The sequence below is a fragment of the Bufo bufo genome, chromosome 6, assembly GCF_905171765.1.
Source record: "Bufo bufo chromosome 6, aBufBuf1.1, whole genome shotgun sequence".
In the NCBI taxonomy this organism is placed as follows: domain Eukaryota; kingdom Metazoa; phylum Chordata; class Amphibia; order Anura; family Bufonidae; genus Bufo; species Bufo bufo.
Genome location: NC_053394.1, coordinates 110,099,177 through 110,160,028, shown reverse-complemented (window position 1 = coordinate 110,160,028; position 60,852 = coordinate 110,099,177). Strand labels below are relative to the sequence as shown.

General features: G+C 44.7%; 1 protein-coding gene and 1 long non-coding RNA gene across 2 annotated transcripts; both read left to right on the top strand.

Annotated features, from left to right (window-relative positions):
• Positions 1-1,852: 1,852 nt before the first annotated feature.
• On the top strand, positions 1,853-16,454 carry LOC121003495. Its single transcript, XR_005779487.1, has 3 exons — positions 1,853-1,881; positions 1,974-2,064; positions 16,403-16,454. It is a non-coding gene; the product is annotated as an uncharacterized LOC121003495 (long non-coding RNA).
• A 9,426-nt stretch (positions 16,455-25,880) lies between these two features.
• On the top strand, positions 25,881-38,694 carry MTG2 (mitochondrial ribosome associated GTPase 2). Its single transcript, XM_040437392.1, has 7 exons — positions 25,881-25,961; positions 29,385-29,600; positions 31,415-31,562; positions 31,940-32,055; positions 33,519-33,737; positions 35,155-35,293; positions 37,160-38,694. The coding sequence occupies exons 2-7, from the start codon at positions 29,391-29,393 to the stop codon at positions 37,549-37,551; spliced, it is 1,224 nt and encodes a 407-aa protein (XP_040293326.1). The 5' UTR covers positions 25,881-25,961; positions 29,385-29,390; the 3' UTR covers positions 37,552-38,694.
• The last annotated feature ends 22,158 nt before the right edge of the window (positions 38,695-60,852 follow it).

Here is a 60,852-nt window from a genome sequence, read left to right as displayed (position 1 = left end):
TTGTGGGGGTCTCAGCTCTCTAGAACATATCGTTCCTGAGATATTGCCAAAACATTACCTGCATTAGCCAATACAAGCCTGCAAGTCTTTCTCTTCATATCCTAACTGCCATACACACGGTCAAATGTCCCTTTTCAGCCAATAGAAGCTCGCAGGCCCTTAGTCTACACATACACACCGTTTTACACCAGGTTTCCATAACAACCCAGCCATTTTTCTTCACTGCTGCAGGTCAGCTTTAAAGGGGCAGGGCACTGTGGATGACACTGTTAAGGGAATGGCGTTCGCAGTTCAGGGGGCAGGTAGGGTGGCTATTCAGGGCAACCTCAAAAGACGGACTTAAAAACTCCGCCCCTGGGTCTCACTAAGCTACGCCCCTGATCTGGTTAGGCCACGCCCCCTCCCACTTCTCAGCCAGCAGGGATTGAAAAAATGAAGGTAAAAATCAACTTCTGTCAGCTGCAGGGGGTGGGAGGGAGGGTGACTTTCTCCCTGCAGCTCACGCTCAAACAGCATAGTGCTGCTGTCTGAGAGTCAGCTGTTCAAAAGGACATCCCTCTGTGCGATATTCCCAAAAAATGCATTAGCCAATAGAAGCTCGCAGGCCTTTAGTCTCCACATACACACAGTTTTACACCAGGTCTCCATAATAACCCAGCCATTTTTCTTCACCTTCTGCAGGTCAGCTTTAAAGGGGCAGGGCGCTGTGGAAGACACTGTTACGGGAGCGGAGTGCTGTGGAGGTCTCAGTTCAGGGGCAGGTAGGGTGGCTATTCAGGCCACCCTCAAAAGACGGACTTAAAAACCCCGCCCCAGGTCTCGCTAAGCAACACCCCCTCCCACTCCGCAGCCGACGGGGATTGAACAAATTAAGGTAAAAACTAACTTCTGTCAGCTGCAGGGGTGGGAGGGAGGGTGACTTTCTCCCTGCAGCTCACGCAGCACAGTGCTGCTGTCTGAGAGTGAGCTGTTCAAAAGAACATTCCTGTGTCCGTCCAGGTCCTGCGCCGGACGGAGGACAGGGAGTCTGAAAGCTGGACTGTCCTGCCTAAAACCGGTCCTCTGGCCACCCTAGGGGCAGGCTGCTGTGGAGGTCACAGTTAAGGGGACGGTCTGCTATGGAAGTCAGTGTTAGGCTACTTTCACACTAGCGTTCGGAGCGGATCCGTCTAATGTTTCATCAGACGGATCCGCTCCGATAATGCAGACGTTTGCATCCGTTCAGAACGGATCCGTCTGCATTATAACTTAGAAAATTTGTCTGAAAGTAGCCTGAGCGGATCCGTTCAGACTTTACATTGAAAGTCAATGGGGAACGGATCCGCTTGAAGATTGAGCCATATGGTGTCATCTTCAAGCGGATCCGTCCCCATTGACTTCCATTATAAGTCTTGACGGATCCGCACGGCCAGGCGGACACCCGAACGCTGCAAGCAGCGTTCAGGTGTCCGCTCGCGGAGCGGAGGCTGAGCGCTGACAGGCGGATGCATTCTCAGTGGATCCGCCTCCACTGAGAATGCATTAGGGCCGGACGGCTGCGTTCAGGGCCGCTCGTGAGCCCCTTCAAACGGAGCTCACGAGCGGACACCTGAACGCAGGTGTGAAAGTAGCCTTAAGTGACAGATTGCTGTAGAGGCCACTGTTAAGGGGACGGTTTGTTGTGGAAATCACTGTTAAGGAAATGGAATACTGTGGAGGTCACCAATAAAGGGGCGGCCGCTGTGGAGGTCACTGATAAGGAGGCGGGATGCTGTGAAGGTCAATGGTAAAGGGACGGGCGCGATGGAGGTCTCTGTTAAGGGGACAAGAAACTGTGGAGGTCACAGTTAAGGGAGGGGTCAGCTATGGAGGTCACTGTTAAGGGGGCGGGGTGTTGTGGAAGTCACATTTTAAGGGAACAGAGCTCTGTAGAGATCACTGTTATTGGGCGGGTTATTGTGGAAATCACTGTTAACGAGATGGGTACTGTGGAGGTCACTAATAAACGGGCGGCCGCTGTGGAGGTCACTGTTAAAAAGGAGGGTGCCATGGATGTTATTGTTAAGGAGGCAGGCCGCTGTGGAGGTCACTGTTGAAGGGGTGGGGTACTGTAGATGTCACTGTTATTGTTGATATCTTTTAACGACACACACAAAAATTTAATAAAATAGATGAAATATACCTTGTGGGGCTCTCCTCTGGATAGATCATCAGCATCTGATCTGCGGGGGCCCGACCCCCGGGACCCCCGCCGATCAACTACTCCATTCACCCACCTACAGGTAGATTTCACACATATTCCCAAAACTCATGGAAAACAGGAATATGCCTTAGTAATTGTTGACATGTTCTCCAGATGGCCTGAAGTATTCCCCACCAAATCAGAGGATGCTAAAACAACAGCAAGAATACTTACCCAACAAATTATCCCTAGGTGGGGATGCCCTCTGATGATTGAATCTGACCAAGGGCCAGCATTCACCTCCAAACTCAACAAGGAAATTGCAAAATCATTACAGATAGAATGGAAATTTCACATTCCATATCACCCACAAAGCTCAGGCATTGTGGAACTCATGAACAGGACTATCAAAGATAAATTGAGGAAGGCCACTGCAGGTACCTTTGAAAAATTGAAAGAGATCCTACCCATAATACTTGCAGAAATAAGGATGACACCTAATAAGAAGTTAGGGTTATCACCATTCGAGATACTCATGGGAAGGCCTTTCCCCACCCCCTGGGCAAGATGCCCAATTATAGTGCAGGAAGGAGATCTTGATTTAACCACCTCAGCCCCTATAGCTTAAACACCCTTAATGACCAGGCCACTTTTTACACTTCTGACCTACACTACTTTAACCGTTTATTGCTCGGTCATGCAACTTACCACCCAAATGAATTTTACCTCCCTTTCTTCTCACTAATAGAGCTTTCATTTGGTGGTATTTCATTGCTGCTGACATTTTTACTTTTTTGTTATTAATCGAAATTTAATGATTTTTTTGCAAAAAAATGACATTTTTCAATTTCAGTTGTAAAATTTTGCAAAAAAAACGACATCCATATATAAATTTTGCTCTAAATTTATTGTTCTACATGTCTTTGATAAAAAAAAAATGTTTGGGTAAAAAAAAAATGGTTTGGGTAAAAGTTATAGCGTTTACAAACTATGGTACAAAAATGTGAATTTCCGCTTTTTGAAGCAGCTCTGACTTTCTGAGCACCTGTCATGTTTCCTGAGGTTCTACAATGGCCAGACAGTACAAACACCCCACAAATGACCCCATTTCGGAAAGTAGACACCCTAAGGTATTCGCTGATGGGCATAGTGAGTTCATAGAACTTTTTATTTTTTGTCACAAGTTAGCGGAAAATGATGATTTTTTTATTTTTTTTTACAAAGTCTCATATTCCACTAACTTGTGACAAAAAATAAAAACTTCTATGAACTCACTATGCCCATCAGCGAATACCTTGGGGTGTCTTCTTTCCAAAATGGGGTCACTTGTGGGGTAGTTATACTGCCCTGGCATTCTAGGGGCCCAAATGTGTGGTAAGTAGTTTGAAATCAAAATCTGTAAAAAATGGCCGGTGAAATCCGAAAGGTGCTCTTTGGAATGTGGGCCCCTTTGCCCACCTAGGCTGCAAAAAAGTTTCACACATGTGGTATCTCCGTACTCAGGAGAAGTTGGGCAATGTGTTTTGGGGTGTCATTTTACATATACCCATGCTGGGTGAGAGAAATATCTCGGTCAAATGCCAACTTTGTATAAAAAAATGGGAAAAGTTGTCTTTTGCCAAGATATTTCTCTCACCCAGCATGGGTATATGTAAAAAGACACCCTAAAACACATTGCCCAACTTCTCCTGAGTACGGGGATACCAGATGTGTGACACTTTTGCAGCCTAGGTGGGCAAAGGGGCCCACATTCCAAAGAGCACCTTTCGGATTTCACCGGCCATTTTTTACAGATTTTGATTTCAAACCACTTCTCACGCATTCGGCCCCTAAAATGCCAGGGCAGTATAACTACCCCACAAGTGACCCCATTTTGGAAAGAAGACACCCCAAGGTATTCGCTGATGGGCATAGTGAGTTCATGGAAGTTTTTATTTTTTGTCACAAGTTAGTGGAATATGAGACTTTGTAAGAAAAAAAAAAAAACATAATTTTCCGCTAACTTGTGACAAAAAATAAAAAATTCTAGGAACTCGCCATGCCCCTCACGGAATACCTTGGGGTGTCTTCTTTCCAAAATGGGGTCACTTGTGGGGTAGTTATACTGCCCTGGCATTCTAGGGGCCCTAATGTGTGGGAAGTAGGTAAATGACCTGTGAAATCCGAAAGGTGCTCTTTGGAATGTGGGCCCCTTTGCCCACCTAGGCTGCAAAAAAGTGTCACACATGTGGTATCGCCGTATTCAGGAGAAGTTGGGCAATGTGTTTTGGGGTGTCTTTTTACATATACTCATGCTGGGTGAGAGAAATATCTCGGCAAAAGACAACTTTTCCCATTTTTTATACAAAGTTGGCATTTGACCAAGATATTTATCTCACCCAGCATGGGTATATGTAAAATGACACCCCAAAACACATTGCCCAACTTCTCCTGAGTACGGCGATACCAGATGTGTGACACTTTTTTGCAGCCTAGATGCGCAAAGGGGCCCACATTCCTTTTATGATGGCATTTTTAGACATTTGGATCCCAGACTTCTTCTCACGCTTTAGGGCCCCTAGAATGCCAGGGCAGTATAAATACCCCACATGTGACCCCATTTTGGAAAGAAGACACCCCAAGGTATTCAATGAGGGGAATGTCGAGTTCATAGAAATTATTTTTTTTTGGCACAAGTTAGCGGAAATTGATATATATTTTTTTTTTCTCACAAAGTCTCCCTTTCTGCTAACTTGGGACAAAAATTTCAATCTTTCATGGACTCAATATGCCCCTCACGGAATACCTTGGGGTGTCTTCTTTCCGAAATGGGGTCACATGTGGGGTATTTATACTGCCCTGGCATTCTAGGGGCCCTAAAGCGTGAGAAGAAGTCTGGAATATAAAGGTCTAAAAATTTTTACGCATTTGGATTCCGTGAGGGGTATGGTAAGTTCATGTGAGATTTTATTTTTTGACACAAGTTAGTGGAATATGAGACTTTGTAAGAAAAAAAAAAAAAATTTCCGCTAACTTGGGCCAAAAAAATGTCTGAATGGAGCCTTACAGGGGGGTGATCAATGACAGGGGGGTGATCAATGACAGGGGGGTGATCAGGGAGTCTATATGGGGTGATCAACCCCGTCATTGATCACCCCCCTATAAGGCTCCATTCAGATGTCCGTATGTGTTTTGCGGATCCGATCCATGTATCAGTGGATCCGTAAAAATCATACGGACATCTGAATGCAGCCTTACACGGCGGGTGATAAATGACAGGGGGGTGATCAGGGAGTCTATATGGGGTGATCACCCCCCTGTCATTGATCAGCCCCCTATAAGGCTCCATTCAGATGTCCGTATGTGTTTTGCGGATCCGATCCATGTATCAGTGGATCCGTAAAAATCATACGGACATCTGAATGCAGCCTTACAGGGGGCTGATCAATGACAGGGGGGTGATCAATGACAGGGGGGTGAATAGGGAGTCTATATGGGGTGATCACCCCTTGTCATTGATCACCCCCCTGTAAGGCTCCATTCAGACGTCCGTATGTGTTTTGCGGATCCGATCCATGTATCAGTGGATCCGTAAAAAATCATACGGACGTCTGAATGGAGCCTTACAAGGGGGTGATCAATGACAGGGGGGTGATCAGGGAGTCTATATGTGGTGATCACCCTCCTGTAAGGCTCCATTCAGACGCCTGTATGTGTTTTGCGAATCCGATCCATGTATCAGTGGATCCGTAAAAAACATACGGACGTCTGAATGGAGCCTTACAGGGGGGTGATCAATGACAGGGGGGTGATGAATGACAGGGGGGTGATCAGGGAGTCTATATGGGGTGATCACCCCCGTCATTGATCACCCCCCTGTAAGGCTGCATTCAGATGTCCGTATGCGTTTTGCGGATCCAATCCATGTATCAGTGGATCCGTAAAAATCATACGGACATCTGAATGCAGCCTTACAGGGGGGTGATCAATGACAGGGGGGTGATCAGGTAGTCTATATGGGGTGATCACCCCCGTCATTGACCACCCCCCTGTAAGGCTGCATTCAGATGTCCGTATGCGTTTTGCGGATCCGATCCATGTATCAGTGGATCCGTAAAAATCATACGGACATCTGAATGCAGCCTTACAGGGGGGTGATCAGGGAGTCTATATGGGGTGATCACCCCCGTCATTGATCACCCCCCTGTAAGGCTGCATTCAGATGTCCGTATGCGTTTTGCGGATCCGATCCATGTATCAGCGGATCCGTAAAAATCATACGGACGTCTGAATGGAGCCTTACAGGGGGGTGATCAATGACAGGGGGGTGATCAATGACAGGGGGGTGATCAGGGGTTAATAAGGGGTTAATAAGTGACAGGCGGGGGGTGTAGTGTAGTGTGGTGCTTGGTGCTACTTATTACTGAGCTACCTGTGTCCTCTGGTGGTCGATCCAAACAAAAGGGACCACCAGAGGACCAGGTAGCAGGTATATTAGACGCTGTTATCAAAACAGCGTCTAACCACCTCCGGACCGCCGAAAGCAGCGACGCGTCCTGGAGGTGGTTGTTTCATTCCGCCTGGACGCGCCGGCGCGTCCTATCGCGAGACGCGAGATTTCGGTCACAGCCGGCCCGCGCATGCGCATCGCGGGCCGGCAAAAGTTCGAGGAGAATTGCATCAGCAACCTGCCAGCCAATGATCGTCGCTGGCAGGTTGCTGATTTTTAAAAAATCGAATCACAAGCCATATAACAGATCATATTAGTAAATATGATCTGTTATATGGCTTCTCTGCTCCTCTGCTGGTCCTTTTCGTCGGTTGGATCCAGCAGAGGAGCAGACTGAACTGTGAGTAGCACCAAACACTTCACTGTAGCCCCAGATCACCCCCCTGCACCCCAATTAACCCTTTGATGACCCCTTTGATGACCCCTTTGATCGCCCCTGTCAATCACTAGTGAAAGACAAAAAGTGATCAGTGTAAACTGTCACTTTTTTTTTTCACTAGTATTGGCTGTTAGGTTTTAGGGATAGTTTAGGCCCCTTGGTTAGGTAGTTAGCGTCAGTTAGCGCCCACCCCACCGCACCGCAGTCACTTTTATTCGCTGATTAGCGTATCGCTAATCAGCATTTGTACTTTTATAGTATCTGTAAGTGATCAAAACTGATCACGGTCAGATCTATAATTGTATTAGTGTCACCTTAGCTCGCCCTCCACCCAAAACGCAGTGTTTGCCCGATCAGGCCTGATCGGTCGCCCACACGTGCGTTCACCCACGCCCGCCCCACCGCAGTGACAAAAAATTATTTTTTTTTTGATCACTGCACATTCACTTTACACGCACTGCGGCGATAAAAAAATCAGTTTTGATATTTTTTATCAACCGCAGCGGCCTCCGGTACTTCGCTAGCCTCCCCTTTGTAAGACAGGCTTGCTTTTTTTCTTGCGTAGTCTCAGGGAATACCCCTAAATTTAGTAGTCCAAAATGTCAAACAGGGGGTATTTTTCTGAAGAGGCCTACAGGATTCTGACCCAGTCGGATGAGGAATGGGAGGTCCCTGATAGAACCAGGCGTACCCGGCCCTGTGTCACTAGACCACAGGTTGCGCAGGATCCGCTTCAAGAGCAGCAGAGTGGGGCTGTCGCTGCCGGATCACGTGGTGAGGCATACACCAGCAGCGCAGCCCTTCCTGGACCTAGTACCAGCACTGCCGTACAACATGGTGAAGTAGCGAGCACCAGAAGGGCAGTTGAAGCTGGTACGGTGGCACGTGCAGTAGTTACCCCGTCGCAGCCACCGCACAGACAGGCCCGTAGAGCCCCTAGAATCCCTGAGGTGCTGGCAAACCCTGATTGGCAGTCACCAACTTCAGCCGCACCAGTAGTTCCCCCTTTCACCGCCCAGTCTGGAGTTCGGGTTGAGACAGCTCAGATCGGTTCGGCCCTGGGATTTTTTGAGCTGTTCTTGACTGCGGAGCTCTTGGACTTAGTCGTGGCAGAGACAAACCGGTATGCCACACAATTTATAACCGCAAACCCGGGAAGCTATTATGCCCAGCCTTTCCGGTGGAAACCAGTCCAAGTTTCCGAACTTAAAATTTTTCTGGGCCTTCTCCTTAACATGGGTCTAACTAAAAAGCATGAATTGCGGTCATATTGGTCCACGAACCCAATTCATCACATGCCCATGTTCTCTGCTGCTATGTGCAGGACACGATTTGAGACCATCCTGCGTTTTCTGCATTTTAGCGACAACACCACCTCCCGTCCCAGAGGCCACCCTGCTTTTGACCGGCTCCACAAAATTCGGCCCCTCATAGACCATTTCAACCAGAAATTTGCAGATTTGTATACCCCTGAGCAAAACATCTGCGTAGACGAGTCCCTAATACATTTTACCGGGCGCCTTGGCTTCAAACAATACATCCCAAGCAAGCGTGCCCGGTATGGGGTCAAATTGTATAAGCTCTGTGAAAGGGCCACAGGCTATACCCACAAATTTCGGATCTATGAGGGAAAAGATCAGACCCTGGAGCCGGTCGGTTGCCCTGACTACCTGGGGAGCAGTGGGAAGACAGTCTGGGACTTGGTGTCACCCTTATTCGGCAAGGGGTACCATCTTTATGTGGACAATTTTTACACAAGTGTGGCCCTCTTTAGGCATTTGTTTCTAGAACGGATTTGCGCCTGTGGCACCGCGCGAACTAGTCGCGTGGGCTTCCCCCAACGGCTCGTTACCACCCGTCTTGCAAGGGGGGAGAGGGCTGCCTTGTGTAATGAAGAACTGCTCGCGGTGAAATGGAGAGACAAGCGTGACGTTTACATGCTCTCCTCCATTCACGCAGACACGACAATCCAAATTGAAAGGGCAACCCGTGTCATTGAAAAGCCCCTCTCAGTCCACGACTATAATGCGCTCATGGGAGGGGTGGACTTCAATGACCAGATGTTGGCTCCCTATTTAGTTTCCCGCAGAACCAGACGCTGGTATAAGAAGGTGTCTGTATATTTAATTCAATTGGCGCTGTATAATAGTTTTGTTCTCTACAGTAAGGCTGGGAGAACACGATCCTTCCTCAAATTCCAGGAAGAGATCATCGAGAACTTCCTGTATCCAGAAGGTTCCGTGGCCCCATCCACCAGTGTAGTTAGCAGTGTACACGAGCGAAATTTCCCCAGTGTCGTTGCTGGTACCTCAACCCAACCGCCACCCCGAAAAAAATGTTGTGTCTGTAGCAGGAGTGGAATAAGGCGTGACACCCGCTATTTCTGTCCTGACTGTCCGGACCACCCTGCCCTATGCTATGGTGAGTGTTTCCGGAAGTACCACACACAGGTACACCTAGCATAGGGATCACATCTCACCAGGACAGGCACACAGGGCTATTAGGGCCCTTTCTCTCACAGCTGCTGCAAACCTCTCCTTTCACCTGGGATAAAGTGCATAACGTACTTCGCCACATCTTTGGGCGATTTGCGCTTTGCACATTGTCCCATGGGGAAGGAGAGGTTTGTTCTATAAAGGTAAAAAAAACTAAACAAAAAAAAAATTACCGGTAAGTAAAAAAGTTAAAAAAAGTTAATATGTTCTGTTCTAAAGTTAATAAATTTATTGCGTTGCGGCCTGGTTTTTTCTTTTTTGTTTTGTTTTTTTTACCTTCCAGGTGGACCAACCGATCGACTAGCTGCAGCACTGATGTGCATTCTGACAGAAGCATTGCGCTGCTGTCAGATTACACGCAAGTCGGTGTATGCAGCGCTGCAAGACGAGATTTCTCCTCTGCAGTAAAAGATACGTTTGCCGAGGCATATGAGCTGAGGAGGTGGCGGTGTTCATATACTTTGGCAAACACTTTGTATATATATAAAAAAAAAAAAATCCCGGCAATGATTTATTCATCCACATCGATTGATGTGAATGGAGAAATCTGGTTTGCCAGGGCATATGAGCTAAGTGGGTATGGATGTTGGGCGGAGCTCCTATGTCCTGGCAGACGCCTTTCCCCTCCTTTTTCTTTTTTTGGCAGAGATTTTTTCATCCACATTGATCGATGCGAATGAAGAAATCTGTGCCATTCATTTTTTTCTTTCAGCCCAGAGGCTGAACGGAAAAAAAAAATCTCATTACCCGTATGCTCAATATAAGGAGAATAGCAGAAACTCCTAATGCTGGGCATACATGTAATGATTGCGGAGACCCTCAAATGCCCGGGCAGTACAAACACCCCACAAATAACACCATTTTAGAAAGAAGACACCCAAAGGTATTCGCTGAGGGGCATATTGAGTCCATGAAAGATTGAAATTTTTGTCCCAAGTTAGCGGAAAGGGAGACTTTGTGAGAAAAAAATCAATTTCCGCTAACTTGTGCCAATTTTTTTTTTTTCTATGAACTCGCCATGCCCCTCATTGAATACCTTGGGGTGTCTTCTTTCCAAAATGGGGTCACATGTGGGGTATTTATACTGCCCTGGCATTTTAGGGGCCCCAAAGCGTGAGAAGAAGTCTGGTATCCAAATGTCTAAAAATGCCCTCCTAAAAGGAATTTGGGCCCCTTTGACCACCTAGGCTGCAAAAAAGTGTCACACATGTGGTATCTCCGTATTCAGGAGAAGTTGGGGAATGTGTTTTGGGGTGTCATTTTACATATACCCATGCTGGGTGAGATAAATATCTTGGTCAAATGCCAACTTTGTATAAAAAAATGGGAAAAGTTGTCTTTTGCCAAGATATTTCTCTCACCCAGCATGGGTATATGTAAAATGACACCCCAAAACACATTCCCCAACTTCTCCTGAATACGGAGATACCACATGTGTGACACTTTATTGCAGCCTAGGTGGGCAAAGGGGCCCACATTCCAAAGAGCACCTTTCGGATTTTACAGGTCATTTACCTACTTACCACACATTTGGGCCCCTAGAATGCCAGGGCAGTATAACTACCCCACAAGTGACCCCATTTTGGAAAGAAGACACCCCAAGGTATTCCGTGAGGGGCATGGCGAGTTCCTAGAATTTTTCTTTTTTTTGTCACAAGTCAGTGGAAAATGATGATTTTTTTTTTTTTTTCTTACAAAGTCTCATATTCCACTAACTTGTGACAAAAAATAAAAACTTCTATGAACTCACTATGCCCATCAGCGAATACCTTGGGGTGTCTTCTTTCCAAAATGGGGTCACTTGTGGGGTAGTTATACTGCCCTGGCATTCTAGGGGCCCAAATGTGTGGTAAGGAGTTTGAAATCAAATTCTGTAAAAAATGACCAGTGAAATCCGAAAGGTGCTCTTTGGAATATGGGCCCCTTTGCCCACCTAGGCTGCAAAAAAGTGTCACACATCTGGTATCTCCGTATTCAGGAGAAGTTGGGGAATGTGTTTTGGGGTGTCATTTTACATATACCCATGCTGGGTGAGAGAAATATCTTGGCAAAAGACAACTTTTCCCATTTTTTTATACAAAGTTGGCATTTGACCAAGATATTTATCTCACCCAGCATGGGTATATGTAAAATGACACCCCAAAACACATTCCCCAACTTCTCCTGAATACGGAGATACCAGATGTGTGACACTTTTTTGCAGCCTAGGTGGGCAAAGGGGCCCACATTCCAACGAGCACCTTTTGGATTTCACTGGCCATTTTTTACAGAATTTGATTTCAAACTCCTTACCACACATTTGGGCCCCTAGAATGCCAGGGCAGTATAACTACCCCACAAGTGACCCCATTTTGGAAAGAAGACACCCCAAGGTATTCGCTGATGGGCATAGTGAGTTCATAGAACTTTTTATTTTTTGTCACAAGTTAGTGGAATATGAAACTTTGTAAGAAAAAAAAAATAAAAATCATCATTTTCCGCTAACTTGTGACAAAAAATAAAAAGTTCTATGAACTCACTATGCCCATCAGTGAATACCTTAGGGTGTCTACTTTCCGAAATGGGGTCATTTGTGGGGTGTTTGTACTGTCTGGCCATTGTAGAACCTCGGGAAACATGACAGGTGCTCAGAAAGTCAGAGCTGCTTCAAAAAGCGGAAATTCACATTTTTGTACCATAGTTTGTAAACGCTATAACTTTTACCCAAACCATTTTTTTTTTACCCAAACATTTTTTTTTTATCAAAGACATGTAGAACAATAAATTTAGAGCAAAATTTATATATGGATCTCGTTTTTTTTGCTAAATTTTACAACTGAAAGTGAAAAATGTCATTTTTTTGCAAAAAAATCGTTAAATTTCGATTAATAACAAAAAAAGTAAAAATGTCAGCAGCAATGAAATACCACCAAATGAAAGCTCTATTAGTGAGAAGAAAAGGAGGTAAAATTAATTTGGGTGGTAAGTTGCATGACCGAGCCATAAACGGTGAAAGTAGTGTAGGTCAGAAGTGTAAAAAGTGGCCTGGTCTTTCAGGGTGTTTAAGCCATAGGGGCTGAGGTGGCTAATATACCTGTTAGGGGTTAAAAAAATCGCATCTCCAGCCTGCCAGCGAACGATCGCCGCTGGCAGGCTGGAGATCCACTCGCTTACCTTCCGTTCCTGTGAACGCGCGCGAGATGACACACGGATGCGTCCAGGAGGAATGAATCAACCACCTTCCGGACGCATCCGTGCGTTAGGCGGTCCGGAGGTGGTTAATAAGGGAAGTATATGTCACCAAATTGATACAGGTACTTAATAAAACTGAGGAAAAAGTTGCTTGTAAGTCTCCCTCTCTTCCACAGGAACCCACCCACCCATATAGGGTGGGGGATGAGGTAGTGGTCAAAACACTGAAGAAAGGAAAATCCCAAGGTGACTTCGCATATGGCCCACCCACTACCGTGGTTGCAGTAACCAGAACAGCTGCGTTGACTGAACAATCTCCAACTTGGATCCACGCCACCTGAGTGAAGCTTGTGAGAGCAAGAGAGGGGGCAGGAACGGAGGCAGACAGCCTTGGCCTTGAAGAAGGACAAGAGGTACTAACGGGGGCAGACAGCCCTGACCTCCAACATGATGAGCTCCTCACTCTTTTCTGGGAAATGGTTGAATGTACTGACTAAGATTTCTTCAATATTCTTGTTGATTTTACCAATTAGTAGTATGGGAGAAGTAGCCGCAACTAGTAAGGGCGACGTCATCACCTTTTGATATAATTCATCTAACACTCACGTAGCTACCTACACCTTTTGTCTTTGTGATATACTAAAAACATGTTATTACTATGAGTACTGCTCTAAAGCCTATATACAAGGACAGGCCTATGTTTGCGTAACAGACTCATATTGGGGGAAAAATTGTGGATACTGGGGATCAGTGGGATGGAATACAGGGACAGAATGGAGATATAAACCAGAAAGCGCCCTCAAGAGAAAGGATAGATATTCTAAGTCCCTTCTAATTAGAATGACACTCCTTAAAGGGATTCTGTCACCTCCTTTTACGATTTTAAGCTGGCACCATCGCTATGTTGACTAAAGTAGCTTATTTCCAGGACTCTTCTTTTTACTTTATTTCGTTTAGTAGTTTTGATGTAAAAGCGATTTGTATGTTATGCTAATTAGGGTCCAAGGTGCCCAGAGGGGCGTTTTTCTCACTCTCCGGTGCCCAGTGACTGCAAGACAGCCTCCTGATAGTCAAAACACCTCCCACAGCCCGGCAAACGGTTCCGCCCCCTCCGCACGTCATAATCTACCTTATAGATATGCCCCGTCCTCCTTCCTGTCTGCAGCCAGAAAACTCGCGCAGGCGCAGTACCGCCTGCGCGATCATCAACGTCCTGAGGGCAACAGCGCTCAGGTCACGTCACTGGGCTCGGCGCATGCCCAGTGAGACTTTTTAGGCTGTTGCCCTCAGGAGGTTGATGATCGCGCAGGCCGCAGGCGGTACTGCGCCTGTGCGAGTTTTCTGGCCGCAGACAGGGAGGAGGACGGGGCATATCTATAAGGTAGATTATGACGTGGGGAGGGGGCGGAACCGTTTGCCGGGGCTGTGGGAGGTGTTTTGATTATCAGGAGGCTGTCTTGGGCACTGCAGGGGGGCGTCACTGGGCACCGGAGAGTGAGAAAAACGCCCTTCTGGGCACCTTGGACCCTAATTAGCATAACATAAAAAGCGCTTTTACATCAAAACTACTAAACGAAATAAAGTAAAAAGAAGAGTCCTGGAAATAAGCTACTTTAGTCAACATAGCGATGGTGCCAGCTTAAAATCGTAAAGGTGACAGAATCCCTTTAAGGGAGGGACATGCTATATGGACACTTCTTCATTCTCCGGTGTAGGATATGCTTCCTGGCTGATGTTTTGGTCACTTTTGAATGCTGGCGGTGCTTTCACTCTAGTGGTAGCATGAGACGGAGTCTACAACCCACACAAGTGGCTCAGGTACTGCAGCTTATCCAGGATGGCACATCAATGCGAGCTGTGGCAAGAAGGTTTGCTGTGTCTGTCAGCGTAGTGTCCAGAGCATGGAGGCGCTACCAGGAGACAGGCCAGTACATCAGGAGACGTGGAGGAGGCCGTAGGAGGGCAACAACCCAGCAGCAGGACTGCTACCTCCGCCTTTGTGCAAGGAGGAACAGGAGGAGCACTGCCAGAGCCCTGCTAAATGACCTCCAGCAGGCCACAAATGTGCATGTGTCTGCTCAAACGGTCAGAAACATCATGAGGGTGATATGAGGGCCCGACGTCCACAGGTGGGGGTTGTGCTTACAGCCCAACACCGTGCAGGACGTTTGGCATTTGCCAGAGAACACCAAGATTGGCAAATTCGCCACTGGCACCCTGTTCTCTTCACAGATGAAAGCAGGTTCACACTGAGCACATGTGACAGACGTGACAGAGTCTTGAGACGCCGTGGAGAACGTTCTGCTGCCTGCAACATCCTCCAGCATGACCGGTTTGGCATTGGGTCAGTAATGGTGTGGGGTGGCATTTCTTTGGAGGGCCGCATAGCCCTCCATGTGCTCGCCAGAGGTAGCCTGACTGCCATTAGATACCGAGATGAGATCCTCAGACCCCTTGTGAGACCATATGCTGGTGCGGTTGGCCCTGGGTTCCTCCTAATGCAAGATAAAGCTAGACCTCATGTGGCTGGAGTGTGTCAGCAGTTCCTGCAAGACGAAGGCATTGATGCTATGGACTGGCCCGCCCGTTCCCCAGACCTGAATCCAATTGAGCACATCTGGGACATCATGTCTCGCTCTATCCACCAACGTCACGTTGCACCACAGACTGTCCAGGAGTTGGCAGATGCTTTAGTCCAGGTCTGGGAGGAGATCCCTCAGGAGACCGTCCGCCACCTCATCAGGAGCATGCACAGGCGTTGTAGGGAGGTCATACAGGCACATAGAGGCCACACACACTACTGAGCCTCATTTTGACTTGTTTTAAGGACATTACATCAAAGTTGGATCAGCCTGTAGTGTATTTTTCCACTTTAATTTTGAGTGTGACTCCAAATTCAGACATCCATGGGTTGAAAAATTAGATTTCCATTTTTTTATTTTTGTGTGATTTTGTTGTCAGCACATTCAACTATGTAAAGAACAAAGTATTTCAGAAGAATATTTAATTAATTCAGATCTAGGATGTGTTATTTTTGTGTTCTCTTTATTTTTTTGAGCAGTGTATATTAGTGCCATCTCACTGCCTAAAGCCTTTATTGAGAAAAACAAACTTTTGTAATATGCTAATTAGCCTCTAGGAGTAGGGGGGGGGGGCATTGAACCTGCTCCTAGAGGCTCAGTTTGCCCACCTCTTTTCACACCCCTTGTTCTCTTGATTGACAGGGCCAGGCAGCGCTGCTCTCCTCCCGCCAGCCGTGTCTGCCATATTGGGCGCTGGCGCAGTGAGGATGCCAGCAGCCGCCGAGCATCTTTCCCTCACTGCGCCAGCGCCCAATATGGCAGACACGGCCAGCAGGAGGAGAGCACCGCTGCCTGGCCCTGTCAATCAAGGGCGTGAAAAAAGGTGGGAAAACGGAGCCTCTAGGAGCAGGTGCAATGCACCCCTGCTCCTAGAGGTTAATTAGCATATTATAAAACTTTGTTTTTCTCAATAACGGCGGCAGGCAGTGGGATGGCACTAATATAGTTATGTTCAGCTGACATTAGCACATCGCTAATGTCAGCCAGCGTAATATCCATTTTTCAGTTGACAGAAACCCTTTAAGGGGGCAGGGGCCACTATTAAATGGGCAACTGCTGTGGAGTTCACTGTTAAGGCAGCAGGGTACTGTGAGGTCACTGTTAAGGCAGCGTGGTACTGTGGAGGTCACTGTTAAGGGGGCGAACCACTGAGGAGGTCACTGTCAAGGGAGTAGGGTTCTGTGAAACTCACTGTTAAAGGGGCGGGCTGCTATGAAGGTCAAAGTTAAGGGGATGGGCTGCTGTGGAGGTCCCATTTTAAAGCGGCGGGGCACTATGGAGGGTTAGTGTTAAGGGGTGGGGGACTGTGGAGTTCACTGTTAAAGGGGCGAGGTGCTGTACAGGTCACTGTTATATGAGATACTGTCTATCTTTTAAGGACACACACAAACATTAAATGAAATAGATTAAATATACTGGGTCCTTCTGCTTGTCTCTTATATATAAAAATGAGTTTCTGTCTGTCTGGACATCTGTCTGTCTGTTCTTTATGCGCGACCAAACGACTAGACCGATCTTCACCAAATTTGGCACACAGGTACATCAGGTGTCCGGGAAGGTTTTAGGACGTACCGTTCCTGAGATATTCCCAAAAAATTATCTGCATTAGTTAACCACCTCCCGTCCGCCCATAGACTATAAACGTCCAGGAGGTGGTTCTCTATCTCCTAATGGACGTTTTAAAACGTCCTTTCAGAGATCGCAGCTGCACGCTAATCATGCAGCTGCTGATCGGGTTGCCCGCTGTCAGTGACAGCAGGGCAACCCAGAGGGAAGGCAGGGACAGTTTCCAGGTGTCCCTGCCTTCTGGATTGCTGCATACACAGCAGGAAGCGCTATGCGCTTCCTGTTGCGGCCCGGCGGTCATGTGACCGCCGGGATCGGAGAGTGCAGGAGCTGTGTGAGGTCTTTCAGAGACCTCGATCAGCCCTGCTCTGAGGCTGTACAGCGCAGTATTATGCTGTACAGCCTCTCTGGGGGGTGTATTTCCACTGTAACTGGGGCTACTATGTCAGCCCCAGTTAAAGGAGAAATCAACAGTGAAAAAAAAAAAGAAAAAATTTAAGTAAATGTCCCCCAGAGGTCTTGTATGACCTTATGGGGGACGAAAAGTGTAAAATAAAAAAATTAAAAATAAAGGGTTGAAAAAATAAAATAAAAAAAAGTTTCACATGTAAAAAAAAAAAAAGTCCCCAAGTAAGGAATAAAAAAAAAATTTAAAAATAGAAAAAATAAAATAAAATAGACATATTTGGTATGTCCCACAAAATGGTACCAATAAAACCGTCACCTCATCCCGCAAAAAATGAGCCCCTACATAAGAAAATCTCTAAAAAAATAAAAAAACTATAGCTCTTAGAACATGGAGACACTAAAACATCATTTTTTTGGTTTCAAAAATGCTATTATTGTGTTAAAGTGAAACAAATAAAAAAAGTATACATATTAGGTATTGCCGCGTCCGTAAAAACCAGCTCTCTAAAAATATCACATGAGCTAACCCCTCAGATGAACACCGTAAAAAAAAAAAAAAACGGTGTCAAAACAAGCAATTTTTGTCACCTTGCATCACAAAAGGTGCAACACCAAGTGATCAAAAATGCGTATGTCCCACAAAATGGTACTAATAAAACCGTCACCTCATCCCGCAATAAATGAGCCCCTACATAAGAAAATCTCTCAAAAAATAAAAAAACTATAGCTCTCAGAACATGGACACATTAAAACATAATTTTTTTGTTTCAAAAATGCTATTATTGTGTAAAACTTTAATAAATCAGAAAAAGTATACATATTAGGTATCGCCACGTCCGTAACAATCTGCTCTATAAAAATGTCACTTGACTGAACCCCTCAGGTGAACGCTGTAAAAATAAATAAATAGAAACTGTGCTAAAACAACCAATTTTTTGGTCACCTTGCCCCATAAAGTGTTATAATGAATGATCAAAAAATCATATGTAGCCAAAAATAGTACTAATAAAACTGGCACCTTATCCCCTAGTTTCCAAAATGGGGTCACTTCTTGGGAGTTTCTACTGTAAGGGTGCATCAGGGGGCTTCAAATGGGACATGGCATCTAAAAACCATGTGGAGTTCCTTTTCTTTTGCGCCCTGCCGTGTGCCCATACAGCAGTTTATGACCACATGTGGGGTGTTTCTGTAAACCGCAGAATCTGGGTAATAAATATTGAGTTTTGTTCGGCTGTTAACCATCGATGTGTTAAAGAAAAAATTTGATTAAGATGGAAAATCTGCCAAAAAAGTGAAATTTAAAAATTTGATCTCCATTTTCTATTAATTCTTGTGGAACGCCTAAAGGGTTAACAAAGCTTGTAAAATCGGTTTTGAATACCTTGAGGGGTGTAGTTTCTACAATGGGGTCATTTATGGGGGTATCCACTATGTAGGCCCCAGAAAGTGACTTCAGACCTGAACTGGTCCTTAAAAAGTGGGTTTTGGCAATTTTCTTAAAAATTTGAAGAATTGCTTCTAAACTTCTAAGCCTTCTAACGTCCTAAAAAAATAAAATGACATTTCCAAAATGATGCCAACATAAAGTAGACATATGGGGAATGTTAAGTAATAAATATTTTATGAGGTATCACTTTCTGTTTTAAAAGCAGAGAAATTGAAATTTTGAAAATTGCGAATTTTTCAAATTTTTTGGTAAATTTGGGATTTTTTCATAAATAAAGGTGAAATATTTTGACTCAAATTTATGACGATCATGAAGTACAATGTGTCACGAGAAAACAATCTCTGAATGACTTGGATAAATAAAGGCGTTCCAAAGTTATTACCACATAAAGTGAGATATGTCAGTTTTGCAAAATTAGGCCTGGTCAGGAAGGGGGCAAATGGCCCAGATGGCAAGTGGTTAGCAGAAGCCTGCAAGTCTTTCTTTTCAAATCCCAACTGCCATACTCACGGTCACATGTCTCTTATCAGCCAATAGAAGCTCGCAGGCCCTAAGTCTCCATATATGCACTGAATCCGGACCCATGGACTGTGCACATGAGCAGTGATTTTCACGCATCACTTGTGCGTTGCGTGAAAATCACAGCATGCTCTATATTGTGCATTTTTCATGCAACGCAGGCCCCATAGAAGTGAATGTGGATGCGGTGCGATTTTCACGCATGGTTGCTAGGAGATGATCGGGAGGGGGACCCGATCATTATTATTTTCCCTTATAACATGGTTATAAGGGAAAATAATAGCATTCTTAATACAGAATGCTTAGTAAAATAGGGATGCAGGGGTTAAAAAAATAAAAATATAATTAAACTCACCTCATCCACTTGTTCGCGCAGCCCGGCTTCTCTTCTTTCTTCTTCTTTGATGACCTGGGAGGAAAAGGACCTTTGGTGCCGTCACTGCGCTCATCACATGGTCCATCACATGATCCATCATGGATCGTGTGATGGACCATGTGATGAGTGCAGTGACGTCACCAAAGGTCCTTTTCCTCCCAGGTCATCAAAGAAGACAGAAGACGAGCCAGGCAGCGCGAACAAGTGGATGAGGTGAGTTAAATTTTTTTTTTTTAACCCCTGCATCCCTATTTTACTAAGCATTCTGTATTAAGAATGCTATTATTTTCCCTTATAACTATGTTATAAGGGAAAATAATAAAATCTACGCAACACCTAACCCAAACACGAACTTCTGTGAAGAAGTCCAGGTTCGGGTCTGGGTACCAAACATGCCGATTTTTCGCACGCGCGTGCAAAATGCATTAAAATGCTTTGCACTCGCGCAGAAAAATCGTGCATTTTTCCACGACGCACCCGCATTCTATCCGGCCCTCACATGCGACGCCCGTGTGAAAGAGGCCTTAGTGACCACTAAAACGCCTTTTTACTGATGTAAATAAAGGGGGCTTAAGCTAAACAGCTGGCCTTAAAGGGAACCTGTCACCTCCAACAAACATCCCAAGTCGGCAGCAGTACCTTAGAGTAGCCAGCAGCATGTTTGTAACGATCATTTTCTTCCTGCAGGCAGAAAAGCAGAAGTTGTAAAAACGATCTTTAATCCCCTGCCGGCGCGCTTCTCTAGTCAGGCTTGAAGTCACGGAGGCAGCGGCCTTCTGCTTCAAGTCACGGTAACCTCACCCCCCTTCCTGCCCCTTTGCTGTGACTGACAGCCGGCAGTTCGGCAAAGCCAGCCAAACTGTCGTGCATAAGCGCTGTCAATCACAGCGAAGGGGCAGGGAAGGGGGCGCGGTTACCGTGACTTGAAGCAAGGAGGCCGCTGCCTCCGTGACTTCATACCTGACTAGAGAAGCGCGCCGGCAGGGGATTAAAGATCGTTTTTACAGCTTCTGCTTCTCTGCCTGCAGGAAGAAAATGATGGTTACAAACATAATGCTGGTTACTCTAAGGTACTGCTGCCAGCTTGGGATGCTTGTTGGAGGTGACAGGTTCCCTTTAACCCCTTAGGGACACATGACGTACCGGTACGGCATGTTTTCGAGTCCTTAAGGACACATGATGTACCGGTACGTCATGTGTTGTTCCGATCACCGACGCCCGGCGGGCGATCATCGGAACATGGTGCCTGCTCAAATCATTAAGCAGGCACCTAGGCTAAATGAGCGGGGGGGTCCTGTGACCCCCCCGTGTCGGCGGTCAATTCAGACCTGCGGTTTGCGGCTTTCTATAGTGCGGCGGCGGTGCCATCGGGTCCCCATGGGGCTGTGGGGAGGACCCGATGGCATGGAAGGCAGCGTGATGCCTTTCTGAGGCATCTGTGCTGCCGTCCGGGGAAGAGCCTGTGAGATCCAGCCCCATGGATCTCACAGGCCCCGGAAGCTGTATGAGTAATGCAGTCGTGGCCAAAAGTTTAGAGAATTACATAAATATTGGAAATTGGAAAAGTTGCTGCTTAAGTTTTTATAATAGCAATTTGCATATACTACAGAATGTTAAGAAGAGTGATCAGATGAATTGCATAGTCCTTCTTTGCCATGAAAATTAACTTAATCCCAAAAAAACCTTTCCACTTCATTTCATTGCTGTCATTAAAGGACCTGCTGAGATCATTTCAGTAATCGTCTTGTTAACTCAGGTGAGAATGTTGACGAGCACAAGGCTGGAGATCATTATGTCAGGCTGATTGGGTTAAAATGGCAGACTTGACATGTTAAAAGGAGGGTGATGCTTGTAATCATTGTTCTTCCATTGTTAACCATGGTGACCTGCAAAGAAACGCGTGCACCCATCATTGCGTTGCATAAAAATGGCTTCACAGGCAAGGATATTGTGGCTACTAAGATTGCACCTCAATCAACAATTTATAGGATCATCAAGAACTTCAAGGAAAGAGGTTCAATTCTTGTTAAGAAGGCTTCAGGGCGTCCAAGAAAGTCCAGCAAACGCAAGGATCGTCTCCTAAAGAGGATTCAGCAGCGGGATCGGAGTGCCACCAGTGCAGAGCTTGCTCAGGAATGGCAGCAGGCAGGTGTGAGCGCATCTGCACGCACAGTGAGGAGAAGACTTTTGGAAGATGGCCTGGTGTCAAGAAGGGCAGCAAAGAAGCCACTTCTCTCCAAAAAAAACATCACGGACAGATTGATCTTCTGCAGGAAGTATGGTGAATTGGACTGCTGAGGACTGGGGCAAAGTCATATTCTCCGATGAAGCCTCTTTCCGATTGTTTGGGGCATCTGGAAAAAGGCTTGTCTGGAGAAGAAAAGGTGAGCGCTGCCATCAGTCCTGTGTCATGCCAACAGTAAAGCATCCTGAGACCATTCATGTGTGGGGTTGCTTCTCATCCAAGGGAGTGGGCTCACTCGCAATTTTGCCCAAAAACACAGCCATGAATAAAGAATGGTACCAAAACACCCTCCAACAGCAACTTCTTCCAACAATCCAACAACAGTTTGGTGAAGAACAATGCATTTTACAGCACGATGGAGCACCGTGCCATAAGGCAAAAGTGATAACTAAGTGGCTCGGGGACCAAAACGTTGACATTTTGGGTCCATGTCCTGGAAACTCCCCAGATCTTAATCCCATTGAGAACATGTGGTCAATCCTCAAGAGGCGGGTGGACAAACAAAAACCCACAAACTCCAAGAAGTGATTATGAAAGAATGGGTTGCTATCAGTCAGGAATTGGCCCAGAAGTTGATTGAGAGCATGCCCAATTGAATTGCAGAGGTCCTGAAAAAAAAGGGCCAACGCTGCAAATACTGACTATTTGCATAAATGTAATGTAATTGTCGATAAAAGCCTTTGAAACGTATGAAGTGCGTGTAATTATATTTCACTACATCACAGAAACAACTGAAACAAAGATCTAAAAGCAGTTTAGCAGCAAACTTTGTGAAAACTAATATTTGCGTCATTCTCAAAACTTTTGGCCACGACTGTACACACAGTATTACTCATACAGCCAATGCATTCCAATACAGAAGTATTGGAATGCATTGTAAAGGAATATACCCCCAAAAGTTCAAGTCCCAAAGTGGGACAAAAAATAAAGTGAAAAAAAAAGTGAAAAAAATAAAGTTCCCCCCCCCAAAAATTAAAAGTTTCAAGTAAAAATAAACAAAAACGTCATTTTCCCGAAATAAAGTTAAAAAGAATTGGTAAAAAGTAGGGGAAAAAAAAAAGTATACATATTAGGTATCGCCGCGTCCATATGGACCGGCTCTATAAACATATCACATGACCTAACCCCTCAGATGAACACCGTAAAAAATAAAAACTGTGCTAAATAAACAATTTTTGTCACCTTACATCACAAAAAGTGTAATAGCAAGCGATGAAAAAGTCATATGCAACCCAAAATAGTGCCAATCAAACCGTCATCTCATCCCGCAAAAAATGAGACCCTACCTAAGACAATTGTCCAAAAACTGAAAAAACTATGGCTCTCAGAATATGGAGACACTAAAACATAGTAACATAGTAACATAGTACATAAGGCCGAAAAAAGACATTTGTCCATCCAGTTCGGCCTGTTATCCTGCAAGTTGATCCAGAGGAAGGCAAAAAAAAAACGTGAGGTAGAAGCCAATTTTCCTCACTTTAGGGGAATAAAAAATTCCTTCCCGACTCCAATCAGGCAATCAGAATAACTCCCTGGATCAACGACCCCTCTGTAGTAGCTATAGCCTGCAATATTATTACGCTCCAGAAATACATCCAGGCCCCTCTTGAATTCCTTTATTGTACGCACCATCACCACTTACCGTAAAGAATCCTTTTCTATGTTTGTGTACAAACCTTCTTTCCTCCAAACGCAGAGGATGTCCCCTCGTCACAGTCACAGTCCTGGGGATAAATAGATGATGGGATTTTTTTTTTGTTTCAAAAATTATATTATTGTGTAAAACTTACATAAATAAAAAAAAAGGATACATATTAGGTATCGCCGCGTCCGTATCGACCGGCTCTATAAACAAATCACATGACCTAAGCCCTGAGAGGAAAAACGTAAAAAATTTAAAATAAAAACTGTGCTAAATAAACCATTTTTGGTCACCTTACATCACAAAAAGTGTAATAGCAAGCGATCAAAAAGTCACACGCACTCCAAAATAGTGCCAATAAAATCGTCATCTCATCCCACAAAAATCATAACCTACCCAAGGTAATCGCCCAAAAACTGAAAAAATTATGGCTCTCAGATTATGTAAACACTAAAACATGATTTTTTTTTGCTTCAAAAATGAAATCATTGTGTAAAACTTACATAAATAAAAAAAAATCTGCGACAACCTGGTCTATAAAAATACCACATGATCTAACCTGTCAGATGAATGTTGTAAATAACAAAAAATAAAAACGGTGCCAAAACAGCTATTTCTTGTTATCTTGCCTCACAAAAAGTGTAATATAGAGCAACCAAAAATCATATGCACCTTAAACTAGTACCAACAATACTGCCACCCTATCCCGTAGTTTCTAAAATGGGGCCACTTTTTTGGAGTTTCTACTCTAGGGGTGCATCAGGGGGGCTTCAAATGAGACATGGTGTCAAAAAAAACAGTCCAGCAAAACCTGCCTTCCAAAAACCGTATGGCATTCCTTTCCTTCTGCACTCTGCCGTGTGCCCGTACAGCTGTTTACGACCACATATGGGGTGTTTCTGTAAACTACAGAATCAGGGACATAAATATTGAGTTTTGTTTGGCTGTTAACCCTTGCTTTGTTACTGGGAAAAATGGATTAAAATGGAAAATTTGCCAAAAAACTGAAATTCGGAAATTTTATCTCCATTTGCCAATAACTCTTGTGGAACACCTAAATGGTTAACGACGTTTGTAAAATCTGTTTTGAATACCTTGAGGGGTGTAGTTTCTTAGATGGGGTCACTTTTATGTAGTTTCTACTCTAGGGTTGCATCAGGGAGGCTTCAAATGGGACATGGTGTCAAAAAGAAAGTCCAGCAAAACCTGCCTTCCAAAAACCTTATGGCGTTCCTTTCCTTCTGCGCCCTGCCGTGTGCCCGTACAGCGGTTTACGACCACATATGGAGTGTTTCTGTAAACTACAGAAACAGGGCCATAAATATTGAGTTTGGTTTGGCTGTTAACCCTTGCTTTGTAACCGGAATAAAATGGATTAAAATGGAAAATCTGCCAAGAAAGTGAAATTTTGAAATTGTATCTCTATTTTCCATTAATTCTTGTGGAACACCTAAAGGGTTAACAAAGTTTGTAAAATCTGTTTTGAATACCTTGAGGGGTGTAGTTTATAGAATGGGGTCATTTTTGGGTGGTTTCTATTATGTAAGCCTCGCAAAGTGACTTCAGACCTGAACTGGTCCCTAAAAATTGGGTTTTTGAAAATTTCTGAAAAATTTCAAGATTTCCTTCTAAACTTCTAAGCCTTGTAACATCCCCAAGAAATAAAATATCATTCCCAAAATGATCCAAACATGAAGTAGACATATGGGGAATGTAAAGTAATAACTATGTTTGGAGGTATTACTATGTATTATAGAAGTAGAGAAATTGAAACTTAGAAATTTGCAATTTTTTACAAATTTTTGGTAAATTTGGTATTTTTTTTTATAAATAAAAATTAATTTTTTTGACTTCATTTTACCAGTGTCATGAAGTACAATATGTGACGAAAAAACAATCTCAGAATGGCCTGGATAAGTCAAAGCGTTTTAAATTTATCAGCACTTAAAGTGACACTGGTCAGATTTGCAAAAAATTGCCTGGTCCTTAAGGTGAAATTGGGCTGAGTCCTTAAGGGGTTAATCAATAATTACCAAAATGGTGTATTTAAAACTATAACTTGTGCTGCAAAAAAAATTAAGACCTCATGCAGGTAAATTGATGAAAAAAACTAAAAAGTTATAGCTCTTGGAATTTGATTTAAAAAATAAAATAAAAAATGTGTGGTCACTAAGGGGTTAATAATGATAATACAGCTTTATTACATTCCCCCCTGACATAACCACCTGCTTCTTCTCGACAGATTTGAAACTACAGAACAGAGCATTCTGGGAAGTTCTGATTATGACGTATTTCCTGTTCACGCTTCTGCCGGTAGAGGCAAATCTTAGTCCACGGCACAGTCTGTATGTGGGGTACGGCCGCCATGTTTGCGGAGTCCAATAAGTATCGCAATGAACTGCTAGGCTGCTTCAAGAAAATGGCGACAGCATCAGAGACAGTCAAGGTGGTAGTGTAGCGGAGTATGGGACTGGCAGGAAGGTGAGCAGCATGGCGCAGCTTTGGGATAATATGAGATTGTCTCTGTATTATATTATGGTTGCTCTCTAGTTATAGCTTATACCTAAGTGGCCAGTGCGTGTCTGGGAGCAGTGCTCCTGGCGTATCCAGGCATTCTGGTGCTTGTAGTTGCCATCAGTGTCCTATAATTCATGTAGTCTCTCTTGAAGCTGCAGCTTATTCACTGTATAAATATACAAGTCACTTTCCTATATACTTTGTGTGTCAGTTCCTCACTATTTCTAAACCTCTGTTATAAACATTCTTATTGCCCCCAAAAAATCCTGCACAGCGATGGGGCTCGTGCACAGCAGCCACTTTCATACACGGGTGCCGCCCTCCTGCAGTGAAAATTGACATATTAAAGTCAATGGGGGAGATCTAGCGCCCCGCTATGCCCATTTTCCGGTGTAAAAGAATAAAAAAAAATCACAGACTTTGGTTTGCTACTTTTTTAATTGCTATTGCGCTTAAATTTAGGTGTATGTCATATTTCTACACTGCCGTGGGGTGTGGGCTGGCCATTGACCCTGGCACATTTATCATCACTTATGCCAGTTTTCTGGCATAATGTTAAATTAAATCTGTGCCAACTACGAGGCGCATGGACTGCTGCAGGAGGTGCTTAATTTATGATGAGACGTGCATTTTGTAATAAATTAAGCGCGTCCTCCGTCTTCACAGGGGAATATGAGGACCAGAGTACGATTGTCATTCTTGATAAATGACCCCCAGTGGATTTATGCACATGGCAGCTTTTCCTTACGCAGGATCACTGTGGGAAAAGAATGCAGCTTGTTCTGTCTTTTTGCGTTTTTAAAATCAGAAGAACCCCATAAAAATGAAGAGTGGTCCCAATAAGACAACTTATAACCCTTACACAGGATGGAGGATAAGTGTCTGAAGATGGAGGGCTACCACCGATCATGAGAACAGAGCCATTGAGCGCTGGTCACGCATGCTCCCTGGCGCTGCCGGACATAGCCTAGTGCAGTGATGGTGAACGTTTTAGAGACCGAGTGCCCAAACTGCAACCCAAAACGCACTTATTTATCGCGAAGTGCCAACATGGCCATTTACCCTGAATACTAATATAACATATCTTTCATGTACTTTATCTTTTATCTGTAATAGCCTGCCTACATTCAGTGAGCTGTCTGTGCCATTCATTGCATGCCCTGCGCTGATGAATGGCAGAAAAAGTCTAAGGCATAGTGTTAGACCTTGGACTTCTTCCAGGGTTCGGGTGCCCACAGAGAGGGCACTGAGTGCCGCCTCTGGCACCCGTGCCATAGGTTCGCCATCACTGGCCTAGTGCTTGTACTCGGCTTTCTCTTGCAGTCCCATATAGTTGAACAGAGTGGCGGACAGACAAGCATGGGGGAGCACTGACCGCCATTGTCATGATCAGCGGGGACATGGTTGAACCCCCGCCTATCAGATACTTATTCCCTATCCATTGGAATAGGGGATAAGAAAAACGGAACTTAGCCTATCAAGACACTGGGAAATCGTGAAGCACACTCATGCTGTGTGTTCTTAATTTTTTGTTTTCACACATGGGGTGAAAACTGATGACATCCGTGTGGAAAAAAAACCTGCAAGAGCTTAACGGAATCGCAGCAAACACGGAAGCAAATCTTAGGGGAAAACTGCAGTTAAAGGGCTTTTCCGGGTTCAGCCCTTATTTTCACCCAGGCAGCACCCCTGATGTTGGCATAGGAGCCTCTCATACTCCAATGCGCTCTCTTGTCCTGCGCTAGATCGCGCAGGGCACGGGCTCTTTTGTTTACAATAACACACTGCCGGGCGGAAACTTCCGCCTGGCAGTGTGTTCGGTGGCGTCACCAGCTCTGATGGGCGTGCTGTAGCGCTGCCCTAGCCGTTTTACTGTCTAGGGCAGCGCTAAAGCCTGCCCATCAGAGGGGAACAGGAAGCAGAGACCAGCAGTTACCCAGTAAGTAGCGCAGCGGTCGTGGAGGGGAATCTGTGAGGTAAGTATAGCAAAAAATCTTCCCTGCTGAAGAACCCCTTAAAAGCTCATGTACATGAGAGATATTAAGGGGAACCTGTCACCTCCAAAAAAACATCTGAAGCCGTACTGACAGTAGCCAGCAGTGTGTTTCTGACGATTGTTTTTTTCCTGAAGGCCGATGCGGTTAAAGCTCTGAAAACATTCTTTTATCCCCTGCCGGCGCGCTTCTCTAGTCAGGCTTGAAGTCAAGGTGGGCAGCGGCCTCATTGCTTCAAGTCAAGATAGCCATGCCCCCTTCCCTGCCCCTTCGCTGTGACTGACAGCCGGCTGTTTGGCTGGCTTTGCCGAACTTCTGTATAAGTGCTGTCAGTCACAGCGAAGGGGGCGTGGTTATCCTGACTTGAAGCAAGGAGACCGCTAAATTCCGTTATGGTCTGTGGTAGCGAAATCCATAACACGATTCTTCGATAACCCGAACTTTAGACGCCGAACTTAAAACACAAGTTCGCTCAACACTAACCCTTACCAATTTTTCCCATCGACAACCCTTTGTTGCAAATATACATCCTTTTTTTGTGTCGTAGTCTTGCAAACGGACATACGGCTGCGTCCATAGGATGCCACAAGCACAGGAGCTGTGTTCACCTTATGCGCAGCTCCTGAGATTGTAGATCACTCTGATTCTGGACACTTAACCTCTTAGGAGCCACGATCAATAGCAACATCTAAGGAATTTGTCAGGCTAAGGCCTCATGAACATGGCCGTTGTTTTGGTCCGCATCCAAGCCGCGGCTCAGATGCGGACGCATTCACTGCAGTGGGGCCGCAAAAGATGCGGACAGCACTCTGTTTGCTGTCCGCATCCATTGCTCCGTTCTGTGGCCCCGCAAAAAAATATAACATGTCCTCTTCTTGTCCGAGCTTTGCGGACAAGAATAGGCAGTTATATTAAAGGCTGTCCTTGCCGCTCCGCAAATTGCGGAACGCACATGGACGCCATCCGTGCCGGTCGTGGGCTTGTAGCCTATATGACATCCCATTGCTATCTTGATATCCTCTCGCTGCTTGATACCTGTGCGCCAGTGAATTGCCATGGTATCTGGAGGTCTAATAATGGCACCCATGACTGCCATCTTAATACTGCTATTAGGCCTTGCAGGAGGCAGGGCCTAATAGGATACCTGTCAAGTATGTATTGCAGTGTATTATACTGTAGTTGTGATAAAGCCTCCTAGTGGTGATGTAAGGGAGTAAGCTTAGAGGTGGGCATGGGGCAGAGAACTTAGGGCAATGGCCCCTTTTGCGCTTATCCGGCCCTGGTTGCTATTTCGGCTGCCTCACACGGAGTGGAATATGCTCGAATCAAGATATTTTGCAATGTATTCAAATAAAGCATAATTCTAACAGGTTCCCTTTAAATTGTATTACAGGTAGCCATGCAGACGGTGCAGTCCTTGTCCCGACTCTGGGGTCTCGCTCATACATTTCAGCTGTGCCGAGCTCTTACTTCCCAAACACTATCTTTTGAGGGCTTGTTGCCGGCCCCTCATGTGTCACATCTCCGATTTCTATCTACTGGATCCCCCCTATGTGCCAAGCCCCGGAACTTAAGCAAGGGCAAGAGAGATGTGTCTGAGAAAAAGCTGGTGAGTCAACGAGCTAATTCCATAATTCAACATCCTTACAAAATTCATAAGAAAAAGGAAAAAGTCTGGTACCGTGTTAGCCAATAGAAAACTAGTTTAGTGCTCTCATTAAGAGAAACACAATAAGGCCCCTTTCACACGGGAGAGTATTCCGCGCGGATGCAATGCGTGAGTTGAACCCATTGCACCCGCACTGAATCCGGACCCATTCATTTCTATGGGGCTGTGCACACGAGCGGTGATTTTCACGCATCACTTGTGCGTTGTGTGAAAATCACAGCATGCTCCTCTTTGTGCGTTTTTCACGTAACGCAGGCACCATAGAAATGAATGGGGTTGCGTGAAAATTGCAAGCATCCGCAAGCAAGTGCGGATGCGGTGCGATCTTCACACACGGTTGCTAGGTGACGATCGGGACCCGATCATTATCGGTTTTTTATCCCGCGCGTGCAAAACACACTGCACCCGCGCGATAAAAACTGAACATCGGAACGCAATCGCAGTCAAAACTGACTGCAATTGCGTTCCTACTCGCACGGGTTTGCCGCAATGCACCCGGGACGCATCCGGACACGCCCGTGTGAAAGAGGCCTAAGAGTATTGCAGGTTTGATACCTTTTAATGGCTAACAAAAATAGGAGCAATGATGTTACTAAGGGTACTTTCACACTTGTGGCAGAGGAATCCGGCAGGCAGTTCCGTATGCCAACTGATTGCATTTTAAGACTGACCAGGATCCTGATCCGACTTAAAAAAGCATTGCAAGAAAAGATCCGTCTGTCCATTTGTCATACGGACAAACGGATCAGTTTCGATTATTTTTCACAGTCCAGTATTCAAAGTGTAAAGCAGTGTTATAAATTTATATTCCCAAATTCTTCTAGCTCTTTGGGATTTTAAGTTACCTTTTAATATGAGAACTTTCATGTGTTCTTCATTGTGTCCTGTGCTACAGAAATGCTTAGCCACAGGAAAGTGTAGCTTCTTCTCTTTAATTGTGTTGCAGTGGGACCTCATCCTTGCATTGAGTTTCTGTCCTGTTTCTCCAATGTAGAGGCCTCCAACAGGACATTTAGTGCAGAGAATCAGATAGAAACATAGAATGTGTCGGCAGATAAGAACCATTTGGCCCATCTAGTCTGCCCAATATACTGAATACTATGAATAGTCACTGGCCCTATCTTATATGAAGGATGGCCTTATGCCTATCCCATGCATGCTTAAACTCCTCCACATTAGATGTAGAACATGTGAATGTCCCAGGGATCTTATAGTCCTGCTATGTGTTGGGGATCCGGATCTTATCTGTTGTCATATGGGAACAGGTTTTGCATCTTCTTATATTACAGGAATGGGTTCCTTTTTCTGTGGTACATGGCCATGAACTTGATCTGATCAGAATATTCCTCAGATTTGGAGGTTGTCGGTAAGCTGGTAAGGGGGAATCTGGGAACATTGTTTTTAGACGGTCATCCTTATGTAGGTGTAATTGTTTGGCAGTTTTCCTCAGTACCTCTAGTTGTGGGTTGTAGGTCACAACCGGGGGTAAGAGAATCGGCGTGGATTTATGACGCACGACAAGATCTAAAGAGTCTTCTATAGACATAGTCGGGGCACCAGGTCTCTGAGATAACATCAGTTTATATATTGTATATATATTGCTGTTTCTTCATACATTCTTGTAGTACGCCTGATGAAGGGACTGGTGATGTCTCGAGAAGCTCTCTATGTAACATCATTACTTATCAAACCTGCAATACTCTTATTTTGTTTCTCTTAATGAGAGCACTAAACTACAAATTTTTCCATCCTAGACCCGTTATTTTGTCGACCATCGTAAAGTCCGCGCGGTGGGAGGAACCGGTGGAGATGGGGCCTCCTGCTTCCATAGTGAACCCAGGAAGGAGTTTGGAGGGCCAGATGGGGGTGATGGTGGAAATGGAGGCCACGTGATATTTAGAGGTAATATGCAGTCTGCATTGTGGACGAATCATTTCATCGTAGCTCATGATCCATAGATATGTCAACTTTGGCATCCATCGTTCTTTTAGTATCTGAGATGCATCTAAACAGAAAAAAGGAAGCAACTTTGCAAGTAGTTTGAAAAAACCTAATACTGTTTTGAGTATACAGCCTCAGACCTATGTGTCTCCATGGCAACTGCCTACATCCAAATCCTGTCTAGTCGGATGCTGCAGTCAAATGTTACTTCATTTCATCTGATCCCTCTGCCAACCGTAGTAGAGGAGAGATAACTCTCATCATTCCATACGCATGAAGTGCTACGGGCAATGCGTTTTCCTGGTTTTTGTCACTATGTCTTCTGTTTTTGCTTCTAGTGGATCCTTGTGTGAAGTCTTTCTCTTCCATCGCTCCAATATACCAAGGATTTCAAGGCGAGTCTGGTCGTAGCAAAAATTGTTATGGAAAATGTGGTGAGATCTTATACATCAAGGTGAGCAGCAGAAAGTAGGTGTACATAGGTGATACACGTGCTAGATGTATAGATGGGATTTAGATAGATATGTGTCAATGATTTTCACAACCGATTTCACCCTTTGCAGTGAATATGGTTATTTTAGACTTACCTTTTAGAGTGAACACTATACCACAGTTCAGTGTCTCACTCGCCCCTTCTTCAGGCTACAAATTGAGCCTAACACATATCCCAAACAGTTTACTTACCTAAGAAGACCAAAGCTTCCACCACTTATCAAAAACGAGTGATTAGTCCCAACATTACACACAACGGACTCATTGCATTAGGCAGAAAGTGAACACAAATCCATTTGGATTGTGTCCCCAACTTGTGGATTAGGCCATCATTTTTATACACTGCAGAACTGGAATAGGTTGGTAGGACAATCCCCACTTTCTTACTTAGTCCACAGGGTGGGAACTTCATTTTTAGGGGATGTTCACGGAACAGATTTTGAAAACCTGCTGAAAAAATCACCTGTCACTGGTGCTCCCAGTGCGAAGCTCCCTTGTCCTTCACTTCTAGTCCCTGCTCGATTGTAAGTGTGACGTGCTGTCCGCAATCAGTGGCCTTAGTGGTGATGTGTGCAGACACAGCACGTGATCCCTTTAAAGCCCCCATACACTCCAAGAAAGCCTAATCAAATAGGTGGTTTATACACCCATGTCACAGCTAGATCACAGGACGTGTTTTCAAGCAATGTGATACAAACAGTGACAAGTATGTGTATCATGCGTAAACATCAGGTGATAGAATGCAAGTTTGTATATTAAACCAAGGATAAAGCCTGGTGGGGCTTGCAGAGCGTAATAGTGTGCTACCTTTTTTATTTAAATCCATTGCATTCTGGCAAAAAATGTTTTTATCCAGTATGTAAATGTTGACATGTCACTGCTGAAGCCAATTGTTGGTGACCATGCCCATTCCAGACCGGAAGTAAACAAGCCAGAGAGGCAGCCTGTGGGCATCACTGAAAAGTTAGTTGTTCCTGGACAACCCCTTTTAATGTGGACATGTGTATCCCAGGCGGGCCGATAGGTACAGATAGAGAGGTGGATAGACGGGCAGATAGAGAGGGTGGATAGACGGGCAGATAGATAGGGTGGATAGACGGGCAGATAGAGAGGGTGGATAGACGGGCAGATAGAGAGGGTGGATAGACGGGCAGATAGAGAGGGTGGATAGACGGGCAGATAGAGAGGGTGGATAGACGGGCAGATAGAGAGGGTGGATAGACGGGCAGATAGAGAGGGTGGATAGACGGGCAGATAGAGAGGGTGGATAGACGGGCAGATAGAGAGGGTGGATAGACGGGCAGAGAGAGAGAGAGAGGTGGATAGACGGGCAGATAGATTAACTAGATAGAAGTAAGGCTGTAGGTCATTGGGATATGTGATAATAGTTTTCATAGTGCCGGTTGGTGTCTGTTTTTTTGTCAGGTCCCCATTGGAACACTTGTGAAGGAGGACGGGGTAACTCTTGCTGACCTCTCCACACCGGGGGAAGAGTTTGTTGCTGCTTATGGAGGTGTTGGAGGAAAAGGAAACAGATTCTTCCTCAGCAATGAGAACCGAGCTCCAGTGATGGCCACGCCAGGTTCTCCTGGAGAAGAGCGGTGTCTCCAACTGGAGCTGAAGACCATGGCTCATGCTGGCATGGTGAGGGTTAATGCATATTATCTCTGTGTAATCTCCAGGGTGTATTTTTCTGCACAGCATGTTGTGTGTGCTGGGGTATTCCACCCATTATAGCTTTAGTACCCCCCCTCCCCACCATGCTCATGTGTATAACAATTCAAGGTCAGAGGTCGCACTACATTTTTTCTGGAAGAGTAAGAATACTTCTCTGACCATTTTTGAGGAGTATTTTTACCCGAGGAGGAGTATGAAAGTTGCGGTAATTCAAATACATAATACGTAGCACTGCACTTACACACATCTGCGTTGGAGGCTTAGTTTAGAGCCTCTGTTGCAGATTCTGACAAAAAGACTGGACAAAAAAGCCTTGTATGCAGCACTTTTTTGTCTGGTAAAATGACAGGCTTGTAAATAGAAACTGAACGGACTCCATCATAGTCAGCGGAGTCTGGTCAGCTCTGTTCCTGTCAGTTAGGCTGGGCTCACATAATATTTTTGTCATACATTTAATGTACACAAAAAAAAAAATGTAAACATGTTAACAGACGCCTCAAACAGATGCCATACTGTGGCATCCATCCCAAAAAAAAGTATACTTTAGCCTATACGTTTTTTTTTTCTGGACTTTGCAGGATGGTACACTACACATTATTTATTTTTTTACAATGGAATTCCATAGTAACGGATGCCTCAGTATGGCATCTGTCTGAGGCGTCCGTTAATGTATACGTTTTTTGTGTACATTGAATGTATGACAAAAACCCATCCTTATGTACCCGATCCAGCACTTACATTATTTTCGTTGTTCTGCTTCGCTAGATGAGCAGAAGAACAGAAATAAATAGTGGTGATGTGAACGGGCCTAAGAGGTGGGGATTTATGCAGGGGAACTGCAACCACCATCTATCCTTTAGAGCTGCAGACATGAATGTGAGCTGGATCCTGGCTGCATATGATGTACGTGCACTGGGTGTGTTTCTTTGCTCGGTGACTGGTGTATGTGAGTAATGCACAGGGCAAGATCTGCTGCTAGGACAGTGCCCTATTAAGCTAGCTGACATTAGCGATGTTCCTGCTCTTAGAGGCTCCGTTCTCCCACCTTTGTCGCCTGCCTCCAAGTCCTGATTGACAGGGCCAGGCAGCGCTAATTAACATATTATAAAAGTTAGATTTCTGGCGTAACGGGGCATAGATAAAAGTAGGAATAGGCTAGTTAGGTTTAGCTGACATTAGCACATCGCTTAATAGGGTTAAATCTGGTGACCGAAACCCTTTAACCCTCCATGCCGCTGTGTCCTTTCATGTGTGGTGAGTCAGCTGTCTCAGTCCTTCTGATTGCTCAGTATGACTTCTTATAGACGTGTGGGTCACACGACTTACATTGATTTCTAGTCTTGGTAAATTAAAGTTAAAGCTCACACGTTTTTCCGTTTACCAGGTGGGGTTTCCTAATGCTGGCAAGTCATCTTTATTGCGCCTTCTTACAAACGCCCGGCCCGCTGTCGCCGCCTATCCCTTCACCACCCTCAATCCTCATGTCGGGGTGATCAATTACCAAGATTATGAGCAGATAGCTGGTAAGTTACCCCAATTACCAAGAATATGAGCAGATAGCTGGTACCGTACCCTAATGAAACTTCCGTCTTTGCTTTTGGGCGTAAATGATGTTAAAACAAAATGGAGAGCTGGCGTTGTCTGCTTATCTCTGTCAACGTCTTTCATATGGTAACAGGGTGTCAAACCCATGACCCTATTATAGCAAGATTCTGTAAAGTCAGGCTGGCCGTAGACTTTAGATTTTTGTCAGTGATTTGGAGAGGATCCACCAACCATCTAATGTTTATGGGGATTGTCAGACGCTGCCCCATTGTGTTTCATTTGTTTCCCCCCAGAGATAAGCGGCACCAGATGCGTTACTTACGGTGTACATTTATTGCAATCAGACATCCCCATACAATTAAGCAAGTAGTACATTTACACAGGTGAAACTCAAAAATTAGAGTATCGTGCAAAAGTCCATTTATTTCAGTAATGCAAATTAAAAGGAATTGCATTAATGCAGCTTAAAATTAGAATTTTGTGAAAAGGCTCAATATTCTAGGCTCAAAGTGTCACAGTCTAGTCAGCTAATTAATCCATACCCCCTGAGCAAAGGGTACCTGAGATTGACTTTGGGGTTTCATAAACTGTAAGCCATAATCATCCAAATTATAACAAGTAAAGGCTTGAAATATCTCGCTTTGCATCAGGGTGGATTTGATTTAAATCACTAGTCAGTAAGGCTTGATTTAAATCATCGTTTTCTACATAAAGACTAATTCTTGCTGGTATAACTTATAATATGCAAGTAGATGAAGATTTTTAGAATAACAACTTTTCATATTAGTTTGATTAGGTTGATTCTGCATTCATAGGTTTGTAGAAGTTAGGATTAAGGTCTTTCTCAACTCTGTTCATGTTATAACATTTTTGCTGTGAAGAAGAGGCATGTGATCTCTGCTGAGTCAAATTCAGTTTTGAGAACTGCAAAAGTAAACCAAGCATCTGTGATAATATCTTGTAGACAGAGAAACTGCCCAATAATCTTACAAAAACCTCTGGAAGAGCATGACATTGTGAATGGATTAATGGAATTTATTTACCAAAAAAATTAAACATATACAGCCTTATTCTACATAATTAAAAAACTAATCTTTATTTAATGATGGAATAACCTTTGGATGGTAATATATTTTCCTCAAAAAGCATTTTATATAAAAAAAAAAATCTTTTTTTTTCAAATCATAGATTTTTATCCACCCTGCTTTGCATGTAATGAGTCTATCCCATATGTTTGTTTCACCTTTTAAGTTGCATTACTGAAATAAATGAACTTTTCACGGTATTCTAATTTTTCGAGTTTCACCTGTACATGTGCCAAGATTTTGATAGATGAAATATCAACTCTTAAAATTCAAGCATTCTTTTTGCAGTGCCAGTCTCGGCCACAGGTTGGTGCTGAAATGCTTTATCTATCTATTTCCCTTTTTTATGGACTTAATGGTGGCAGTTTCTTATGTTCTATACATAGAATTTTCCAGCGAGTGGGAGATTTATCCTTCAGTTTGTGCCAGAAAAGTGGCGTGAAAAAGTCAACTAACATGTGTTTGTGACTTTTTACATGCGACTTTTTAAAAAGTATTGCTAAGTGGCTTAGAGCTGCTGTAGAATTCTCTAAGAGGATGAGCCTAATTTATGACGAGTCCTGCTCCTTGTCATAAATTAGGCACAACTTGCGGCGGCACAGGGGATATCAAGACCGGCTCAAAAAGAGCCAGTTTTGATAAATCTCCACCATGGTCTCTAACATATTCAGCCATAAAACTAAACCTCTTCTGAGTTGTAGAGAGAAAGAAATGTCCCTTCCCAGTCCTTGTAACTACTCTTTCTTATTGGCATCTTAGTGGCGGATGTTCCAGGCATCATAGAAGGAGCTCATCAGAACCGAGGTTTGGGCCTGTCTTTTCTCAGGCACATTGAAAGGTGTCGGATTCTACTCTACGTGCTGGACCTCACACACCCAGAGCCATGGACCCAACTGATCTCTTTACAGTACGAACTGGGTCAGTTTGACCAGAGTCTTCCACTCCGTCCCCATCTCATTGTGGCCAACAAACTGGATCTTCCCAATGCCAGGAGGACCCTGGAGCTTTTGCAGAAGGAGGTAAAAGGCAGGATTATCGCAGTGTCTGCCCTGACTGGGGAGAATGCTGAAGAGCTTATACTTCACCTTAGAGAGCTGTATGATGGACACAGGCCAGAAGGAAAAAGAGCTGGACCTTACACGGGCTGGTGAAGAAGTACCGCGGGAAGAAATGATGGAACTTTATAAGAAATGTGCCTGAGGTGGCCCATGAGTGCAAACAGACTCTGGACCTGCATTTAGGAAGGATTGGCCACGTCTGTATCCACTTCATTAGGGCTCATGCACATGACTGTTGTTGGCCGGGTGCCTGTATTGCGACCCGCAAACAGCATGTCTGCAATTTATGGGCACCTGCTGTTTGTGCACCGCATCAAGGATGCAGACCCATTCACTTGCTCCCGTGGGTTTTCTGTCCGGGCCTTGTTCAGTTTTTTTTTTTTGCCGTGTGGACGGATCACAGACGCATTCAAGTTGAATAGGTCTGCATCGGTCTGCGCCAGCCACACGGACGGTGCCTGTGCATTGGGGACCGTAGTTTGGGTGATGGCTTAGTCCTCTTTATTCCTGTAACACAGGAGAATTTCTTTAACCTGTGGCTGTTATTCTCTTCATTTTCACTTATATACCTAAATGTACCACAGGGTGGCGCTGTGGACTAAGGAAAACATCATTGGGGGGAAAAAAAAACTGTATTAACCACTAGGTGGCAGTATGACCAATATACATTTTTAGCTGTTGTGTACCCTTTTTAGAGACTAATAACGGCAAACCAAGCCTACTTATCTCCCCCAGTGCACCGCAGAGTTACAGCAATTATCTGAATGGTAGCAGTTCTCCTGAAAGCTATTTGGAACACATAAAATGATGAGTTCTGGGCATTTTGCTTTTTCCTGCTGTAACATATCTGAAACTCTACATAGTAGATTGGTTTTAGCAGGACTGTGTAATGATGCCTCTGCAAGTGTCCCTGCGAGGTTAATGCAGCAAGGATTTTATAGCGTTTTTAATGTAGGTTTCCAAATCCTACATGAAAGGAAATAATAATTCCTTTCTTGCAATACAATAGTAACACTGTCAGGAAATACACGGATTATGGCTCCTGTTAATTATGTTCTGTTGCTTTGTTTCCTACTCAACTCTGCAGTGTCATCTAGAGGCTCTTATTCTTCAACCTTCCCTCACCCACTACTCCCTGGCAGTCAGTCACAGTTAGGGCTCTTTCACACCAGCGGATGCCGTGCGGGTAATCTGCTGCGTGAAAGAGTTCCAAGCCCCGTTCCCGACAGCAGAGACACGGAGCAGTAACACGATTGATTAATGCTCTTTGCCTTTCTGTGATCTTTTTACTACAAAATAACAGTGAGATAAAATTGTCACCGTGATTTTGTAGTAAAAAGATCACAGAGAGGCAAAGAGCATTAATCAATCGTGTTAATGCTGCGTGTCTCTGCTGTCCGGAGCGGGGCTTGGCACTCTTTCACGCAGCGGATTCGGCGCACGGGATCCGCTCATGTGAAAGAGCTCTAAGGCCTCCTTCACACATGAATTTGGTATGGTGTTTCTTTGCCGTTGACAAAATGCTGGCAAATATGCATGTGGGTTTTTTTTTTGCTTGTCACATGGAGTTTTTATGGTGTTTTTTGATATTTTTATCTTCACACAGGGTTTTTCCTTTTAGAAAAAGGAATGAAAAAAAACACCCAAAAAATGTTGCTTTAACTTGCTGTGCTCTAAAAAAAAAAAAACGCCAGACACAAAAAAAGGTACCCAGATAAAAAAAAAGAAAAAAAAAAAGCCAGTAGCAAAAAATATATCCTGTGTTTCAAAATTCCTATAGTTTTTCAGCTAACATCGTCTGGAGCTGGGGTTTTTTCTACAAAGACACACCAAAAATGCATTAAATGGGGAAGGATATACAGGAGGGGGGGCTGGAATAAATGTCTATTGCATTTGTAATGGTTCACAATACTTGTAATATAATATTTTTTTCATATGATGACAATACTTGTACTGGTTGTACCAATTGTACTTTATTGCTATATATTTGAGTTGCTATTTACAATAAAAAATGATCTGATTTAAAAAAAAAATGCATTAAATAATGCAAACTTAGGGGGAAAAAACTCCACAAAAAAGTGTGCGTATCAAGCCTATGGCCAATTTCACATGAGCATGTTCAGTCCGGGAAACACGCTCCATGTGATGGCTTCATTTCCCAGACTGAACATTACTCCTCGGACCCAACTCCCAGAATCATGATGCTCTGAGTCCCTGGCCGACCACGGGTCTACTGTACTGTACTTGTGGCATCATGTGAATACAGTAGAACTGTGGTCAGGCAGCAATTCACAGCATCCGAGTTTGGTCAGAGGAGCAGTGTCCAGCCCGAGGAATGCCGCCATCGCAGCAGACGTGTTTCATGGACGGTACACTCTCATCTAAAACTGGCCTTACACATTTCAGAGACATGTTTAATTCAGCCTAAGCCTGTAGAAGTATCGGTGAACGAAGATGTAGTTGTCCACCAGAGAAGCCCCAGACTGGTTTATATTACCTTTATCCCTCTGATTTAGAGCCCATACGATTATATTTCTGAGCAGATTGTCAGATAAAGGAAAGTTAGCTCAACCAGGAAGAGAGGAAGCAGCTAACTTCTTCTGTAAACCCTTCTGAAGTGTCTGTTTTTGTAATTATTTGCAACCCCAATGTAACAACAATTCTGGAGCTCCTGTTCTTGTGACTTTGTTGTGATATTCCTCTGTTATTCCTAATAGAAGCTTATGACTGAATTGCCAGCAGTCTGCACTAAAGGTCTAGATAAGTGCTACCGTTGTCGGTGTCCCCCCACAGTCTGACACTAGCAGCACTGATTGGATAGTATCAGAATGTGCAGGGACACACACTCAACTGGTAACACCCAGGTGGACCTTTATTGCACACTGCTGGCAATTCATTCATAAAATTCCTGCATAAATAATAGAGGAACAGCACAATATAGACTCATAAGAATAGATGCTCCAGAAATGTTTTTACATGAGCAATGCAAGTAGGGAGTGTGTCACCAGACAATTTACTGTTAAACCAAGCACAATGCCTGTGTAAGGCCTCTTTCACACTTGCGTTGTCCGGATCCGTTGTGTACTCCATTTGCCGGAGGTGCCCGCCGGATCCGTAACACCGCAAGTGAACTGAAAGCATTTGAAGACGGATCCGTCTTCAAAATGTGTTCAGTGTTACTATGGCAGCCAGGACGCTATTAAAGTCCTGGTTGCCATAGTAGTAGCGGGGAGCGGGGGAGCAGTATACTTACCGTCCGTGCGGCTCCCGGGGCGCTCCAGAATGACGTCAAAGCGCCCCATGCGCATGGATGACGTGATCCATTCGATCACGTCATCCATGCGCGTGGGGCGCCCTGACGTCACTCTGAAGCGCCCCGGGAGCCGCACGGACGGTAAGCATACTGCTCCCCCGCTCCCCACTACACTTTACCATGGCAAACAGGACTTTAGTGTCCCGGCAGCCATGGTGACCATTCAGAAAAAGCTAAACGTCGGATCCGGTAATGCGCCGAAACGACGTTTAGATTAAGGCCGGATCCGGATTAATGCCTTTCAATGGGCATTAATTCCGGATCCGGCCTTGCGGCAAGTGTTCAGGATTTTTGACCGGAGCAAAAAGTGCAGCATGCTGCGGTATTTTCTCCGGCCAAAAAAACGTTCCGTTCCGGAACTGAAGACATCCTGATGCATCCTGAACGGATTTCTCTCCATTCAGAATGCATTGGGATAATCCTGATCACGATTCTTCCGGCATAGAGCCCCGACGACGGAACTCTATGCCGGAACAGAACAACGCAAGTGTGAAAGAGCCCTTAAGGAAATGTAGCTCGGTGGTTCTACTTAAAGGGAACCTGTCATCAACTTTATGCTGACCTCACTGAGGGCAGCATAAAATAGTGACAGAAATGCTGATGTCAGCGGTGTGTCACTCATGAGCTAAAAGTAAGTGGTTACCGAGAACCAGCATCATAATCATTACAGCCCAGGCCTTGAAAAGAGTCAGATCTACCTGAGAAGAGTCCTGGTTATTCCTAATCTCCTGCTCTCCTGCCCACCTGCTGATGATTGGCAGTTCTCTCCTAGAGAGAAAGGGAGAAAACTAGGGAGAAGTCTGTCAATCATCAGCAGGTGGGCGGGGGAGCAGGAATTCATGAATAGCCAGGACTCTTCTCAGGTGGCCGTGACTCTTTTCCAGGCCCAGTCTGCAATGATTATGATGTTGGTTCTCGGCAACAACTTACTTTTAACTTATAAATGACAGACCGGTGAAATCAACTCACCTGTCTCTACCTTATTCTGCCGTTAGTATGGGCAGCATAAAGTTGATGACTGGTTCCCTTTAAAGGGAGTCTGTCACAATGAAATTCACAGATAAACCAGGCATAATGTCTAAAAGTGCTAGCTCAGCCGAATGTAATGAACCACTTAAGGATCTGTAGCTTCATTCTAGAGTACAAGTACATTTAATCCATGTGCAATTGAGCAGGTAAGTGCACTGAAGGTGGGTCCATGTCACTGTGTGCATCCATGCTTTTTCTGGATCCTCTGCAGCTTCTCCTTGATTGACATAGCCAGATGTGATGACTATGCAGGAACCTGGTTCAGCCAATCAAGAAGCAGAGCAAGGGGCTGGCAGAGAAAGCAGGAGGACCGACGGTGCACAGAGTGGTTTGGGCCCTCCCTCAGTGCACTTAACTTCTCATTTGCATATGGATTAAAAGTCAGTTTTTTTCCAGAATGAAGCAATAGATCACTAATGTATCATTACATTCAGCTTAGCTAGCCCTACAAGAAATTGGGGGGAGATTTATCAAGTTTGGTGTGAAGGAAAACTGGTTTAGTTGCCCATAGCAACCAGATTCAGCTATCGACTATTTTTGTAATCGAGTATTCTATCGATGAATCCAACGATTAATCGAGTACTCTAATAACAAAAAACTAATTAAATGTTTTTCTTTATAAAAACTCATCAGCCCCATGTGCCATCAGCCCCCCCCCCCCCATGCCATCAGGTTCCCTCATGCCATCAGCCCCCCCCTCCCCAGTGCCATCAGGCTGACCCCCCCCCCCCCCCCTAGTGCCATGAGGCTGCCCTCCCTAGTGTCACCAGGCTGACCCCCCCCCCCAGTGCCATGAGGCTGCCCTCCGTAGTGTCATCAGGCTACCCCCCCTAGTGCCATCAGCTGCCCCCCCCCGTGCCATCAGCTGCCCCCCCCCCCCCCGTGCCATCAGCTGCCCAGCCAGTGCCATCAACTTCCCTCCCAGTGCCATCAGGTTCCTGACAGTGCCATCAGTTGCCCAGCCAGTGCCATCAGCTACGCCCTCAGTGCCATCAGTCCCCCCCCCCCCCCAGTGCCACCATCTCTTCCTTCTAGCCATGTCCCCAGCACCAGTGAAATAAAATACTTACCTCTCCTGTAGGGGCACCGCTCCACAGCTCGTCCATCTTCTTCTCCGCGCACTGCACTGTCATCCTGACGTCACACAGCGTCAGGTCATAGTTCGCGCTTACGTGCACTATGTCCTGACGATGTGTTAGGATCCTGTGCAGCACGGTGCTGGCCGGAGGATGACCACAGAGCAATGAGTAATAGCAAGCGCTTCACTCGCGTTTCGTGGTCACATGACACAAGCAAAATCCTTGATGAAAAAAATTTACATTGAGGATTTTTTGGTGTCAAGTTATTCGATTCAATCGAGTAATCGTTTCAGCCCTAAACTGAAAGCGTTGACTGTCCATGTGTGCTGCTCTCTCCATTGACGTCTATAGGAATTATGGGGGCGGCTAACCGCTCGTCATAGAGGAGGGGACCCCCTGTTTCCCTTCAGCTGGAGCAGTGCAGCCATGTCAGATATTGTTGTCCATTTATTAAAATGGGTGCTGTGTAGTACTATTTACAGATTTGGTGCCCGGGAAGTGGGCAGCCACCGCCAGGTGAACCCTTTCAGCATCAATCAGTGGTAGTATTACCTCCCCTAAAAGTTAATGACTCCTCATATTACAGATGTATCTTCAGTATTCCAGCATACACGGGGTTAATACCCCCCCCCCCCCCCCTTCCTATATTGCCAGGTAATTAACTCTCCCAGACAGCGAAATGTCTCAATTGAGACTGATGAATTAATTGTGAGCCTTTTCTTGCCTCCCCCGGCATCTGTACCAAACGGTTAAATGGTGCAAATTGTATTTGTCAGCATTTGGAATTAAATTCATTTCAAGAAACATTCATCATAATTAAGAGCCACAGGGCCAAGTAGAATTCAGGAATGCTAGACGGCACCACTCGCATGCGGTGGCCTCTCATGGGAGCTCTCTCTGACTGTAGACAGCTCCCTGTCATCAGCAGGGTGATGTGAGATGGGATTACTTTCCTGCCTAGTCTCATATTAGGGATATTCCTTCTTGTCCAGAATTTTGTCCATGTAAGGACACAATAAAGTGCTTATCGTCCAGTCCACTAGTCGTGGCAGTTTCCTTTGTTAAAGGTCTGTGGTAAGGGATTTCTATGGTGCCCTAACCTTGGACTGTACACTGGGAGAAATATGTACATGACCAGTAGATGCAAGGATAATGGGTGTTTTGGGTCAACTTTGCCAAATGATTGTTCGATCTGAGGCTAGCTTTATGTGCACTATTTACCCAGTACCCTGTCCATTAATGAATGTCTGGGTACAACTCTGCTTGCGTAGCCTTAGGCAGTATAATTACTTCATGAAGCCTTCATCTTTGCAGCAGGCTGTACAGCAAGTTTTACCATTCTGAAGCATAGCCTGTTGGTGCTGGCATCTAGTGGCCAATATGAAAACTGACAGTTGGCATGTGAAGGATATAAAATGAAAGTTGTCTGTGTTGATTGCATTTTACTCCTATTAATTTCAGTCACTCTGATACCAGACACAACACTTGTTGTATTTCTATGGTGGGACAACCCCTTCAAAGTGACACTAAAAACAACTTGTGTCTCATTTTCCAGAGTCTGTAAACGTCTCTTTTATCCTTTTGGTGGTGTTTTAGGGGTATGGTGGTCAAATTATTTGTGCATCTGTACTCTCCTACTTTGGATTTCAGGGGCGTAGCTACCAAGGAAGCAGGGGAAGTGGCTGCTACAGGGCCTGAACTCAGGAAGGGTTCCAGAAGGAGAACAAGTATGGTGCTCCTAGTCTTAGCACTGGTATTACTCACCGCTCCCAGTTCTTCTTCTCACCTGCACTGAACTAAGTCCTGGCAGTGCACAACTTCAGGATGGGACGTAATGTGGAAAGGAGAGCACTATGACCTGACACTGTGCAATGTGACTGTGTGACGTGTGCCTAGACGCAGAGGCACCCACGGGAGGAGAAGAGAGGTGAGTAGTTTTTTTTTTGTACAGACTGAGGGGGAGAGGAGGCAGCCCACTCAAAAATTTACACAACTGATGGGTTCACTGGATTCCTAGGTTCATCGTTCTACTCCCACACTGACATCACATGCATCTGGCTTTTCAGTGGATCTTAGCCCACTTGTTTGGCCAGTCATTGCTTCCACTCCTGAAACAGCCTGTTTTCTTTATACTTCCTCTGAATGCGATTAGACATATATATATATATAAAATAGAAAAATTGGCAGCACTAACTATAAGTAAAAAGGATGGGTGCTATGTCCCAGGGTATAGGCTAATAACCCAAGAGAATAATAAAGAAAAATGGACAGCACCCCAGAAGTTATAAAAATATGAAAAATGTATTTACCAATGTGGAACAGTTCAGTAGCGACGTTTCGGTTCATCCATAGAGCCTTTCTCAAGCTCATCTTTAGAGCCTTGAGAAAGGCTCTATGGATGAGCCGAAACGTCGCTACTGAACTGTTCCACATGGGTAAATAAATTTTTCATATTTGTAACTCGTCTTGTTTATGCTTAGTGCTATTGTCTGTATTATCTATGTATACCCCTTATCATATGTACAGCGCTATGGAATAAATAATAATAGGCATAGGTTATTATATGTACTATATAGCCCTCACCTCTAGATGGCACTTTTGTTATTGAGGTCAATAAAAATTTACTCTCTAGAAAGTTAGATGGGTTATCCAGTGATGTATATTGATGGCCTATCCAACTTATTATCGTGGGTCCTACACCTGGCACTCCCGCTAAACAGTACTACCTGTCATCTCGGAAGTGCCGTGCACTTGAATGAAGCGATTACTTTTAATTACACCATGCCGTCGCTCAACAGGAGAAGACACACAGTGTAAAGACCAGGAAGCAGCACTCACATGGAACATTGAGTCAAACAGCTGATCATCGGGGGTGCCAGGTGTCGGACTGATCAGATCAGCTCTTGATGGAGAACCCCTTTAAACACATTCTGAACATATGCTCAGCACTAGTGGAAATACAGATATAGGACAGAGTGATCTAGCAAACAGTTTACTAGCACATGGAGCTGTTTTACATCAATTATTGAGAGGAGAATGACTGAGAAATTGGCCTTTGTGGTCTTCACAATGGATGCCATTAAATAATGTGTTCCGTTGCAGGAGAGCTTCAATCATATCATAACCTCTTCCAGAAATCGCTGAGTCTATAACTCTGTATCCCTCTGGTCTCCCCCCTCCCATCCCCTTCCCTTATCGGCGCTAAAGACTTTCCTGTGTCTTGCTGGGTTACAGCTTCTAAAGAATTGGGGCTCCACTGAGGACCATGGCACATCAGTGCCCAAATGTTATACCAAATAATACCACATTGCGGTGCCTGTGCCATGCAGTGGCCATATTGTGTCCACATACAGCCATAGAGTGCCCAGATTATACCATCATTGGCATGTGCTATTGTGGTATACGCAAATATAAACCAGATACCATATCCTTTACACAAACCAACGGGGCGGGGCAGTTTGTGAGTCAAAAGAACAGATGATTTCTGGGAAATCTGAGCTGTATCTGTTATACTCATTTCCGGTTTTAATGCAAATGTGGAGATGCGCGGGTAGCAAGCCGGACAGCACGGTTGCCAATGCAATTGTATGATGCCCGAAGAGTCATACAGCTCATGCATGCCCACGTCAGTTGGGTATGATCAGGGTGCTTTTTTCAGTCCCTGGATGTTTCTATTCACTGTCTGCAAGCAGACATCTTGAAGATGGCAATGAATGGAAACAAAAGATATGCTAGAGAGTTGCAGAACATTATTTTTTCAATATAACCATGTTGGTGCGTGTGCTGTTATGCCCATTGATTATCACTGAGGAGCTATCTGTGGGATGCAGTAATATTAAGACTGCTGATGGGTTCCCTGTTGCACATGTCTTTCATTAGGGAGGATGTCAGCATGCGGCAGCCATTACTATCAACTTTGCTAAATTAATACTGTCTGCAGAGACCGGTGTATAGAACTACTTTTTGGTAGATTGAGGGCCCACACGATGCATTGATCAAGTCATGCCTGTCCCTTCAGTGGCCGCATTCAGATGCCACGCTAACACCTTTATTACTGCCAATGTCCATTCTCATTAGCAGGTACATAATTAGGCTTCTGCGCTCAATTGTGCCAGCGCCTTCATGAAATTGATCCAGATCGTGCTCGCTTTTTTCAGTCGGCTTTCATCTTTTTATTCTCGGCGTGTCACTTATGCTGTCACCTACCAAGTCTGAAAGAAAATCATTATAGGGGAGAGGTGCACGATGCTCACCCATTCACTGCACTGGTCCTTTATTGAATTATGCCTGGATGGGAAAATCCATGTCTGGCTACGTTAGTGTCTATGAATAATCTAGGAATATTATGTCAGAGATTTTGTGCATAGTACTTAAAAAAAATAAAAATTCCAACCCCCTCTCGTTCCTACCAGAGTAGGGCGCTGTTATGACTGTAGCTGTCCATACACATTGAATTAAAGGGTACAACCTCTGTAGGATGTTGAGGGGTCTTCTTACCCCAGTTTGCTGAGTAAGCCGCCTGCTCTCCTTATAGAAGTTAGTGAAATAAAAAGCTGTCTGTATTCAGAGATATGCTTTATAGCAGCCACATAACAAATTACAGACAGGAAATGTTCATTGACCTTCCAGGGAAACTTAAAGTGGCCCTGGAAAAAAAACTAACTCGTGTTGCTTTAAGAAATTGCACCGCTGTGGATTTGTGTGCTGCTCATCAACTTTTTTATACATATAACTCGTGTTGTAGGTAGATTCAGATTGACGGCCCACGTAGGCAGGGATAACATAAGTAGGCGGGGCCTGCACAAAATACTGCCCCTGCAGAACCAAATACCACAGAGCAGCACAAAATACTGCCAACCCTGCCACAATTTTCAACAGTCCTCTTGTTATCACAGGCAGGATTACAGTGGAAGGTAATTATATATATATATATATATATATATATATATATATATATATATATGTCAAAAAAGTGGGCAGCACTCCATAAGATAAAAAAGTACAAAAATCTTTATTTACCCAAACAGGACACTTTTTGGACTTTTATGTATTGGACTTGCTATTATCCATATTGGGCCAGTTGCACCCCCTTGTTTGCACTAGAGACGGTGCTGCCACTTTTTTCTTTATATATATATATATATATATATATATATAGTAAAGAAAACCACTGGCAGAACCACCCTAAAAAGGTATAGGGGAAAACGGGTGCAATGTCCAAGTATGGTAACAGTTGCTTACCCACTTGTATAGAGCAAAGAAAATCGGACTGCACTCCAAGGCGAATCTTCAATGAAAATAGTATATTTTATTCACCCATATGGTGGCAAAGAGCGACGTTTCGGCTCAAATATGAGCCTTCCTCAAGCCTTGAGAAAGGCTCATGTTTGACCCGAAACGTTGCTCTTTGCCACCATATGGGTGAATAAAATACACTATTTTCATTGAAGATTCGTCTTGGAGTGCAGTCCGATTTTCTTTGCTCTGTATATATATATACAGTACAGACCAAAAGTTTGGACACACCTTCTCATTCAAAGAGTTTTCTTTATTTTCATGACTATGAAAATTGTAGATTCACACTGAAGGCATCAAAACTATGAATTAACACATGTGGAATTATATACATAACAAACAAGTGTGAAACAACTGAAAATATGTCATATTCTAGGTTCTTCAAAGTAGCCACCTTTTGCTTTGATTACTGCTTTGCACACTCTTGGCATTCTCTTGATGAGCTTCAAGAGGTTGCCCTGATTCTGTAGTTTGCAGAAACACCCCATATGTGGTCGTAAACTACTGTACGGGCACACGGTAGGGCGTAGAGGGAAGGGAGCGCCGTGTGGTTTTTGGAAGGCAGATTTTGCTGGACTGGTTTATTTACACTATGTCCCATTTGAAGCCCCCCTGATGCACCCCTAGAGTGGAAACTCCATAAAAGTGACCCCATTTTGGAAGCTATGGGATAAGGTGGCAGTTTTGTTGGGACTATTTTTAGGGTACATATGATTTTTGGTTTATCTATATTACATTTTTGTGAGGCAAGGTTACCAAAAATAGAAATTCTGAAATTTCATCTCCATTTGCCATAAACTGTTGAGGGACACCTAAAGGGTTAATAAAGTTTGTAAAATCAGTTTTGAATACCTTGAGGAGTGTAGTTTCTTAGATGGGGTCACTTTTATGGAGTTTCTACTCTAGGGGTGCATCAGGGGTTCTTCAAATGGGACATGGTGCCAAAAAAAAGGCCATTAAAATCTGCCTTCCAGAAACCATACGGCGTTCCTTTCCTTCTGCGCCCTGCCGTTTGGTCATACAGCAGTTTACAACAATATATGGGGTGTTTATGTAAACTGCAGAATCAGGGTAATAAATATTAAGTTTTGTTTGGCTGTTAATCCTTGCTTTGTTACTAGAAAAAACGGATGAAAATTGAAAATTTGCCAAAAAATAGCTGTTTTGGCACTGTTTTTATTTTATTTTTTTGACCGTGTTCATCTGAGGGGTTAGTTCATAGGGTATTTTTATAGAGCAGATTCTTACGGACGCGCCGATACCTAATATGTCTACTTTTTTAAAATTTATTTAGGTTTTACACTATATTATCCTTTTTTAAACAAAAAAAAAAACATTTTAGTATCTCTATTGTCTAAGAGTCAGTTTTTTTTTTTTTTTTAGCCGATTATCTTATGTAGGGGCTCATTTTTTGCGGGATGAGAGGACGGTTTTATTGGCACTATTTTGGGGGCATATGACTTTTTGATCGCTTGCTATTACACTTTTTGTGATGTAACATGACAAAAAAATATCTTTTTTTGCATCATTTTTATTTTATATTTTTGACCGTGTTCATCTGAGGGGTTAGGTTATGGGGTATTTTTGGGTATTTTTATAGAGCAGATTCTTACGGACGCGGCGATACCTAATATGTCAACTTTTTTTATTTATTTTAGTTTTACAAAATAATATTTTTGAAAAAAATTTTTTTTTTGTTTTAGTATCTCAAGTCTGAGAACCATAGTACTCCCTGAAGCAACCGTCAATGCAGTGGCCCGGATGATCGGGGCATGTGTCACACTGAGGCCCCTTGCAGACGAGCGTGTCCGGATAAGGTCCGGATGCGTTGCGGGAAAATGCGCGATTTTTCCGCGCGAGTGCAAAACATTATAATGCGTTTTGCACGCGCGTGAGAAAAATCTGCATGTTTGGTACCCGAACCCGGACTTCTTCACAGAAGTTCGGGTTTGGGTTAGGTGTTGTGTAGATTTTATTATTTTTCCTTATAACATGGGAAATAATAGCATTCCTAATACAGAATGCTTAGTACAATGGGGCTGGAGGGGTTAAAATTTTTTTTAAAAAATTTAACTCGCCTTAATCCACTTGATCGGCTTCTCTTCTGTCTTCTTCTTTGAGGAATAGGACCTTTGATGACGTCACTGCGCTCATCACATGGTACATCACCATGGTGATGGATCATGTGACGGACCATGTGATGACCGCAGTGACGTCACCACAGGTCCTTTTCCTGTGCACAGCAAAGATGAAGACAGAAGAGAAGCCGGGCTGCGCGAGCAAGTGAATTAAGGGGAGTTAAATTTTTATTTTATTTTTTTAACCCCTCCAGCCCTATTGTACTATGCATTATGCTATTATTTTCCCTTATAACCATGTTATAATGTAAAATAATAAAGATCGGGTCCCCATCCCGATCGTCTCCTAGCAACCGTGCGTGAAAATCGCACCGCATCCGCACTTGCTTGCGGATGCTTGCAATTTTCACGCAGCCCCATTCACTTCTATGGGGCCTGCGTTGGGTGGAAAATGCACAAAGAGGAGCGTGAAAATCACGCAAGAGTGTTGCGTGAAAATCACTGCTCATGTGCACAGCCCCATAGAAATTAATGGGTCCGGATTCAGTGCAGGTGCAATGCGTTCACCTCACGCATTGCACCCGCGTGAAAATCTCGCCCGTGTGAAAGGGGCCTGAGTGGTGGTGTCCTTCCGTATCCCCCTCCTGTGACACACTCTGCACTTTTTTTGGGACCGTGCCTTCTTTCCAGTATGGGGACCACACCTGGAAAGTGTTGGCCAGGGTTGATCAGGGCGCCTCCAGTTCCCGAGGTACTCCTGCCTGCTCTTTCCCGGTCAGAAAAGATCAGGGCCTTGAGGACTGCCTCATAGAACTGGAGGAATCTCCCTGTGTTGCCAGCGCTTCGGGACAGCACAAAAGAGTTGTACAAGGCAACCTGTACCAAGTAGATGGCAACTTTTTTGTACCATGCCGGGGTTTTGCGCATGGCGTTATATGGTTTGAGGACTTGATCAGAGAGATCAACTCCTCCCATATACCGATTGTAGTGGACGATACAATCGGGCTTGAGGACCGTTGCCGCGGTACCTTGCACAGGGACAGGGGTGATGCCGTTACCGTGAATTGTGGACAGTACAAGGACATCCCTCTTGTCCTTATATCTGACCAGCAACAGGTTTCCACTGGTAAGGGCACGGGTCTCACCCCTGGGGATAAGTACCTGGAGGGGGTGGGTAGGGAGGCCGCTTTGATTTTTCCGCACGGTCCCACAAGCGGACGTGGATCTGGCGGCGAGGGACTGGAACAAGGGGATACTAGTATAAAAGTTATCCATGTACAGGTGGTAACCTTTATCTAGCAGTGGGTGCATAAGGTCCCACACAAGTTTCCCGCTAACACCCAGACTGGGGGGACATTCTGGGGATTGAATACGGGAATCTCGCCCCTTGTAAACACAAAACTTGTAATAGTACCCTGAAGTACTCTCACAAAGTTTGTACAGCTTCATGCCATACCTCGCCCCCTTAGAGGGAACATACAGGCGGAAAATGAGTCTCCCGTTGAAAGCAACGAGAGACTCATCAACCGCGACCTCCCTTCCAGGTACATAGGCCTCCAAAAATTTGGCCCGAAGTGATCGATGACCGGCCTGATTTTGTACAGGCGGTCATAGGCAGGATCACCTCGGAAAGTAGGGTGGGGGGGGGGGTCGGGGACATGCTGCATTATCTGCATAATGCAGGCATTTCCAAATGGCCTCAAACTGGGTACGTGTCATGGCCGTACTGTAAAGTGGGGTCTGGTAGAAGACGTCCCCACTCCAGTAATGCCTGACACTGTTTTTTTTTACTAGGCGCATGTGCAGCACGAGGCCCCAAAACGCCCTCATCTCGGCTACACTGACCGGAGTCCAGCCACCGGCCCTAGCCAAAAAGGAGCCCGGGTGTTGAGCAACGAACTGTTGGGCGTACAGGTTCGTTTGCTCCACCATCAGATTCACAAAGTGGTCACTGAAAAAAAGACTAAAATAGTCATAATCTGGATTCCTGCTTGGCCAACAAAATCAGGAATCACAGGCTCAAAATGCTCTGGGGTACACCAGACAAGTTCACCGGTAGGGGGCTCAGGTGGACTTATCTGGTGGGCCGGAAAACTAGTACGAGCCCCAGAGCTGCTCGTACTAGTGTGGGCCACAGGGTCCCTGGCATGGTGGTCCCCTTGCTCCGCCTGGTGGCGTCTCCGCCGCCTTGGGGGCTCATCATCATCGCTAGATGATGAGGAGGACGCGGATGACAAGAGGAAAGTGGGGTCATCCTCGTCCTCACTGGGACTCTCGGATTCGGAGGCAAGCAGGGCGTATGCCTCCTCGGCCGAGAACGCCTGGCGGGCCATAGGGGAGTGTGTGTGTGCGTGCGTGCGTGCGTGGAAAACTTTATTCAGTGTGCGTGTGTGTGTGGGACGGGTGTTTGCGTACTTTGCCCTACACCTAACAGAAAAAAGAAAACTAACAAAAAAAAATTAATTTTGTGAAAAGGTTCAATGTTCTAGGCTCAAAGTGTCACACTGTAGTCAGCTAATTAATCCATACCCCCTGAGCAAAGGGTACCTGAGATTGTGACTTTGGGGTTTCATAAGCTGTAAGCCATAATCATCCAAATTATAACAAATAAAGGCTTGAAATATCGCGCTTTGCATGTAATGAGTCTATCGCATATGTTAGTTTCACCTTTTAAGTTGCATTACTGAAATAAATGAACTTTGCACAATATTCTAATCTTTCGAGTTTCATCTGTATAAGCCCCTGGTGGTTGAGGGGGGATTAGCACAGGGGCGCCAGGGGAGTGGTAAAATTGTGAAGATCCTAGGTGAGGTTTTTATATGTTAATATTTGATACGATAGTCTAAATAAAAAAAAATATAATGAGTCTGTGGTGGTGGGTATTTAAAATGAAGAAGTTAATGGTATTGAGGCAGTATATTAATGCAATACTGGAAAATGTGTAATGAATATACACATATATATAAGGCGGTAAAGGGGGACTTACTTCACCAGGGAGAGAGGTATAGGATAAGCATATGACACCTATACCTCCCCCTCCCCCGCCGAGATCGCTTGGTAGGATGGTATGAACTCGCCTCCACGTCCCAGAAGAATGACACCAGGCTTCCAAGTGGATAGTTCTTTAATGGTTAATAGCTCAACGCGTTTCAGGGTATAGGCCCCCTTTCTCAAGAGCAAATAAAATCCTATACAGAAGTGTACATGGCAACATGTATATATAGGGATGGAGATCAGCCAATTATGTGTCAAATAGCGGCAAAATTTGGCGCGGACCGGAAGTGGGCAGGGCTTTACCTCTGGCCCGATCAGCTGAATCATGTGTCCCATGGTTTTTAAATAATAATAGTGATATATATATGGTGGTGGGGGCCTATACCCCGAAACGCATTGAGCTATTAACTATTAAAGAACTCTCCACTTGGAAGCCTGGTGTCATTCTTCTGGGACGTGGAGGCGAGTTCATACCATCCTACCAAGCGATCTCGGCGGGGGAGGGGAAGGTATAGGTGTCATATGCTTATCCTATACCTCCCTCCCTGGTGAAGTAAGTCCCCCTTTACCGCCTTATATATATATGTGTATATTCATTTTCCAGTATTGCATTAATATACTGCCTCAATACCATTAACTTCTTCATTTTAAATACCCACCAGACTAATTTTTATTGACAACGTTTTCTATATTTTTTTTATTTAGACTCTATCCTATGAAATATTAACATATAAAAACCTCACCTAAGATCTTCACAATTTTACCACTCCCCTGGCGCCCCTGTGCTAATCCCCCCTCAACCACCATCTGAGCAACGTAGGGGAACACTCAGCACACACATTTTGTTTCCTTTTTCTCAAACCTACGGGCGTGCACTGTTTATTCAAGGGTGCTGCCTCGGGAACGGTCATTCGCCTTCTCCTTCTTTTTTCACTACCCAGTAGTCTCCTTGGCGCTTTGGAAACCTTCTCCTCCATCATCCTCACTCTTTGGTTTTTTCTCTCTCACTTATAGATATATATCTGACAGGCCCTAAACAGCTTCCATATCTGGCAGACCCAGGGGTCATTGTTTGGCCACAGGTCACCATACCATCCATCAGCCTCCTCCCTCTGTCAACAACTTAGATGCCACGTCTTCCAACTGTATGTCCAGTTGTGGCAATTCACTCGCAATTATGCAGTTACGTCCTTTTGCAACAGGGGGTTAAACCAGTCAGTGGGAAAAATGTGTAAATTATGTTCCTTCAAGGAACATCTACAGTTTTTAGACAAAGAATATTTGCAAAGTTTTAATATATATGTTAATGAGAACAGGTTGAAAGTGGTTATTACATTCAGCGTAATGTCGAGGCAGCAATAAAAGGACATCAGATGTCTCGATGACATACAGTAAGGATCCCGTGTTGTTTAACGTGTAGGAGAAATTAAATTATGACATCTCTAGGCATTTATGAAACAATATAATTTAACTCTTCAGAATGACTCTACAACGCTAAAATAAATGGATTCACCTTTATGTACCGTAATTGCTATGCCTAATGTGTAAATTTCACATGTGCAGAGTTACGTCTTAAAGGGGTTTTCCGAGACTTTTTAACTGATGATCTATCCTCTGGATAGGCCCTCAGTATCTAATCGGTGGGGGTCCAACACCCTGGACCCCCACTGATTAACTGTTTAACAAGGCAGCAGCACTCCTGTTAGGCTACTTTCACACTAGCGTTTTAGTTTTCCAGTATTGATTTCCGTCATAGGGTCTCAATACCGTAAAAAAACGCTTCCATTTTGTCCCCATTCATTGTCAATTGGGACAAAACTGAACAGAACGGAGCGCTCCAAAATGCATTCCGTTCCATTTAGTTGCGTTCCCATACCGGAGAGAAAACTGCAACATGCTGTGGTTTGTTTTCCATCCTGGGATGCGGAGCAAGATGGATCCGGCATGACCCCCAATGCAAGTCAATGGGGACGGATCCACAATCGGCTACAATAGAAAACGGATCCGACCCCTTGACTTTCAGTGGAGTTCATGACGGATCCGTCTTGGCTATGTTGAAGATAATACCAACGGATCCATTCATAACGGATGCAGACGGTTGCATTATCAGTGACGGAAGCGTTTTTTTGCTGAACCCTGCCCCATGTGACCAATGGACGTGATGTCACACGGCCTAGGGAAAGCTGTGAGAAGGCCGCGGTGCTTACAGGAGCGCCGATGCCTTCTCAAACAGCTGATCGGTGGGAGTCCCGGGTGTCAGACCCCCACCCATCAGATATGGATGACCTATCCAGAGGAAAGTTCATCAGTTGACAAGTCTCGGAAAACCCCTTTAAAGGCGATTACATCTTAATACTGCTCCACTTTTAACATTTCACAGATTCAATCTAAACAGCAGAGTAACTGTATAAAAACTTTGCCTTACTATTTTTGCACTGATTTTAAGTTAGTTTATGTCATTTTCTCTATTCTATACGGAGCTGCTTTCAGAATTCTGCTGGTTGCCCTTGGAAACAGACCGAGGGTTAGGGTCACCCCACTGTCAGGCATATGAACACTTCCGTCATAGCTGATGGGAAGAATAGCACAGCATGCAGCACGATTCTTCTTATCGGAATAATGTACACCTTGGTGGAACCCAATGGACCCCACTTTAAGCAAGTGGGCCTTGACATATGACAGACTTTCTGCTGCTATGGAGCCAAAAACAAAAAGCTTGATAGAAATGTGAACACATTCTAACAGTTAATCTATGTTTCTTGAGCTTCCATAATGCACCTCTCTGCGGTAAACCAGAATTCTGAATGTAGCTTCAGCTGTAAGCGGAGCAGAACATATCACTTTCTTTTGATTTCTATTGTGTTGTATGCCTCTTCAGTGGGAAGAATACAGCAAGATACAGCCCTATTCTTCCCACCAAGTCTGCTGCAGACTCTATGACCCCCCCCTCCCATGCTCAAAGTCGATTACATTAAAGAGAACCATGACCATACAATCTACAGGCAGCATGTTATAGAGCAGAAGGAGCTGAGCAGATTGATATGTAGTGTTGTGGGAAAAGAGTCGTTTATCAGTGATACACTGTCTTCATTCTGGACATTGGAGTCAAGGAGTCGGTCCTATCAGTGATTGGCAGCCTTCCCCTATGACTGTGTATCCAGGAATAACTGTAAATCACTGATAGGACCGTCTCCTGGACTTCAAAGCCCAGAATGAGCAGGAATTTAAATAAATAAAGTATAATTTATACTGAATCTTTTCCCATAAAACTGTATATCAATCTGCTCGGCTCCTTCTCTATAACATGCTGCTGACAGGTCAGACACCATGTTCAATATGGCAGGTTCCCTTTAAAGGGAACCTATCCCCTGAACTATCCTGCCCTCACTGACGGCAGCATAGTATAGTGACTGACCCGTTGATTTCAGTGGTCTGTCCTTTTTGAGCTGGCAGTTAGTAAGAACCTCACAGCATGCATGTGCTCTGCAAGAGAGAGGAGTCCGATGAGACTCATGGCCCTGCCCCCCCCCCCCCCACCTCCTGAGCATGACCGTCAGGTTTATTATCTAAGCGCAAGGGCTCATGCATAGGACCATGATCAGCTGGGAAATAGTCACCCAAAATGACTATAATATAGTAATTTATGATACAGTCACTTTGTATCTGATTATAGGGCTATTGCAGTATCCTGACATGATAATATCAGGATAAGTAATGTAATATACACTTCTTACAAAACGTTAGGGATATTTGGCTTGCGAGTGAAATTTTATGGACAACATAAAAAATTCACACTATAGTAATATACTGTATCATGAAAGTAGGGCATTTAAGTAGAAGCATGCAATGGTGATTTCCTCATCTCAAACAATTTATTGAAACAAAAGCCAACACCAATGGTGGGTATACCCTCACAAAAAATTTCAGTGTCTTAATAACTTGTCATGTGGCCTTGAGCAGCAGTTACAGCTTGACAACAACGTCTTATGCTGTTCACAAGTTGACTTATTGTCTGCTGAGGCATGGCATCCCACTCTTCTTGAAGGGCTGCCCTCAGGTCATTGAGGTTCTGGGGTACAGAGTTACAAGCTTCTACTGACTCAGCTGATACCATAGGTTTTCAATGGGATTCAAGTCTGGAGAAACTGCAGGCCACTCCATTTGAGGTCCCCCAGTCTCCAGCACCCATTCCCTAATGATGCGACCTCCATGAGCTGGCGCATTGTCATCCTCGAAGATTAAATTAAGCCCGTGTTGTTCATGCAGAGACACAATGACTAGATTAATGATGTTCTTCATGTAGTATGGGCTTGTCACTGTACCATTCACAAAGTGTAGGGCAGTTCTGTATTGACTAGACACACCTGCCCACACTGTAACATCACCACCACCACCAAAGGCTCGTCTGGTGACAACAGTGGTCTTATGCATAGGGCTCTCCTTGACGTCTCCAACATCGTTGGCGACCATCATTTCTGCTCAGCGTGAATTGAATTTCATCAGTGAACAGCACTGAGGCCCACTGGTCTCTCGTCCAGCGTAGATGCTACCTGGCTCATGCAAGACGATGACGCCTGTAGTCAGGTACCCTTGCAGGTCATCTAGCACGCAGACCACGCTGATGTAAATGGTGTTGAATGGTCTGACATGACACTTGGATGCCTCTCACCTCCCTTAAATGTGACTGGAGTTGTGTGGCATTCATCATCTGGTTCTGCAGGGCATTGTTCACAATGATGCGGTCATTAATGTGTGATGTGGCCAAAGAACGTCCACTTCTATGCCTTTCAGTGACTCTTTCAGTCTCTCTCTGTCTCTGTTGCAACCTGCTGATGACACTCTGTGACATTCTAAGCTCAGTGGCCTCTTCGGTTTGGGAACATCCTGCTTGAAACCTTGCAATGGCGAGGTACTGTTGATCAGTTGTTAGGTGTCATCTTGGTATCATGATGTCAAAATGTGAACAGCATGATGAGGAGGAGGACTGTTTAAATACCAATTTTAATTGAACCAGGAAATCTATTGGGCGATTCATGGATCAAACACCTGTTGTGAATTTTGCTGTTAAGCTCCTTGTTAGAGAACAGCAAGTTGTGCAAAATGTACTAAACATTGAACAGTTGGACATGTGCATTCAAAAGTTTAGAGAAAGTCACATTCTGTTCACCTGTAAAGGTTAGAGTGCATTTTAGGCTCATCCTGAAATTTCACCCATAAGCCAAATATCCCTAACTTTTTGTGAGTGGTGTATGTACATACACACTGACTGTACCAGCAGAATAGTGAATGCAGCTCTGGTATAGTGTAATACACACTGTAACTCAAGATTAGTACAGGATAAGTAATTTAAGGTATGTATGCAGTGACTCCACTAGTATAATAATGTATGCAGCTCTGGAGTATAATACAGGATGTAACACAGGATTAGTACAGGATAAGGTATGTAATGTATGTACACAGTGACTCCACCAGCAGAATAGTGAGTGCAGCTCTGGAGTATAATACAGAATGTAACACAGGGTCCGTACAGGATAAGGTATGTAATGTATGTACACAGTGACTCCACCAGCAGAATAGTGAGTGCAGCTCTGGAGTATAATACAGAATGTAACACAGGGTCCATACAGGATAAGGCTTCGTTCACATCACCGTTCAGCCTTTCCGTTCTCCTGCTCCGTTTAGGAGCAGGAGAACGGAAAGGACGGATAAGGCACATAACTGACGCCAAACTGAGCCAAACGGGGCCCTTAGGCCCCCTAGACTATAATGGGGTCCATTATGTTTCCGCTCAGAAGATAATTTTGAAGCGGAGACAAAAGTCCTGCATGCACAACTTTTGTCTCTGTTTCAAAATCATCTTCTGAGCGGAAACATAACGGACCCCATTATAGTCTATGGGGTCCTAAGGGCGTCAGCTATGTGCCTTTTCCGTCCTTTCCGTTCTCCTGCTCCTAAACGGAGCAGGAGAACGGAAAGGCTGAACGGTGATGTGAACGAAGCCTAAGGTATGTAATGTACTGTATGTACACAGTGACTCCCCTAGCATAATAGTGAGTGCAAATTGTAACATTTTCTCCACTTGACTCCCTTCAGAAAAACCGTAGATGCCACCCAGTGTCGGACTGGGGTACCTAGGGCCCACCAGTAAAATTTATTTTGGGGGCACACCATATGGATACATTCAAATATAATAAATATCTATCAAGTTTTTTTTATATGAACATAAGCCGGTTGAGGTGCTGTACATAGAATATATATATGTAGTGCAGTAAGTCTACTGTGTTATGTGCCACTTGTGCAGGGGGTGGGAGACTAGGGGCCCACCTTGTACCCCTGTGGGCCAGTCCGAGCCTGATGCCACCTATGAGGCATGAGGTAGTTTTTCTATGAGCCACCCCCTTCCCCCCCAGCTTAAATACAGTGCAGTTCCTCTGGAGAGGGGAGTCTTACACAGGTTTTCAACACCCAGTTGCAAAGGGGATCAGTGGCGGATCCAGGGGGGGGCAACGGGGCAATTGCCCCCCCCCGAGCTGGCGGCGGGGGCGGAGCACAGGGAGATGAGCGATCATCTCCAGTCATCTGTATCGCCGCCCTCAGGACAGCGATACAGATGCCTGTGCTGCGGCGGGAGAGGCGTGTCCCTTTCCCTTCCTCTGATAGGCTGCAGGCACTAGGCCGGCAGCCTATCAGAGGCCGGCGCGATGACGTCATCGCGCCGCCTGAGCCATACAGCGCAGGACACAGGCCAGAAGAGGCCTGCATCGCATCGCTGACATGGAGGTAAGTATAAGTGTTTTTTTTTTTTGTTTTTTTTTTATATATACAATGCTGTTATTACTGGCACAGAGGGGCTGTTATTACTGGCGGGGGGGGGGGGGCTGTTATTACTGGCGGGGGGGGGGCTGTTATTACTGGCGGGGGGGCTGTTATTGCTGTCACAGGGGGGCTGTTATTAATACTGGCACATGGGGGGCTGTTATTAATACTGGCACATGGGGGGCTGTTATTAATACTGGCACATGGGGGGCTGTTATTAATACTGGCACATGGGGGGCTGTTATTAATACTGGCACATGGGGGGCTGTTATTAATACTGGCACATGATTGGGGGCACTATAGGGGCATCTACTGAGCCCACAAAGAAGGGGTATTTTATATGGGCGCTCTGTACAGTACAATTTTATACTGGGACACATTATGGTGGGTACTATGGGGAAGGGGGGAGAGGAGTACTATGGGATCATCTACGGGGGGCACTAAGAAGGGGTATTTTATACTTGCAAATTATGGGGGACACTGAGGGCATCTACTGGAGCATTTTATACTGGTACATTATGGGGGACACTAGGAGGAAGGAGGGTGTGGAGCACTATGGGGGCATTTACTAGGGGCACTATATAGGGGTATTTTATACTGGGACATTATGGGGGCACTATGGGGACATTAGCTCAACTGGGGGCATTACAAGGGGGTATTTTTTGCACTGTCACATTATAAGGAGAATTATTTCTACTGGGGGGGCTTTATTACTCCCCCATGGAATGACCCCCTAGTAGAAGCACCAACCTCTCCCTGCTCTGCTATCCCTCTGCCCATTCTCCAAATC

Bases quoted from the DNA above. Each gene is read 5' to 3' on its own strand.
- MTG2 (XM_040437392.1), top strand. From the start codon at position 29,391: ATGCAGACGGTGCAGTCCTTGTCCCGACTCTGGGGTCTCGCTCATACA. The intron at 31,563-31,939 runs GTAATATGCAGT...TTTTGCTTCTAG, and splicing joins AGGCCACGTGATATTTAGAG to TGGATCCTTGTGTGAAGTCT. The intron at 33,738-35,154 runs GTGAGGGTTAAT...TCCGTTTACCAG, and splicing joins CCATGGCTCATGCTGGCATG to GTGGGGTTTCCTAATGCTGG.